Source organism: Musca vetustissima, unplaced genomic scaffold (assembly GCF_032173495.1).
Source record: "Musca vetustissima isolate MV318-11 ecotype Yass unplaced genomic scaffold, APGP_CSIRO_Mvet_v1 utg31133, whole genome shotgun sequence".
Classification (NCBI taxonomy): Eukaryota; Metazoa; Arthropoda; class Insecta; order Diptera; family Muscidae; genus Musca; species Musca vetustissima.
Window position 1 is genome coordinate 42,313 of NW_026872670.1, and position 72,089 is coordinate 114,401.

Sequence of the window (72,089 nt, forward strand, 5' to 3'; positions counted from 1 at the left end):
TGAGGTCTCAGATTTTTTTCTATATAGAAAAAAATGACCTCAACTGAGGTCTCAGATTTTTTTCTATATAGAAAAAAATGACCTCAACTGAGGTCTCAGATTTTTTTCTATATAGAAAAAAATGACCTCAACTGAGGTCTCAGATTTTTTTCTATATAGAAAAAAATGACCTCAACTGAGGTCTCAGATTTTTTTCTATATAGAAAAAAATGACCTCAACTGAGGTCTCAGATTTTTTTCTATATAGAAAAAAATGACCTCAACTGAAGTCCAAGATTTTGTTTCTGAAAAAATGCCTGATCTGAGGCCTTGTGATTTTTGTTCTTAGAAAAAATAGAAAAAATAATTCAAATTGTATACCCCACAGTTCATTGGAAAATTGTCAACCTTTGTATTTACCTTGTAAAACCTGGGAGCGCCATCCATTTCTTTTGACATATCTTGGCCTCCTCACTCAATGGAAAACTAATTGGAGAAATTTAGAAAATAATTTATTACCAAACAGAAAAACGGCATGACACAGTCAGTTATGTTGGCATTTTTTAGTTCACCAGCAACAGCAGCAGTACTACGTGTGGCATAGGTACCACAAAAAATTCACTTCACATATTCAGACAATTATCAATGGCTGACACTGTAATGCCAATTGACAGTCATGCCGTCTAAGTGTTGTGCTGTTGTCTGCCCTGTTTAGGCGTATGATTTGTATGATTTTGTTGTTGGCGAAAAAAAGGCGGCCGTAGATAATCATCAACGGCGGTAGGCAAATTTTCAAGCAACATTTGTTCAATGGTCCAATGCAGGCACGCTTAAACATTTGCGTATGGTGGGTTTTTTTTTTTGGCAAAATAAAACTACTCTATTGAGATAAATGTCAAAACTATAAAGAGATAATATATTTCTATACAAAGTAGAGTTTATGTGACATTTTCATTGCATTGTCATTTCAGCAAAAAAAATACCAAAAAATTTTGATATGAAAAAAAGGACAGCTGCAGGAGAATAGACATTTTGTATGGACGGAATTTTTCAAGAGAAAATTTGATCTTATTGAAAAATCTCCTACAAAGAAAACCCCGCTCCATGATATTTATTAAATATTGCCTACAAATTTTCCTTAAATATATTTGCCCCTATTTTTTTGCTTTTCTTTTCCATGGCCTGAAATTTCCCCCCACCCTTCGACGTATTGAAAATCAATTCCACTTGCTCTGCTCTTACTTAGCAATGTCATCGATCAAAGCCAAAATCCTCACAACGAGCCTCAGTTGTTCGAACCAACTAACAAAAAAAAAAAAATATTTAATTTGTAATTGGATTTAAGAGCAATCAGCAGCAAATATTTGAAAGATAAATCTATACATGTATACACTTATACATACGTATGTATATATGTATGTGTACATATGCACCTCACCGAAATTGTGTGTGGCGCCATTCACCCATTTGTCATTATTTATCATTTCTAATTTCCGTTAATTGAAAATTATCCGCACCCTAGACACTGACAAACCAACAGCAACAACAACAACGAAGACAACATAAAAGACTGAATACAGGAACCAGTCACATTTGTTGACAACAAAAACAAAAAATCAACCATTTAAAAACTTTTTTCACAAATTGTCATCCCCGTCACACACGTACATCGCACAAATGAATGCTAGTTTTTCCGCTGCCCCTGCCGCTTCTTCTCATTCCTGTGCTGTGGTTGGCGAATCTTGTATGAAAAATTAGCAATGCCACAACCTACAATCAATCAATCTTCCTCAGTTGGCATCAGTGTATCATCGTCGTCATCAACATGGAGAGTCATCAGCATTGTGCTCATCATCAGCAGCATCATAGTCGCAGTCGTCGCCGTCGTCGTTTAGAAGGTAAACGTAACATGAACTGATGTACCGTTCCATGGCAATGTTCTGCTCACTCACATATGTCACAAGGTCTTCACGCCATATATGTGGCAGACAAACAATATTGTGTTTTTGTTTTCGTTTTTATGCACAGTGAGTTAGAATTGAAAGAAAAATTGCTAAAAAGGAAAAAAATCGAGGTATAACCGAACTTGTAGGAAGTGATAGGCGTGCATTTTCATATCCTTCAGCACACTGTGGTACAGGGTATTCTGTCTTTGTGCATATGTTTGTAACAGGCAAAAGGAAAAGAGATAGACACATGGTTCCTTTTGAGAATATGCATAGAATCACGTTTTAAGTCGATTTATTTTGCTCAGTGTACTGAATTAAGAGTAGAATGATGTGTGTTAATTTCGTGAAAATCGGTTCAGATTTCTATATAGCATCCATATATATTTTCGATTTGCACGAAATGTAGCATATCGTAATGAATTAAGTCTAGAACAATGTGTGTTAAATTTCGTGAAAATCGGTTCTGATTTAGATATAGCTCCCATATATATCTCCGATTTTATTTGCACGAAATTTGATGCACACAAAATTTTGCTCAGTGTACTGAATTAAGAGTAGAATGATGTGTGTTAATTTCGTGAAAATCGGTTCAGATTTCTATATAGCATCCATATATATTTTCGTTCGATTTTATGTAAATGGTGCCCCAAAGTCCCTATATATCTTTCGATTTGCACGAAATTTGGCATAGCGTACTGAATTGAGCATAGATTGATGTGTGTTAAGTTTCGTGAAAATCGGTTCAGTTTCAAATATAGCTCCCATATATATTTTTGTCCGATTCAATAGAAATGGGGCACCAAAATCCCTATATATCGATTTGCACAAAATGTTGCACAGCGTACTGAATTGAGCATAGAATGATGTGTGGTGAGTTTCGGGAAAATCGGTTCAGAATTCGATATAGCTCCCATAAATATTTTCGTCCGATTTTATGTAAATGGTGCCCCAAAGTCCCTATATATCCTTCTATTAGCACAAAATGTGCATAGCATACTGAATTGAGCATAGAATGATGTTGGGTGAGTTTCGTGAAAATCTGTTCAGATTTCGATATAGCTTCCACATATATTTTCGTCCGATTTTATGTAAACGGTGCCCCAAAATCCCTATATATCTTTCAATTTCCCCGAAAATTGGCACAGTGTACTCAATTAAGTCTGGAATGACGTGTGCCGAATTTTGTGAAAATCGGTTCAGATTTCGATATAGCTTCCATGTATAGTTTCGTCCGATTTTATGTAAATGGTGCACCAATGTCCCCATATATCTTTCGATTGGCATGAAATTTCGTGAAAATAAGTTCAGTTTCAAATATAGCTGCCATATATATTTTCGTCCGATTTAATAGAAATGGTGCACCAAAATCCCAATATATCTTTCGATTAGCACAAAATTTGGCGTATCGTACTAAATTGAGTCTAGAAGGACGTGTGTCACGTTTCGTGAAAATCGATTCAGGTTTAGATATAGCTCCCATATATAGTTTCGTCCGATTTTATGTAAATGGTGTATCAAACGAATTAAAACTTGCCCGAATGAGATGAAATTTCATGTCAATGTTCTTTCGAAAAGGCGGAGTCTGTTAGGAGACATATGTAGAATATACCCAAAGTGGTTAAGGGTATTATATAGTCGACTTTACTACATTCCTGTCTTGCAGCAAATGAGCGATATGACAAACACTTCGCTGCATTGTGTACGGTATTAAAATTTGTCATCCTATTGGACTACTCCCACTTTTTTTAATATTCAATTTTTTCTACAATTGTATCAATATTTCATTCGAGCAATACAAATTATATATTTCAACACCCGCTTAGGCATATCAATTGGTGGTAAATTACACTGTGCTCTGTTGATGTTGTTTCCCCGTCAACATTTATGGATATATGCTGTCATTTTATTTACTTCACAACAACAACAACAACAACAAATGAGCAACAAAACCATCATCCTCAGTTTCTTTTGCCACATGCCATCAACGCGCAATGCAATACAATCGAAAGAGCGAAAAAACAAACATGTTTAGCATGAAAAGTGCAAATTTGTAAACAAATTGCTTTAAATCTTTTTTAGAATCATGCATTCAATTAAACAGAGCAGACAGCTACAAAACCGACATCACTACTTTTTTTCTTTGCGAATATATGCAAGTTGTTGGCTGTTGCAGCTCCTACAAATAACCATGAGTGAACAGAAATGTTGTTATTTGCCACAAAATTGTAAAGTTTGTATTTTTTTTGCGCCCGGAAAACTCATCATCCAAGGAGTTAACAATAAATAAATAAAAAATAAACAGAAAATAAAAACGAAGAAGATGCCACAGAGATAATATGAAAGTAAATTAAAAAAGTCTACAAACTTGATATAACACCAGCCAACCCAACCATTCAGATATTTATCTATGAAAGCCAGCATGCAGCCAGCTCCGGGCCTAGAAGATTGCACTGCAGTTTATGTTTCGTCCCCTTCTTGCTGCTCTTCTTCTACTTCTGGCATCTCTTCTAGTTTTGGGTGCCCAGTGTTCGCATACAAGGGTGGTGATTGCAATTTTTACTGCTGCATCAGTTGGCACTTGGCTGGCTGGCTGTGTTTCTTTCATTGCAGCCACATTTTTGTTGTTGTCGCTGTAAATAAGAAAATAATAACAGCAAACTCAAAAGACATGCAACAGCAACTCTAACAACAATAACATCAACTGCATCAAAGCATATTTCCAGTCTTCCTGTGGGTGAAGATGTTTGTTGTCGCTGTCACTGGCGTTGTGTTTGCCACAATTGTTTGGCTGTTGCATTGCTTTCTTCTTTATTTTTCATTGCTGGTGTTTGGTATTTTGCTGTTGCTCCTTTTTATTTGTTGCTGTTGATTAAAACCGCACTTCGTCTTCTATTTTTTATTTGGTGTGCGGTATAAAGTTGGTTTATTTAATTTTCGGTTATTTTTCATTGCTATACACCATTATCAGGACAAACATCGTAATATGAATTTTTTTGAAATATTTATTTTACAAATCGGATATGGGCGTGGATTTTTAAAAATAATTCTTAAGGGTCGGACATCAGATTTTTAAAGATAGTCAGATTTAAAAAAAAAAAATATTTATAAAGGATCTGACATAAACCTGGAATATTTTTTCAAGGACCGAATTTAGGGGTGGACATTTAAATATATGTTTGCAAAGATCGGATGTAGGCGTGGATTTTAATATATTTTTTTCAATAGCCAGTCGAAGGCAGGGATTTTTTGTTAAATATATTTTCAATACCCAGACTGAGGCGTGGATTTTAAAAAATATTTTTTAATAGCCAGAGGTGGATTTTTTAAAATATTTTTCCAAGGATCGTAAAAAGAGGTGGGCATTTAAAATAAGTTTGCAAAGATCGGATATAGGCGTGGATTTTTAAATTTGTTTTCAACAGCCAGTCTGAGGCATGGATTTTTTAAAATTGTTTTCAATAGCCAGGCTGAGCGTGGAATTTTAAGAAATAATTTTTTTTCAAAGATCTGTCTTAGGTGTGGATTTTTAGAAACAGTTTTTTCAAAGATCTGACTTAGGTGTGGATTTTTAGAAACATTTTTTTCAACGATCGGACACAAGCATGTTTTGTTAAATATTATTTTCAAGGATCGGATTTAAAAAAATGGATTGTTATACCCTTCACCACACTGTGGTCTACACTGATGTGTGTTAAATTTCAAACACAAATTGTTTTTCAGATTTATCTTTAAGGATTGCTCCCATATATAGCGCCATTTAATATAAATGGTCCCTATATATCTTTCAATTTGCACGAAATTTGGCACAGGCAAATGATTTAGATCTACATTGATGTGGGTTAAAATTTGGTTCAGATATAGATATACTTTCCCATATATAGTTTTGTCCGATTGTTTTGTTAACAAAGTACAGGTCGCATTTATTATCCGATTTGGATGAAATTTGACACAGTTCACTTATTTGACCCAAGGACGAAATTGGAGTAAATCGGTTTAGATTTAGATATAGTTCCCATATATAGTTTCGTTCAATTTTATATGAATGATGCACCAAACTCCCAATATTTGTCCGATTGACAAAACGTACTGAAATTTATATAAATTAATCTGGTGCCTGCGAAGTTTTGTTAAAATCGGCTCGTATTTAGATATAGCTACGTCCGATTGTTTGTAAATGATGCACCAAACTTCCAATATTTGTCCGATTGAGCAAAATTTTGCATAGAGAATGCAATTGATGAAAAATTGATGTGTGATAAGGTTTGTTGAAATCGGTTCAGATTTTAATATAGGTCTTATTTATATTTTCATTCGATTTTATGTAATTGATGCACCGAAGGGCCAATACAATACACAAATGGTGTATGCAACGGTTGCTTGATTAGATTAGATAGATTGCACATTTCATTTCGCCCCATTCCATCTCATTGGTCCTACAAAGATTCTATGTCTGTTCTATCTATAGGATATTGTAGATATTAACATTTCTTGTATGTACCCAAAATGGTGAAGGGTGTCATATAGTCGGCGCCGTCCGACTTTTGAACTTGGATTTTTAAATCATTTATAAAGGACAAAAAGGGATGGATTTTTTTAAATATATTTTTTAAGGAACAAAAGGCAGATTTTTAAAAACATTTTATTCAAGGAACAATGAAAGGCCGCCGAAAGTTTTAAAATATTTTTTGATAATAATTTTTTATCAATAAAGGCTGCAGAGGTTTTTAAAATATTATTTCAAGACCAATACAAGGCGTGGATTTTTAAAATATTTTATTCAAGGACTAACAAAATATTTAAAATAGTCGTTATTTTTTTAAATATTTTTTCATTGACCAGTCAGAGGGGATTTTTAAAATTTTTTTTTTCTAAGACCCTCTAGTTTTTTACTTTGCTTTTTATTTATTTTAAAAACGTTCAAATTATTTTAAAACTTCACTTAAATGTTGTGCCCTGCGTTATTTATCTCAAGAAATGGTGTTCGCGATTACACTTCTATATCAGTTTATTCCTCATCTGTTGTAGTTTATTTTTTTGTTTTTGTTGTTGCTCATCCGCCGTTGTACGTAGCATTTTTTTGTGGTTTACAATTTAACGCCAAAATATAAATACAAACAAGTCCGGAAACTTTAAAGGAAAACTTTTGCAACCGCATCACACCAAGTTTTGATGATGGTGGTGATGATGCCGACGCCCCCTCGCTTTACCAAAATACACAACACCACTTTTCCCCTCACTTCTACGGGTTCAGTAACTCCTACTCCTTTTTCTTCCCGACATTACCACAAAACGACAATTGCCCCCTGCCCACCAAAAACACCAAGCACCATGGTAGCAACATTTGTTGCATGCTGTCATTAAGGTTGGTTGTTCTGCTACCACTGTTTGTTGATTTTGTTAGGTATGGCTTCTCCATACCGGCTGACTGTTCAGTTTTTTTTCGGGTAATGCAGTGTGGCCAGTCCTGTTGCATCTGTAACATTAGCATATGCCACCATTCCAGCCATGCAGCCAGCCAGCCATCCAACCACATAGACTTTTGCAATGTTGTCTGTTATTCTTTGTAAATTTTTGTTGTGTTTTTGTTGCATACTTAAATAAAGATTCTCGCTTAAGCGTCTAGTCTGTCTGTCTCCCTGTGATGTTTGCTTTTCGACTTTTTCACAGTAGCATAATTATTTTGGAGAATTTGTCTTCCTTTTTTGTTTATCTTTAAATTTAAATAACATATTAGCTATATTTAAGGTTTTGAAGAAGGGGAGGTCGAAAGGAAATATATAAGAAAGGAAAATTATATCTGGACATTAAAAAATAAAAAAAATGGTTGGTCCTTGCAGAAGACATTTGTTTAATTCATGCATATGACTGGTCCTTGAAAAGAAAACTATAAAAAATACACACCAATGGTTGATCCTTGAAAAAATATTATAAAAAATTCACGCGAAATGGTACTGGAAAAAAATATTTTTGAAAATCCACGCCTTTTACTGGAACAAATATTTAAAACAATCAACTTCTTTTATGGGTCCTTGAAAAAATATTCTTAAAAATCCATGACTATGAAAAAATGTTTACTATATTAGTAGTTTCCATAGAAAATCTACATCTTAAAAATCATTTAGCCTTTCAGTGAAATACCATTGCTAATCTTTTATTCATATTATCTTGAAAAAAAAACACATGTTCACCATTATTCACAAGCATGCTAAAAACAAATTTTAATATTTCTTGGGTAATTGTGGAAAAAATTTGCAGTCTGCATAAGGTGGCCACAAATTACCAGATGTGCATAATTACCATGGACAAGAAGTTTAACCAAAGAAACACAACAACGAGATCTTAAATTAAAGAGTTTCAGAAAAACAACGGTATCTGTCTGTGGTCATCTTCTAACTCAACATCATCAAACACAACAACATTCGACCTGTTGTTGAGTTGGACACGCAACAAAAAATATGTTGCTGATGATGGTGGCGGTTTTCATCTCCTTTGCAAAGTCATAAAAAAGGGGGTCATGTGGTCGGACATTTGTAAACACAGAGGAGGCTTGGAAAATTATTTGCAATTTTGCAAGTCCAAACCTCCCCCTCCCCTCCTGCAGACATCCATTACCTTACTGCAATTGTTGCACCGCAATTGTTAGAATTTGAAATTCATGTCTTGTTGCACACCAACCAAGGGGGTCCTCTTTTGTTTCTCCTTCGTCTTCTTCTTCTTCTGCCTTACATCTTCGTTTTTTATTACCTCAATTTATGTTGTGAAAATTGAATTATGACTAGTGAGGTGTAATATTTTCTCAGACCGATCATAACCAATTTTTTATGAGGTTTTCCACGAACGCAACAGCCTGGCCAGGTCTGGTGCGCGTAAATGGCAGCCAACAATCAACAATCGGAAATTTATTGATGTTTATTGGCCGAACATTTGCCATGTGTGTGCCTAGCCTGGTCTGGTTGCACTGGCCATCGATGTTAAGGTTACCATGAAATTATCACTTCTTGAGTAAATAAACAGGAGAGCAAAAAAGAAAAAAATATTAGAAACGAAAAAGGAGGAGTTGAGTCCAAAACAATGGCCTTTGTATGCAAAATGCCATGGGTGATGTGTTTACAATAGATTTTGAAGATTATTACAGCAATCAATATTATTTATGATCAAAAAACCAACTGCAACAACAACAGAGATCAATGAATATCTTGTTGAGAGGATGATGAGGTATTAAAAAAAATTAGAATGTGGGAAAAATTTTTATGGGGAGCAAATATCAAATTTTGAAAATTGTTATTAAGAAACACGGAAAAAATGTAACTATGTACTTTGGGATAGAAGTTCTAATTGTCTTCAGTCCTTTAAATGGCCATTGAATAAATATTAAAAAAATAAAATAAAAAATCCACGCCTACGGCCATCCTTAAAAAATATATATAAAAACGCGCCTATGGCCAGACCTTAAAAATATTTAGAAAATCCGCAACAATGGCCAGTTAAAAAAAATATTTATAAAAAACCGCGCTTATGGCCAGTCCTTAAAAACACATAAAAATCCTTTTATCATTCTGGGACTTGAAAAAAAGTTTTAAAAATGGCTTAAAAAATTATATTTAAAAAACCCAAGTCTTAAAAAAATTATATTTAAAAAATCCAAGTCTTGAAAAAATTATTTTTACAAAAATCGAAGCCAAATATATAAAACCACGCTTTGAAAAAATATATATTTACAACCAGTGAGCGGAGCAGTATAGTCGGACGGAGCCGACCATACGATACCCTACACAACTACCTCGGAACTCACACTTTCTGCAGAATTTTATTCTTATCCTAGGGAATATTTCGTAACAGTAGCACCCTCTTGCTCGATTAGAGGTCAACAGCACCACTTCCTTACACTGATATATTTTCCGAATATTACTAATATTCAGTTCTTCTAATTACTTGTCCAGTTTCCCTTCACCAAGGGTTGTGTTGTGATGTTCGGCTTTCCATTGTGGCATATAGATCGACTCGAAAAAAACACAAAATTTAATTATCCGTCCATCTCATTTTAATATTATTATCTGATCATCACCGAAAATTATAGGCGTTGTCCGTGACCATACATGGATCCTCATGGAAAATTTTAAAGCGATCAGCGGTATATTTTCGAAAAAAACACAAAATTTAGTTTTCCGCCCATCTCATTTTAATATTATTATCTGATCATCACTGAAAATTATAGGCGCTGCCCTTGGTCATACATCGATACTCATGGAAAATTTCAAAGCGATCAGCGGTATATTTCCGCCCTCTAGTGTATTAAGGGTTCCTAACTTACATATGAACCTGCTAATATTTAAATGCAACCCCCACATCCGAGTACATACGACAATATAATTTGTATCAATTTAAAAGTCAAACACTCCTCTTGGATCAACTTATCGGGTCTATGTCCTCCAGGGGCAAATATATACGCCATAGAATACAAATGTTGTCATTTTTCACACAAAAGTCGAGATCCATTTGGCACACTAAATATTGACCAATCTCCATGTAAATTCCATGTAAATCCCTTCTCCATGTAAAAATTTGTGATGTTTGGACCATAATTGCGGACTATGGAGCCACCAAAAATCATACAAAAATAAAGTTTTTGATCTATTTCATCCCCTAACAACCGAACTTTACTAAAAACAATAGGGGTCTTCATTGACCACAACCCATTCTATTGCAAAATTTCGTAAAGATTGGTCCATAACTGTGGCCTGTTTCGTGTTTACAAATTATAATGGACAGGCGGACGGACACACATGTCTAGATCGACTTAGCTAGTCGAGATATGACGATCGGTATACTTAAAGGTGGGTCTAGGACCAATATTTCTCGGCGTTACAAACTCTCGTGGCTGCACAAAGCTATAATACCCTGACAATATAGTTGTGTAGGGTAAAATCCATGCCTCACTCTGCCACTTAAAAAAAAAAAAAAATATATCCACGCCTGTATTACCCTTTCCTCTCCACCGAACCTCTGTGCCCTCTTCAGAGTGATCTGCTCACCATAATCCCCAGCAACTAATCCACTTCCTTTCCTAAATTATCAAATTATAAAAAAACGAAAATAATTATGTTGCCACATGCATGCTAAATACCGCAACATTACCATTAGCACTTGCAACCAACAACAACAACACCGACAAATAACATGTGAGAAAAAATCCGCCTCCATCAAAAAACATCCTACAACAACATAAAAGATGCTCTAAATGGATGACGACAACGAAGACGACATGTTAGCAATCAAACAAGAATATGTGGTCTTTTTTTTCGAGATGAGTCGCATAATTATGGAAAAAGATCACGTATAATGGCGAAACATGACGAACAACAAAAAATAGACTAAGTCCCTTTGTTCAGCTGTTCGTCACTTTATTTTCATTAAATTGAAAGTTGTTGTTCTTGTTTTCCATTTTTTTTTTCAATTTTGTTAGTCATTTAAATGGTGAGCTTAAATCAGTCAGTTGTGTGTGTGGTATAATGAATTTGCGGCTAGTAGTTGTTGTTGTTGCAGCCATCGGTACTCCAACGTGTGTGTGGGTTATGTTGCAATTTGTGGTTTCTTCGTTTGTTTGTTTTTTTCGCGCTGTTTGCAACTCCTGAGGGAAAGGATGATATTGCAGAGATTATGTCTGTGTGTTGGAGTTTTAATAATTTTTTTCACACTTCCAGTGTAATTTATTAATGAAATATTAACGTAGCAGAAAAAATTGTTATGCAGATAAACACACATACTCAAATGCTCGCCTACAAGCACGCATTTAAACAAATAGAAAATAATAATGAAAAAAATATATTTTTATTATTTGTAAAAGGGTCTTAAGAATTGGAATTTGAGATTTTAATACGCCAAGGCTCTTCCACTGGCAGAAGGTAGGGTTATTTTATAGATAGAAGGGAACTTTATATATATAGAAGATATAACTCTTCTATAGAAAATGCACCTTTTAATGAGATTTTTATACCCTTCACCACACTGTTGTACATGGTATTATGTCTTTGTGCATATGTTTGTAACAGGCAAAAATAATCGAGGTAGACCCATGGTTCCGTCCATCTGCCCGTCTGTCAGTTCATGTTAAATTGTAAACAAAGTACAGGTCGCATTTATGATCCGAATTGGATGAAATTTGGCACAGCTCATTTGTTTGGCCCAAGGACGAACAATATTGAAATTGGGAAAAATCGGTTCAGATTTAAATGGCTGAACTACTAATTTTTTTAATTTCTATTCAACCAATTTCCAACACCCTTTTTTCTCTATTTGAATTTTCAAATATAAACACCACAATAGCTCCCATATATATTTTCGTCCGATTTAAGGTACCTTTCGATTTGCACGAAATTTGGCACAGCGTAATGAATAAGGTCACGAATGATGTGTGTAAAGTTTCGTGAAAATCGGTTCAGATTTATGTATATCTTCGTCCGATTTAAGGTAAATAGTCCACTAAAGTCCCTGGAAATCTTTTGAAGGGCACGAAATTTGGCACAAAGTTGTAAATAAGATCGAGAATGATGTCTGCCAAGTTTCGTGAAAATCGGTTCAGGTTTAGATATAGCTCCCATATTTACTTTCATCCGATTTAAGGTAATTGGTGCACCAAAGACCCTATATATATATTTCGATTTGCACGAATTTTGGTATAGGGTGCTGAATTAAGTCTAGAATTGTGTTGCTAAGATGCTAAGATAGCTAAGATAGCTAGCCCATAAAGATCCATAGCTAGGCCGATTGACGCAACGTACTGATGTTATATAAATTAGTCTCTGGCAAGTTTCACTGAAATCGGTTCAGATATAGATTTATAACAAAACGCGTCGACTGTTAGGATACATATGTAAAATATACCCAAAGTGGTAAAGGGTATCAGTCCGACTTTACTACTTTCCTTACTGGTTTTAAATATTTTTCAACATCCTGCCAAATCATGGACATTATTGTTTTCAATTTTTTTTTTCAAAAATTGACTCTTGACTGGTCTAAAAAAATGTTTTTTCAAATCCATATCTGAGATTACTATTAAGGTCATCATCATAGCCCCTTATTGAAGAAAAACAACGGTTGGACCTTATAGTTTTTCTATGTTCTATTCAACCAATTTCCAATACCCTTTTTTCTCTATTTGAATTTTCAAATATAAACACCACACAATTTTAATCATAGTATTTGTTATTTTTATTAATTTTTTTTCTGTGGATTTAGTTGTTGTTGGTGGTTTGTGTTGTACAATCGAAAGTCGGGGTTTTTTGCCTATGTTGCATATGAGTTAATATGCAGCATATGTCACGTATCTGAATGTTGCATCGGGCAACATAAACACACATGCTCACACACACATTCTTATTAATGGCAATATATATAGTTATGTTAAAGTTAATGCGCATGGATTGATGCGGTAAAGCGGTAAGCGTTTTGTTATGACACTTTTATGGTTTGTCATCAACATAAGTGGCAAAAACATACACACAAATAACAGCAACAACAAATTTGTTCACACCAAGTGAGACAACAAAAATATAAACACTACATGGAGATATATTAAATGCTGTGACCGATCGACCGTGTGTTGTCTCATTTGTCGTTGTCGTTTAATTTTTGTTATTTTATTTTTATTTTTTAATTTATATTTATTTTTGGAGTTTTTTCTGTCGGTGTTGTTTGCACATCACAGCGCTCCACTTGGCTTGCAGTGCAGATGTGTCTGCTTAAAAGGAAGTGTTAATTGTTAAAGGCGTTAAGCTATGAAATTGTGCGGAAACTTGGCGTAAATTATTTAACACTTTGAATTGTAGCCGTGGATGTTGAACGGAAAAAAATACACTATGAGGTTCGGTGGAGGAGATCAATGTCCAAAAGATATCAAGAGAAAGTTGTGCCAACTAATAATTTTAAAAGTGATTATCTTGAAGATATATCATAGGAGATAATTATTTAATTGTAGTGGGGAATTCATTTTTGGCCATAGAATTGACAAAAAAAGTAATAAAAATAAATGCACACTAATATTGGTTCTTGGAAAAAATGTCCTTGGAAAATACATATATTTACAAAGTCGACCTCTTTAAATAGCCCGTGGAAAATATTTTTAAACAATCCATCCCTATAAATAGTTCTTGAAAAACTATATTTAAAAAATCCAGACATAGGTTCTTGAAAAATATATTTAAACCAGTAAGGAAAGTAGTAAAGTCGGACGGGGCCGACTATATGATAGCCTTCACAACTTTGGGTATATTCAACAGAATAAAATGATATTGGATCCACCACTAACATGTCATTCTGCAAACTATACTAAATTTTTCATTTGGTCAGATATAGAGATGATTCTTGCAATGGGACAATTATGTACATTAATTTAAAGCAAATAAATATCTGATAAATATGAGGAGTTTGGTGCCGCTATATTTAAATCTGAACCGATTTCAAAGAGACTTGCCAGAGATTATTTTTTATTAACTACAGTTCATTGTAAAAAATTATGAGGCAATCGGACAAATTTCGGGTCTTTAGTGCACAATTTACATAAAATCGGAAGAAAAACTATATAGGAGATATATCCAAATCTGAATCGATTCCACGAAACTTAGTACACAACATTCTAGACACATCATTCAATTTTGTGCAAATCGAAATATATATAGGGACTTTGGTACACTATTTACATTAAATCGGACGAAAATATATTTGGGAGCTATATCTAAATCTGAACCGATTTTCACGAAACTTAACACACATCATCCTAGACTTTATTCAGTAATCTATGCCAAATTTCGTGGAAATCAAAAGATGTGTAGGGAATTCGGTACACCATTTACCTTAAATCGGACGAAAATATATATGGAAGCTATATATAAGTCTGAACTGATTTTCAGGACCTAATTCATTACGCTGTGCCAAATTTCTTCAAATCGAAAGATATATAGGGACTTTGGTGCACCATTTACCTTAAATCGGACGAAAATATATATGGGAGTTATACCTAAATCTGAACCAATTTCCACGAAACTTGGCACACATCATTCTACACTTAATGCAGTACGCCATGAGCAATTTCGTGCAAGTCGAAAGATATGTAGTGACGTCGGTACATCATTTTCATTATATCAGACGAAAATATATATAGAAGCTATATCTAAATCTGAATCGATTTTCACGAAACTTAGCACACATAATTCTAAATTTTATTCAGTACGCTACGCCAAATTTCGTGCAAATATATATGGGAGCTATATCTAAATCTGAACCAATTTTCAGGAAACCGAGCACACATCATTCTAAATCTAATTCATTACGTTGTGCCAAATTCCGGGCAAATCGAAAGATATGTATAGGCTTTGGTACACCATTTACCTTAAATCGGCTATATCTAAATCTGAACCGATTTTTTTTCTCAATTTCAATAGTGTTCGTCCTTAGGCCAAATAAATTAGCTGTGCCAAATTTCATCCAATTCGAATCACAAATGCGACCTGTACTTTGTTTACAATTTAACATGGACAGGCAGACGGACGGACATGCATAAGTCGACTTAGAAGGTTATTGTATGCACATTCTCAAAAGGAACCATATCTCGTTTCCCTTTGCCTGTTAGAAACATATGCACAAAGACATAATACCCTGTACCACAGTGTGGTGAAGGGTATAAAAAATACACGCCTATGAAGGGTCCTTGGAAAATATATTTAAAAACTCCACGCTTATAAAAGTTATTTAACAAAATTTATTTAAAAACTCCACTCTTATAAAAGTTTTTTAACAAGGACCTTATAAAAGGTCCTTAACAAAATTTATTAAAAAAAATCCACGCCTATGTATGGCCTCGAAGAAATATATTTAAATAAAAATCCACGCCTATAATGGTGCTTAAACAAATATATTTAAAAAATCCCCACCTATAAAGGTTCTTAAAAATTAAATTAAAAAATTACACGCCTATAAAGGTGCTTAAAAATATATTTAAAATTTTCCTGTTTTTTTAATATTCTTTAAAAATGGGGCTCTTTGCTCTCCTACTGAGATATTTCTCCTCAAGAGATATTTCATTCTGGATATATGGAAATTCTCATTAAGTCTTCTTTAGATAAACAATAATTCTAGGTATTCCCCAAAAATTTCAAGAAATTTTAATCGCAAATCTATTCCCTATAAACTTTATTGGAAAAAAATAAAATTTCGTAATTCTTCCCCAAATTTTCATTATGTGCTAAACAATTGTTTTATTCCACCTAGAAAAAAAACAATAATAAAATTGCTTTTATTGAAATTATCTGCAAAGCAACAAGTCAATGAATAAAATTTGTTTTTGGGGAACAAAATAAGGGATATACGAATGTAGAAAAATTATTCTTACAAATCAGCTAGACCTAAAAATCCACTACCAAAACTAATTAAATGCCCAAATGTAAATAATAATAAAAAAAACTGCCCACAGAGTCCAGGGATTTTTTTTTAGGCCAAAATTTAAATTTACAAATTCAATCCCCCATTCTCATAAAATAGCCACAACAAAATAAATACCATTTTGTTTTTCTGGCTAATCGAAATAAAAGAACCCCCCCAAATATCAAATCGTATTGAATTCGAATTAGCATCATATGGCACAATGTCTGATGAATGAGTTGTTATGCAAATAAATAAAGAATGAAATGGACGAACAACAACAAAACAAAATAATTTGAGTAGTTGTGGAGTCCATAAGAAAATATAAACAATTGAATGAAATTCAACAACTGGGATATATTCCAAAACAAAAAAGGAGAAATGGAGGGGGAATAAAAACATAAATAGATTTTTCTTTTTGATACGATTTTCCATTATTTGCTTAGCCTAGTAAAGAATAATATTTTTGTTGTTATAACAATAGCCAGCATGGGAAGATCGATCAATAGGGGGACTTTTATATAAAGGGTCGTTTTATAAAGTTGAGCAAGCAAAAAACAAAAAAATAAATAAATAAGAAATAATAAGAAGAAGAAAATAAGTTGGATTGATAGTCCTACTGATAAATAGTGAAGAAGAACCCACTTGACCATTTTAAAAAAAATTCTAAGAGTTTTTTAGGAACAGTTTACAATGATGTTATGTGAAATAACATCTTTAAAAAATCCACGTTCCAGTTCTTAAAAATCCGCAGATGCTCTTTAAAATATTTCATGTTTATAGCTTCAGCTGTTCTTCCATAAAAATAAAATCTGAAGCTTATAGCTCAAATAGTCCATGATTGTAAAAAATCCACTCCTATCCTTTGAAGAGTGTTTTTAAAAAAATCATTAAACATTTGTATTAAAAATCCATCCAGAAATTATGGGATTGATGACATTCTATGAAGCAAAAGTGATCTGATTTTTTAATTTTATTTATTTTTCTATTGAATTTCTCTTAGTAGAAACAACCTCACTAATTGGTTGTATATCTTCCAGCAAAAAATATATTACATAAATTTCATAATGACACGAGAAAAAACAACATCTAATGAACACAGGAACACTTCTCTTGTAAGGCCATCACGTACGTTAGTTAACCCACGCCAATCACATTTGCCCATGTAAGGAAGTCCCAACCATGTAGTTTTCGATTTTTTCTCCTCATAAAAAAAATGAAACAAGCTTGGTGGGCGTGTGTGTGTTCCTTATATTCCTGCAAATCATAAATGCTTATAATCCTATTAAAACATTATTTATTACCTTATTTATGATTATGTCAAAAAGGAAGCAAGTAACAGAAAACGAAATGAACGCAGCAAATGCCAGACACAATCCCAAAGAGAAATCGAAAGCAAAGGCCCTGAAACGTGTTAAAGAATTGCTGAAAAAAATAGCAATGTCTTGGCATCTTTAAAAATAATATTTTCGATAACTGAAGAGAGAAGTAGCAGAAAAATAACTCCCACACATTATTTCAGATTTTCACTCAAGCAAAAGTAGTAAGCCACTGAAAGAAAACTACCAACTTCTTCGATGATAAACAGCAAAATATTGCCATATTGGCTGGTAATTCCCTGGGGAAGGGCAAAACATAATAGTAACTTTTGAAAAAATAAAAATTCACTTATTCTTAAAAATGTAAGTTTTTGCTTGAATAATCCTTGAAAATCTTTAGAAAATCCACATTTATAGCCCATTTAGACGTATTTATTAACCCATTGACATTGATCGGGGAATAATTCTTGTAAAAAATTCAGTTCAGTTCAATGATACTATAAAAAAATGATAATATATAATAATACGACTGACAAGGCAATCAAAAAAATCCATTAAAAACTACACGCTTATAGCCATATAAAAATATATTTTTAAAAGCTCAACGATTATACTCCAAATTCTAGTTGTGATTTTTTCCTAAAAAATCAGGTCCTTGAAAAATAATTATTAAAACCCGAAGATAATATCCCAGGAAGTTCTTCAAAAGTATTGCTCTAAACACACAAATATATAGCACGGAGCAGTATATTCGGATGCCACGGAACTATAACTTTCTGCGGATTTTTATTCAGTCAAACAGTCAAAACACAAAAAATTAAATTTTCGGTCAATTTCATTCAAAAATTATTATCTGATCATTACCGAAGTTTATAGGCATTGTCCTGGAACTTCATTGAAAATTTCAAAGCGATCTGCGCTATATTTTCGCTCTCTAGTGTGGTAATGGGATAAAAATTTAAGTGTAACTCCCACATCCGAGCACAATACAATTGATATTAATTAAAGGTCGACCACTCCACTTGTATATACTACCAACTGTTCGTGTCTATGTCCTTCCGGAGTAACGTTCACGTTCAATATTTTGCAATTGATTTAAATTGCATCCTCAGGATAATAAATAAACTAGTTAAGAAAACTTGACTACTTAAAACTTTGATAGACTTCACTATCGTCGTTGGATATAAATATTGCACTGATAGAGCACGCAATAGAGTAAAAATTTTATAATTTTTAACACAAAAGTCAGGGTCCATTTGATCCGCTATCGAAACAGGCATGCTTTTTTTGCCCAATCTCAATCACCATGTAAAATTTCGACCAGAAAATCTGGCAGAGATAACGTTTTTGGTCCATTTCATCCCCTAAAAAGCTAGTTGAAATATGACGACCGGTATACGTAAAGGTGTATCTAGGACCAATAATTCGCGGCGTTACAAACTCTTGGAGCTGCACAAAGCTATAATACCCTGACAACATACTTGTGTAGGGTATAAATACACGCTTCAAATTGTGATAATCTTTAAACAAACAATTTAAAAATCACACTACTTCAATTTTCTTAAATAAGCTTCAAACTCGTATAGTTCAACATACTATTTAAAGAAACCCGCACGTCTAGCTCTTATAGTTCCTCAAAAATATTATATAATATTTATAAAATTGATTATAAAAAAATCCGATTTCTAAGAACTGATAATCCTTAAAACATAGTATTTTTAAAGATCGCAATTACGGACCTGCTAATCCTTCGAAAATATTTCGAAAAAGAACCCTGGTCCTATATCTCCTTAGACAAAGTAAAATCGTTTGTTTTCCAAATCATGACTCACAATCCCAAACTAAGATTTAATGACCACCTCTCGAAATAATGTCTGATTCATTACTTCCCTTTCCCCTCATATTTTCTCTATACAACAAATTTCCAATTGTATCGTTCTCCTCATTTTAGTTTTTTTTTTCTTTAGGTGTCATCACCATGACATTCAACTATAACAACTATTGTTGTCATTATTATTATCATCATCATTGTCATTACTATTGTAGTTGTTATCTCAATACTAAATTGTCAAAGAAGAAACAACATTTATTTGGACAACAATAAGTCAAAAGATAACAACGGGTATTGTGATGACCCACCAACTATCCAACTGAACCGAACGCTGACTGAACACAAGTAGCAACAACAGAACACAAATGACAACAAAAGTCATCTTCAGCGAACACTGTCTCGGACTGACTGACTGACTCTACCTCTGCATGACACCATGGCAATGAAATGCTGCAATTGACTGCATGACTGGACATCAAACAATAACCAACCCATCAGGCAATTGCTGACAATTTACTTTGGAATCACTCCAATCAGTGTCGCAAAGTTTGTTGCAACGTTTCTTTTCTTTATAACACTAATGCACAAAATAGTACGATAGCGGTGATGGCTAACCATGTACTCTCTTTCTTTCTCTTTACGTCAGTCGTTTTTTGTTGATGTTCTCTCAGTTCCGCTCCCACACATTTACTCTTTATTTAATTCTGTTCAACTCTGCTTTATAAGTAAGTGGTGGTAAACTGTGATAGAAAAAAGAGAGAATAAAGAATGAAGAAAAAAGTCATTGCTGCTGTGAAAATTGGTGCGTGTTGCCGGTATTATTGCTAAATGAATTGTCGTCGTTATTCGTAGTTGTTGGTGTTATTGCTTCTGATCGTTGTCATTGATGATGAAGCTTACTTACTGCCAGCCTCCATGCCTTGCCATGCCTGTTTGGTTGATTCCTGTTGCTACTGATTCCTACGGAGTGATGTTGATGCAGCATCAGCAGCAATTGTTGCCTGGCTGGCTGACTGTTTATTGTCATTATTGATAATGAAAGACTCATTGAATTCCAATGAATCGCCCAATGATACAGCAAATAATTGCATTTATACTCTGGCGCGCGCAGTGATTGTAAGTTTATTGATTTTTTTCGCGTCCACCCACTGTCGTGAGATGACAAAAATAAATGCTTGGCTAAAAGGGAGGAGGATTTTTTTTATTTTCAGTAAAAATATTGAAAATATATTAATGAAATTAGGCGTAGGCAGTTGCAATATCATATCGGGAAAATTATTATGTAGGAAGCACTGGAGAATTTGAGTTTTTTTAAGATTATTTTTAAGTAGACTGTTGATAAATTCATTACAGTGGATTGTAGGAAATTAAGGAAAATGTTAGTAGAGGAATATTAAAGCTACAATGGGAGGTTTCTTAAATAATATAATTTTTAAGAATATCTTAAGGGTTTTAGAGCCACAGGTGTAGGATTAAAAAAAATATATTTTTAAAAATTAATCAGATAACTTTTAAAGCCTTAAACGTGGATTAAAAAATATTATTTAAAGAATTTAAAATAAAAGTGTGGATTACAAAAAATCAATGAATTATTTATACAAAAATATTTGTTTGTAAAAATTAAATTATTCCCTAAATGGGCTCTGAGAGGTTAGATTTTTAAGCAATTCCTTTGAAGGTCTATATGAACCATAATACCATACTTTATGTAATAATAATATATGTTAAAGACCTGCCTGCAGATTTGCATTTATAAAAATTTGTCAGTGGCATTGGATTTTTCAATGAATAATTTTTTGAAGGACTCTGAGACATAAATATGAATAGAAACTTTTCTGGAAGAATTATCAGAGCCAAGGGTGTGAAGATTTGAAAGATTTCAGGGAATATTTTAAAAAATTATCTGACCTTAAAATATGGACTTTAACACCATATTTTACAAGGATTGTTCCATGATTTTAAATGGATATTTTAAGGAGAAATATTTGACACTTAGACGTGGATTTTTGAAATACTTTCCGAGCCATAAACAATGTCTATCAGTGTCATAAGCATGTTTCCTTTAATTTTGGATTTTTAGGAAAAACTTCTTAAAGATTTGTCTGATGATTTTTAGAATATTTTTAGAAGGAATATATAAAACATATTCGTGCATTTTTGTATATATTTATTTATATTTTTTAAGATTTTTCCGAGCCATAAACAAGGACTACCCAAGTCATTAGCATGAATTTTTAAAGAATACTTTTCGAAGTGTCTTGAGCCGTAAACCTGAATTTTTAAATAATATTTTCGAACTTTTATCTAAGACATAAATATGAATTTTTAGAGAATATTTTTTGAAGGACCGCCTGAGGATTTTACATAGAGGGCCATATGGGCCATAAGATATTTTATAAAGGACTTTTAGAAACACAAGCATGGATTTTTAAAAAATAATTTCAAAATGCTAGTCCAAAATGCGAAATAGAATATTAATAAGAGTAGATTTAAAATAATATTTGTTTAATGGACTACATGAGTCCAAAAAGCTGCGTATTAATGGATATTTTTTAAGGTTTTTATAAGTCCAAAGTGCGGATTTTTAACGAATATTTTTAAAAGCCCTAAGCGTAGATTTCTAAATAATATTTTTCCAGGACTAAGCGTAGATTTCTAAATAATATTTTTCCAGGACTAAGCGTAGATTTATAAATAATATTTTACCAGGACTAAGCGTAGATTTCTAAATAATATTTTTCCAGGACTAAGCGTAGATTTATAAATAATATTTTCAAGCTTTATTATTTATTGAGAAATAACTGAATCCAAACTAATAATTTTTAACAAAAAAATTGGAGTCAAAAGTTTGCAGTATATTTTTAAAGGCCTATCTGAGACTTAACCGAGGATTTTTAAGAGTTTTGTTTTACCGATGGACTATATGAACCACAATCCTTATACATATGTATGGTTTTAACTGGTATAATAGAATTTTTATGTAAAGGACACAACTTTGGACCTTATATCATCTACAGACCTTCCTATAGCTTGTTTATTAGGACTTCTATTTTTACAAGATTTTTTTAAAGGCAATTAATAGAACTTCTATAGATAGAACACTTTCTACACCTTTTGCAAAGATATTTTCCATAACAAATTGTAGCTCCACCGTGTACTGGGCCATAACAATGTTTCTCAGTCGCAAACAATATTTTGCAGTTTTCTACCTCCTTGAAATATTGACCATTTCTTCCCCCTGAGACCTGCTACCACCAATCGATTGCCTTTTTATTTCAATCATAATTTGTTGTTATTATTATTCTTTCCTTCTGTTGTTTTTCCCCGTTTTATGTCTCCAACGATATTTATGGAAGACAATAGTGGAAGGCGTTAATTTTTGTTGTTGTCTTATGGATTCGTTTGGGCCACAACCATCATTATTATGGATGGGTTTCATCATTATTATTTTTCATTACTATCATCGTTATGATGATGAGTTCCTCTACGATACACAATGACTGTGTTCAGTGTATCCCAACCCCGCCTTAAAACGTGTATGCTGCTGGTGTATGTGTGTGCGTGCGTGGGTATACTCTACAATAACTTGTCAATATTATTAGTATTCTTTTTCAATTCAATTTGATGTTCAATTTTTTTCTTTTCCTCCATTCTTGTATATTCCTCTGTGACATCGTCGTCCTTTTTTGGAAGAAGTGACAAAGTAGACAATTTCAATTAATGATATCTAATAACAATATTCATTAATTTTGTTCTGCTATTTTTGTTTTTGTTGTTATTATTATCATTTTTAATAAAGATGATATTGGGTTGTTATTTTTTCGCTTGGGCCTATATTGTTATTATTACCATAATTGATATTGTCATTTATTGTTTATATTTTCTTCAAGTGGTTTTATGTTGCAATTTGCCACACTTTGTTGAGAAACAATTTTATATTTTTGTTAATTGTTATTTTTTGGTTGAGTGTCCTTCTTAAGGATATTTTTACTTGAAGTGAAATATAAGCCACAATTAGCCTTTTCTCCTTTAACCATATAATTAGCCAGGTCAAATTATATTTTGTTAGCCATTAAGTGGTAAATACTTGATATAGGTCATTTGGGGGTAATGAATATCGAAATTTGTTTATGAGACCCCATAGTTTTGCGAGTGTGTGTGAGTGACAGTTACAAATACATTAACCCCTTGGACAGGGAGGGGGTTGGTGGCATATTAATGTGATAAATTGGGACTGTCGTTAACAATTAATCATTAAATATAAATTGGTCATAAAAGTATTGTGAGTGGAAATAACTATGGATAATTATGATGTGAATATCCTGCCAACATATGAAACAGAAGCGATAAATACTTTTGGTATAAGTCACATAATTTATATTTATTGTTTATAATTATCTTTTGTATTTTATCTGAATCTTCTCTACTGTCTGTTATCTCCTTCATCTATCAAAAACACAATTCGAAAATTCACTTATTTTCTCCCTACAAATGCTCCTTTTAATTCCTTGCCATTTTTTGCTACTAATTCCTCATCAGTTTCCCTATTTAATCCTCTTCAATGGCATTAACCAAACTCATCCCCCTCCTCTTGGCCGCGAATAAACTGCACAAAATATTACCCACATTTATTATACGCTTATAAGAAACTAATCAGTTTAATTGAATCGAAAGATAAGAGTACCATTAAAATCAACTTAATCCGCTCAAAAAGCAGCATATTGAATGTAATGACACAACTAAAGTCGAAATAAGCAAGAATAATTTACAAGTTCGATGGAGATGTCTGAATTGCCTTCTCTTTATGTCTGTGCAGCCACCTCTTCTTCCGCCCCTTGCTTTAGTAAATCCTTTGAAATGGAAATTAATTATGCAAAAATTATTGGAGAAAGTCATCAATATTTTGATTGAGGTTGGTGTTTTTTGTCCAACGACAACGATATTGAAACTGATAATTATGAGAAAAAAGGATAATGAAGAAAATAACTGAAAGAGATGGCGGTTAAAAAGGCAATAAACTGAAAAAAGGATTCATATTTAGGAGGAAGTTTTTTCATAATTTATTTTCTTATTGGTGTTGACAGCTTCGTCATTCATAATCTTCATAATTCGAAAGATTTTTTTTAATTTTTGTTGGTCCTTTTTGTAACATATTAGAGCGGTAGATATACTTTTTCATTGATTTTTTTTAAAGAATATTTTTAAGGGCTAGAGTTGGTATAATTAGAATTATAGAGGACCAGCAGATGCTGATTTTTAAAGAATATTTTTTTTCCAAATCTATATAAATCATATGCACAGATTATAAACACTGATTTTTGAAGGACTATAAGACCCAGAAACGTGGATTTTTAAAGAATATTTTATCAAGGACTATCAGAGCTAAAGGGGTGGATTTTTAAAGAATATTTTATCAAGGACTATCAGAGCTAAAGGGGTGGATTTTTAAAGAACATTTTTTAAGGACTACCAGAGCCATAGTCATGGGTTTTAAAAAAATATTTCTTGAAGGACTAGAAAAACACGAACGTCAATTTTTAATGAATATTTTTGGACGTACTAGAAGACCAGGAAGCTTGAATTTTTAATGAATATTTCTTGAAGGACTAGAGCAGCTTGAAGCGTGTATTTTTAAAATATATTTTTTGAAGGACTATCACACTGTAATAAACATGGATTTTGTTTGGAGGACCATCGATGCCCTATGTGTGGATTTTTAAAAGTATATTTTTGGAGGACCATCGATGCCCTATGTGTGAATTTTTAAAGAATGTTTTTGAATGATTATCAGTCCCATAAGCGTGAATTTTTAAAAAATATTTCTTTAAGCATTATCGGACCCACAAGCTTGGATTTTTAAAGAATATTTATTGAAGGACTATTGAAGCCTTAAGCGCGGATTATTCAAAAAAACATTTCTTGAAGGACTACTGAAGCCTTAATTGTGGATTTATTAAAGAACATTTATTGAAGGACTATTGATGCCTTAAGTGTGGATTGCTTAAAGAAAATTTCTTGAATGACTACTGAAGCCTTAAGCGTGGATTTCCAAAGAACATTTCTTGAAGGACTACTGAAGCCTTAATTGTGGATTTTTTAAAGAATATTTATTGAAGGACTATTGATGCCTTAAGTGTGGATTGCTTAAAGAAAATTTCTTGAATGACTACTGAAGCCTTAAGTGTGGATTTTCAAAGAACATTTCTTGAAGGACTACTGAAGCCTTAAGCGTGGATTTCCAAAGAACATTTCTTGAAGAACTATTGAAGCCTTAAGCGTGGATTTTTTAAAGAACATATCTTGAAGGACTATTGAAGCCTTAAGCGTGGAGTTTTTTAAAGAACATTTCTTGAAGGACTATTGAAGCCTTAAGCGTTGATTTTTTAAAAAACATTTCTTGAAGGACTATTGAAACCTTAAGCGTGGATTTTTTAAAGAGCATTTCTTGAAGGACTATTGAAGCCTTAAGCGTGGATTTTTTAAAGAACATTTCTTGAAGGACTATTGAAGCCTTAAGAGTGGATTGCTTAAAGAACATTTCTTGAAAGACTGTTGAAGCCTTAAGCGTGGATTTTCGAAGAACATTTCTTGAAGGACTATTGTAGTCTTAAGCGTGGATTTTTTAAAGAACATTTCTTATAGGACTATTGAAGCCTTAAGCGTGTTTTTTAAAGAACATTTCTTGTAGGACTATTGAAGCCTTAAGCGTGTTTTTTTAAAGAATATTTTTAAGTGTAGATTTTTTAAATATTTTATTTTACAAGGACCAGCACTAAGCGTGAATGTTTAAAATAATTTTTTTATAAGGACCAGTTTCAAGCGTGAATTTTTTATATAATTTTTATAAGGACCAGCGTGGATTTTTAAATATATTTTTTATTATAAGAACCTGCATTAAGCGTGGATGTTTTAAATATTTGTTTAAACACCAAGTTCAAGTGTGGATTTTTTAAATAATTTAAATCAATTTTTTATAAGGACCAGCTTTAAGCGAGGATTTTTTAAATCATTTTTTTAAAAGGACCCGTTTTAAGCGTAGATTTTTTGAAATAATTTTTTATAAGGACCAGCTTTAAGCGTAGATTTTTTAAATCATTTTTTTTATGATGACCACCTTTAAGTGTAGATTTTTATATCATTTTTTTATGATGACCAGCTTTAAGCGTAGATTGTTTAAAGAATATTTTTATGAGGACAAGCTTTAAGCGTGGATTTTTTAAACAATTTTTTTTATAGGGACCAGCGTGGATTTTTTAAATAATTTTTTTTTTATAAGAACCAGCGTGGATTTTTTAAATAATTTTTTTTTTATAAGAACCAGCGTGGATTTTTTAAATAATTTTTTTATAAGAACCAGCGTGGATTTTTTAAATAATTTTTTTATAAATAATTTTTTTATAAGGACCAGCTTTAAGCGTATATTTTTTAATGAATTTTTTAAGATTTTTTTAGTTGGACCAGAAGATCGTATTTTTTAATAAAGAATATTATTTAAGGACCAGCGGGGCCAGGTTGAATCCCAGTTGTTGTTTTTATAAAAAACAATATTTTTAGTGGGGAATGTATGACATTGACCAGGGGTAAGGCATTTTTTAATAATATTTCTTAAGGACTGCCTGGACCAGCTCAGCTTAAGGTGTAGATTTTTTAAATAATATTTCATTAGGAACAACTGTAACTGTAATCTCGATTATTTAAATAATTTTTTTTAAGAAACAAAATATTCAGGCAGGGCTCATGAATGTTTATCATAGACTTTTAAAAGGCTTTTTAAAAGATTATTTTTAAGAATTTTTTGTCCTTGTCTTGGGAAAATATTGTTTAAAATGCCCACGCTTTTATAAAATAATATGTAAAGAACTTTTTAGGACAGCAGCCCGGATATTTTCTTAAAGCATATGGAATTATTAACAAAATATTTGTTAAGGATTATCTGAATATATATCGAAATCGGAGTTCCATTATTTCTTTTTTTCCGCAAACATAATTTGTATACTTTTTCCCAAATTTTCCATATAAACCAAATCAATTCACTTTTTCATATTTTGCTCATCCTACCAGACTCTACTTCGATTTTTTTTTTTTGGCAAACAATGATTGATTGATGTTGCAAAAGCAAAAACAGAAATGACAAATTGACTATGGATTCATGGCAACTGAATTAAAGAAAATTGTTCAGACAAGGAATAGCAACAAAAAACAGAAACCGAAAATATTATGCTCAACTCTACTATTCATGCAAATCCTATCAAAGAAAGGCTAAAAGGGCAAAACAAAGAACTTAGATTGGCAAAGAAAGAACATTGTATCAACAGAATACAAAAACCAAAATTATACAGGACAATGAAAAATTATCCATTTTTCGAAGGACATTTGAAGATGACACTTTCTGCTGCATTGTGAATAATTAATCAAATTTAAAGAAATAAAGAGGATAGATGGTTTCAGAAATTTTAATGAACATTTATACACAATTTATAGCATTTAATTTAATTCTTAAGAAATAGTTTTAAAAATTCCCTTTATTGCATACTAATTCAAATTTAAAATTCCCAATAAAAAACCTAAACTAAAATGACCACTTTCCTATTATCCTTAACAAATAGTTTATTGTTGTGGTAATCTATACTAATTGAACTGATAGTTAGTCAGGCAAATTTATTTGCCAATTTTAAGTTAAAATAATAGCCTTATTTTTAAAGATAAAAAAATTGTTCAATTTAAATAAATTAAGTTTATTTCTTTTTTGCAATTGGTTTGTGGCTCATCCTTGTCGAGAATTGTTTCTTGCCAAAAAACTTCCCAATAAAACTTAAATTGTCTTTGCCACTTTTGGTTTGAATTGATTTAAGATGAATATCTATAGAATTTTAGATTTTCGAATTTAAAGTTTTCAACACTTGAGAGAGTAACGTTTGTATAATTGTATCGACACGATTGTATCATTATCAGTAACAACAACATGAACATCACCAACATCATGATTATTGAAAGCATCATCAACACCTTTATTATCGGCAACACCTTTTTCCACTTGATATTGTGTGGTGGTGTGAATGAGTGTGTGTATTTGTAGTTATATGTGTGAAGTAATTGCACTTAACTAAACACTTTCTCACCAATATAAAGAGCTTGATTGTTGTAGTTGTTGCTGGTGTTGTTATTCAACTGATGTTCATTTGATTTAAACCACATGGAAATACTGGGAAATGGCTTTGCTATTGGGGAAAATGTGGATATGCAACGAATGATGGGAACTATGCAATTGCAGGATATTTTCCTAGTGGCAAAAATAAAGAAAATCATTTAAAGAAAATTTATACCAAATATATATTTGGTAACTTAAAATAGTTTTTAACAATCCATAGAAATAATATTTTTTTAAGGAGGAGACTATATCTATCCTCCGTACAACGGCACCCACCAATATTTGGAAAATTTTATATACTTCAGCTGTAGTTGGTATTTTGTATAGAAAAATAACAATATTGGCAACAGTTTCAGGGTAAACCCCATACCCTCCAATATTTGTAATTTTATGGTCCTGGTCCTTGAAAACCACGCTTCTATAAAATATCCTTCTGGTCCTTGAGAAATTAATATAAAAATCCACGCTTCTACAAAATACCCTCCTGGTCCTTGAAAAAATAATCTTAAAAAAAATCCACGCTTCTTTAAAATGTCTTCCTGGTCTTAAAAAATATACGGTTTTTAAAAAAAATCCACATGGCCCTTGATACATTTTTCTCAAAAAATCCACGCTTCTTGAAAATATCGTTCACGTCCTTGAAAAATTAATCTGAAAAACCCCAAGCAGCTATAAAATATCTTTCTGGTCCTTGATAAATTGTATAAAATATACAAATATACAGTATTCCTATAAAAAGTAAAATCCTATTAAAAGTATTCCACGCCTTTAATGGTCCATTAGAAATTATTGCATGCCATAAATGGTCCTTTAAAAATTATTCCACGCCTTGAATAGTCGTGCTAAAAAATCAAGCTTATAATAGGTCTACAAAAGTATTCTATAAAAACACTTTCAATGGTCCTTTAATTTTGTTCTTTTATAAAATCGACGCTTTCAATTATCTATTATTTTTTTTATATACACGTTTTCAATGGTCTTTCATTTTTTTTCTTTTTTGAAATGCACGGTTTCGATGGTCCTTTAATTTTTTTTTTTTTTTAAATCCACGCTTTCAATGGTATTTTAAAAATATTCTTCAAAAATCCATGCTTTCAATGGTATTTTAAAAATATTCTTCAAAAATCCACGCCTTGAATGGTCTTAAAAAATCTATGCCTTAAATTGTCCTTTAAAAAATCTATGACTTGAATGGTCCTTAAAAAAATCTACGCCTTGAATGGTCCTTTAAAAAATCTACGCCTTGAATGGCTCTTAAAAAATCTACGCCTTAAATGGTCCTTTAAAAAATCTATGCCTTGAATGGCTCTTAAAAAATCTACGCCTTGAATGGTCCTTTAAAAAATCTACGCCTTGAATGGCCCTTTAAAAATCTACGCCTTGAATGGTCCTTTAAAAAATCTACGCCTTGAATGGCCCTTTAAAAAATCTACTCTTTGAATGGTCCTTTAAAAAATCTACGCCTTGAATGGCCCTTTAAAAAATCTACGCTTTGAATGGTCCTTTAACAAATCTACGCCTTGAATGATCTTTTAAAAAATCTACGCCTTGAATTGCCCTTTAAAAAACTACGCCTTGAATGGTCCTTTAAAAAATCTACGCCTTGTACGGTCCTTTAAAAATATGCTTTAGGAAAACCACGCTTTGAATGGTCTTTTATAAAAAATCATAAAAAATCCACGCTTTGAATGGACCTTAAAAAATACTCTCAATAAAGCAACGCCCAAAATGATTCCCAAAAATATTCTTTAAAAAACCCGGTCCTATATAAGGTCTAGAAAAAGCATTTTTTAAAAAATCCAATCCGCTCCAATAAAAGGTAAAGAAAAATATTTTAAAAAAGTACGCTCTTATAAAAGGTCTAGAAAAATATTCTTTAAAAAAATCCGCTCTAGGTCTGGGATAAATATTCTTTAAAAATTCATGTCTATAATAAGTCTAGAAAAAATATTTTAAAAATAGAAACCTCCCCTATAATAAGCCTAGAAAATATATTTTTAAATAAATCCAAGCCTATAATAGTCTACAAAAATATGTTTTTAAAAAAGCCACTCCTGTAATAGGTCTAGAAAATTATTCTTTAAAAAGTCCACGCTTATAGGGGACCTTGAAAAACAGAATTAAAAAACAATGGGCTTTAAAAATATTCTTCAAAAAATCCACGTTTAAAATGGACCTAAAAATATTCTTTAAATAAAAAACCGTCCCTATAATGCGCCTTGAAAATTGCATTCAAAAATCCACTTATATAATGGGCCTTGAAAAAAATTTAAACATACATTTTATCTTTAATTGTTCTACAAAGTATTCCTTAAAAAATCCACACCTTTAATGGCTCGAAAATCCAACCCATCTTTAGTCTTTCAAAAATTGCTCTATAAAAATCCTCCTGCCGATTGTACAGCTCCCATTTAACCTGGATCATTATAGTTTAACCTGAAACTATATATCTCCCCGCACAAACAATGCTGGATAGCAGAGTAAATTCCAGATAATCATCATTATCATCATCATGGATGAATGTCTTGTTATTGTTTTTTTTTTATCTGCTGTTCGTTCGACTATAATACTGTTGATGTGCTGCTCAAATGAAATGAAATTGAAAACCATAACACATTTTTGTTTTAAACGGTATTACAGACATGCATATCCAAACTACTACAACAACTATCCGAGTGCCAAAAGACTGTCACACCAGATTCATTCATTCATTTGTTCATATGAATTCGACGTGTGTATGAAAGGTGTTGATGCTTTTTGGTTTTCACAAAAATTGACTTTAACACTTTTTCACAGGCATACACACACACGCATCTACATACAAATTTATAGAGTAGAATAAATCTATACGTAGAGTTCGGGGTTCATATATATGGGATATGTATATTTTGGTACATATAGGTGTGTGTGTGCGTGTTTATAAAACCTGGAAACCATGCATATGCAATTGTACCGACATCGACGACGACTACTGGGCGGGGTTTTTCGCATAAATATACAAATGTTAATTTGTACTCTGATCCGGAGATGTTGTGATGTTGAATGTGATGTATCCATGGATGAGTGAATGTGTTTTATTGTGGAATTTTAACAAACATAAAGGGGTAATAAAATTGGGTGTGATATTTTTGATTATGACAAAATTAAGAGAAATGCTTCAAGTGACTAGACACAGCTTTGATCTTCTAAAAGGATCGAATAGACATTACCTTCCCAAAAAATAGGGCTCGCTACAAAAAAAAAAAAAAAAATGTAAAGGAAGGATACCCTATAACACATTGGATATGTACATAAAATGCTGTAAAGGAAGGATACCTATAACACATAGGATATGTACATAAGATGCTCCTATGGTTCGTATTATAACCTTTGGGTTCTATCCGAACTTAGCAAATACTGCCCTCTAACCATTTTGATTTTAGGTGAACAACAGCCTATCGATCGGACAGGCTAAGCACCCTTGGTGGACCCTATATATTAAACAGGACGAAATTAAATATGTTATCTATATATCTATATCAAATCTTTTACTTATTTGAAATAATCATGTCCACCACTGTTGGAAAAATGCTGTTCCTTTTCAATACCCCTCCCATTTACACCTCACCACACTACACCATTGACTATACCACAGCATTGGGATATGCAAAATTATTCGCTTTGGTATTGTATTGCATTGAGGCGAGTACACTGCTATGTTAAGTAGTGATCCACTACACACACACACACCCACAAACATACATACAAATGAATGTTGGTCTGAGCGACTGGTTGTGGATCAACAGCATATTGTTTGGTTGCATTGAACCTTATAATTAAATTTAAAACCACAATTTTATTGTCAACCCAAATCGAGTGTATTACGTTACCGTTTGCAACGTTACGCTTCAACATAACTAAATAGTATACAAAACACAGACACACTCACTCATACATACATACACAGACAGACGGACATACAACATAATATATAACACAAAAGCCAAGTCAAGCATTCCCACCAAACAGACACACACACACACACACAAAATGTTTGGTGAACATTATTTGAATGTTCAACAAGCGGGAGAGGGGTTTGAATTGTCGGTAAGGTCTGCCGGTATGGTCCATTCATTGATCTGGTCGTTGTTTTGGCATTTTCATTTTATTTTTTGAAAAAAAAAAAACTGAAAGCCATTATAGTGTATCGTAAAAAATTTTCACACATTGTGTGTGTGTCAATTCATTATGTGTGTAGTGTATAGTGAATTGTAGTTCGACTGTGGTGTATAGTGAATTGTAGTTCCAACAACAAAAGTGCAATGGGTGGGTGTGAAATGAAAATTTGATTGAATGAGTGACTGACTGAATGCAAGCATGATTTATTGACACACACAGACATACGTACGTACAATACTTCAAATTCTTAACGACGACAATCACCACACACATCTCCATCACATTTGTTGCATTGCATTAAGGTTGTGCTGTTGTCGATGTTGTTGTTGTTTGTGTCTTTGGCAAATTTTATGCAATTGAGCTAACATTTGAAATTGATTGCCGAATGACTTGCCTTAGATCGATGGATGGTTGGCTGGCTGGTGCCTTATTATGCAATTTTCTGTAAAATTGATTGCATAAACAATGTTTTGTTGTTGTTTTTGTTTGCACTTTTGAGTAGAAAAAAAACAAAATTATTTCATTAGCAAAGAAAATTTGACAAATTATTTGACAAAAAAAGTAAATAGAAATTGAGGGGAGAGAAATATTTCCTTTATGCATCACTTAGGCATTGCTTCCCTTCAATGTCTAAGCTCTGAATTTTTAGAAATACGAATAAGGGAAATGTATTTTTTAAATCTACATCAAAATTTGTTGTGTTCGTAAGGAGTGACATTTTATACCCTCCACCATAACTTGGACACTCAAATTCTCTATAATCGATCCGGACTGATAATTTTATACTGACTGATAATTTAATACTGATAATTTTGCTGGGGAGGTTTGATATTCAATGAGTACCCAAAATACCTATTTCTATTATCTACTTAATTGGCTGTACTTTTTTTCTCTTCTATAGAATATCCTGCTGGTTTTCGAAATTTTTTCTTTAAAATATTCACGTTTCTATAAATTATATGCTGGTCCTTTAGAAATTGTTCCACGCCATGAATGATCCTTTCGAAATTGTTCCAATGCTTGAATAGTTCTTTAAATTATTCCACGTTTTTAATGGGCTTTTAAAAATTATTCAACGCCTTATTCCACGCCTCAGTTTGGACTTTTAGAAATTATTCCAAGCCTTAAATGGTCCTTTGCAAATTATTCCATGCCTTGAATCCTTTAAAAAAAATCCACGTCTTAATAGTTCTAGAAAAATATTCTTTATAAATCCACTCTTATAGTGGGCCTTTAAAAAATAATAAAAAAAACACACCTATATAGGAGTAGAAAAATATTCTTAAAAAATTTAACACAAAAATAGGTTTAGAAAAGTATTCTTTAAAAAACCAAGCATTTATAGAAAAAATATGATTTAAAAGATTCAAGCTTATAATAGGCCAAAAATAATAATCTTAAAAAAAATCACGTCTATAAAACCCACAATGGCGCTGGGTACAGAAAAAATATTTTAAAATTGTATACCTTCAACCACACTGTAGTGATGCAGAGTATTATATAAGTGGGCAGTTCGGAAAGTTCTTAGCTTAGCACAAAAAGCGCGGTATAAACAGAAAAAAAGTTAAATGTATTGCAAACTTCTATCTCTATTATGAACACATATTAAATTTTGTTTCGATCTGGCAACTCCTTCATATACAAACAGGTGTTTAAAAAAAGACGCATCCGCAATTTTTTTACAATGGAAAAATTAGAAACGAAATTTTGCATATCGTACCGAACTGAGTCTAGAATAAAATGTGCTAATTTTTATTTAAATAGATTCCGATGCAGATATACCTTCCTCCAAATTTAGATGTATCTCCAATACATATTTTCGACCGATTTCATGAAAATTCTACACCAAATAACCAACGTTTCTCTGATTGAGACGAAATATCGTACAACGTACTGAATCCCATATATATTTTCGTCCGATTTAAGGTAAATTGTGCACCGATTTTAACGAAATTCGGCACAGGGTACTGAATTGTGTATAGAATGATGAATGGTGAGTTTCGGAAAAATTGGTTCAGATTTAGATATAGCCCCCATATATATTTTCGTCTGATTTTAGGTAAATAGTGCACCAAAGCCCCTATATATCCTTCGAAATTTGGCACAGCGTACTGACTTAAGTCTAGAAAGATTTGTGTTAAATTTCGTGAAAATCGGATCAGATTTAGATATAGCTCCAAATTTAGATATAGTTTCGTTGGATTTCATGTACTAAAGAACCCAAGGTCTGTTCGATTCTAAGAAAATTTTGCAAGCGTTCCAAAATGAGGTGTATTGGGTTTCATTAAAATCGGTTCCGATATTGTTATAGTTCCAATATACTTTTTAACCGATTTCTTAATGGTGCCCCTAAGACCCTAATTCTCAATGGACATGATATTTAGTATAGATTGCCGAATGACATGTCCATGGATTGATTGAAGCCGGTTCGTATATTGATATCCGCACATATTTAATTTCTTTAAATCAAGGGTCCACCATAGATTCTCCAACTATCCTATCTCTACAACTCTTGGAGATGTAGCCGATTTATTGTGTCAGCATCTAGCGACTGTTTTTTCCTCATTCGGTTAGTTCTCGAAAATAGGGATTTTTTAAAAAAATAAATTTCTTATATGCGTCATTTTTTTAACTTTTTTGCGATGTTAAAAATCCTAGTTTCTATCAGAGCCAGACTTGTACTCTTTCGATTGCTCTTTGATGTTTTGGAATCGGATATTCCAGTGATTGAAAGTCATGCCCATCGTCGAAAAGAAGGACTTTTTCTTAATTACAAAAACAACAAAATTATCTAAATTCATGTTCTTATTCTCTAAGTCGTCAAGTCCTTATATACAAAGTTACAAGTCTTCAATGTACGTCCGTTTTTAAGAAAATTATAAAAATTTGAAATCGTGAATGGGTTTCCCCTTAAAGTTCGAAAGAGGCATCTGATATATCCCCATAGTGGCGTAGAGTATCATATAGTGGGCTCTGACGACTTTATTCTATTCCTTACCTGTTTTTAGTTTTTATAATACTATAATTTTTTTAAATGTTCGTAAATTTTATTATTGTATTTAATATCAAAATTTAGGGGATTATTTTTATACCCTTCACCACACTGTGGTACAGGGTATTATGTCTTTGTGCATATGTTTGTAACAGGCAAAAATAATCGATATAGACCCATGGTTCCTTTTGAGAATATGCATAGAATCACTTTCTGAGTCGATTTATGCATGTCCGTCTGTCCGTCCGTCCGTCCGTCCGTCCGTCTGTCCGTCCGTCCATGTATTTTTGTTAACAAAGTACAGGTCGCATTTATGATCCGATTTGGATGAAATTTGGCACAGGTCACTTAATTGGCCCAAGGACGAACCCTATTGAAATTGGAGAAAATCGGTCCACGTTTAGGCATAGCTCCCATATAAGGGTACCCCAAAATTTTCGGATTTTGAGGTTCTTGAGCGCGTTTTTTAACTGAATTCGCTGAAATTTGGTACTTTGAGTTCTTATTGGGTAGCAAATCTCTCTACCAGAAATTATAAATAAAGGTCCATTTTTTCGGATAGCCCCCATATAAGATTACCCCCAATTTTCGGTATTTTGGGGGTTTTGATCGCATTTTCCGACCGAATTCGCTGAAATTTGGTACTTTGTGTTCTTATTGGGTAGCAAATCTCCCTACCAAAAATTATAAATAACGGTCCATTTTTTCGCATAGCCCCCATATAAGGGTACCCCCAAATTTTCGGTATTTTGAGGTTCTTGAGCGCGTTTTTTAAGTGAATTCGCTGAAATTTTGTACTTTGAGTTCTTATTGGGTAGCAAATCTCCCTACCAAAAATTATAAATAAAGGTCAATTTTTTCGGATAGCCCCCATATAAGATTACCCCCAATTTTCGGTATTTTGGGGGTTTTGATCGCATTTTTCGACCGAATTCGCTGAAATTTGGTACTTTGTGTTCTTATTGGGTTGCAAATCTCCCTACCAAACATTATAAATAAAGGTCAATTTTTTCGGAAAGCCCCCATATAAGGGCACTCCCAATTTTCGGTATTTTCGGGTTTTTGGGCTCGTTTTATAACTGAATTCGCTGAAATTTTGTACATTGGGTTCTTATTGGGTACCAAATTACTCCACTAAAAATTATAAATATAGGTCCAGTTTTTCTGGTAGTTCCCATATAACGGTACCCCAAAATTTTTGGTATTTTGGGGGTTCTGATCGGATTTTTCGACCAAATTGACTGTAATTTAGTACGTCGAGTTCTTATTAGGTACCACATCTCTCCACTATAAATTATAAATATTGGTCAATTTCTGGTAGCCCCCAGGTTTTGAGGTTCTTGAACCAAATTCTTTTTTCTGGTACAGGGTATTATGTTTTTGTGCATATGTTTGTAACATGCAAAAATAATCGAGATAGACCCATGGTTCCTTTTGAGAATATGCATAGAATCACTTTTTGAGTCGATTTAAGCACGAAATTTGGCACAGCGTAGCAAATTAGGTCTAGAATGATGTGTGTAAAGTTTCCTGAAAATCGGTTCAGATTTATATATAGCTCCCACATATACTTTCGTCAGATTTAATGTAAATGGTGCACCAAAGTCCCTATATATCTTTCGATTTGCACAAAATTTGGCACAGCGTAACAAATTAGGTCTAGAATGATGTGTGTTAAGTTTCCTGAAATCGGTTCAGATTTAGATATAGCTTCTATATCTGACCAAATGAACAATTTAGTATCGGTTGCAGAATGACGTGTTTATGGTTCCAATTTCATTTTACTGGTCCTTTAAAAATGCGACTTCTGTTAGGATTCATCTGTTGAATATACTCAAAGTGGTGAAGGGTATCATATAGTCGGCCCCGTCCGACTTTACTACTTTCCTTACTGGTTTAATCAAAGAAATGTCTACTTAATCAATTTCTTAGCTTCCATCAATCAATATCTATCTAAAACAAATGAAATATATTTTATCATATATCAAAAATCAAAATTAATTAAAAAACTAATATCCATCTCCCTTGTTTTCTTTTCCTTGCAGTGTGTCAATGTAATGGACATGCCCGTCGCTGCCGTTTCAATTTGGAATTATATAAGCTGTCCGGTCGTGTGTCGGGCGGTGTTTGCTACAATTGTCAGCACGATACGACAGGACGCTACTGTCATTATTGTCGCGAGGGCTATTACCGGGACAATACCAAACCGCTCAATCATCGTAAAGTTTGTAAACGTAAGTAAAAATCAAACACATGAAAAGAAAATAACATTTGTCGATTTTATCAAATGTTTCAAAAAGTACTACCTCACAAAATAAAGTACCAAAAAAAAAAAAAATATATTTTCTAAAAATAGCCTAACGCTTTAATGGTGGGGGTTTACAAAAACAATGACCAGTCGAAAAAACAAACCCCACAATTATCCATCAAAACAAAAGATAAGAAGAGAGATGGGTGGTAGAGGTCAACATTTTTTCATATATAAAAGTCAAAATTAAATAAATATTATATTCCCCATTGTTGAACACACCCATCCATGTAGATGGGTCAAAGTTGCAAAAATAAAATACCACAACATCATCATTAGTTGTAGAAAATCACTATCAAAGCGTCTATATATGTGTGTGTTTGTGCACATTTTCTCCACCTTAATAATCTTTGCACACCCCCTGGTAAACATGGTAACATTTTGCAGAATGAGCGTATCATTTGGTTTTGTTTGGTATGAATTGAACGTTTTTTCTATTTCATATCCCCCTAAATAATCTGTTAGACCTGACTTTCGTCATGGCCGAAATCGAATTTGAAGTAAAAACATAAAAATCCAAACAAAATACACAGGGTATGATGGGATTAGCCCACCATTTGGAAAATTTGGCGAATGGAAATCTCATTGAAAAGGGAGCATACTGTACAGAGGGGAAAGTTGAAAGAAAAAACTTTAAGTCATTAAACGGGGGATTTAAGTGGCATTTCAATCAATAATCTTTCGATATGGGTAGGGGAGGTGAGTGAAATACGAAAATAAATACATAAAACGTTTAGATAGCTCCTGATAGAAAAGTTCTAATACAGAGATTATAAAAAATTATTTAATACAACATTTTCTGAATTTTGTGGCGATTCGATTTTTTTATACAAAAGTAGTTTTTCTGTTCAAAATCTCTGGGAAAAGCTTCTTAAAAAAATTGTGTTCTCAATAGATCGTGGACCTGAAAACGGGGGTTGGAACAAAATAGGTTTCCTAAGGATTCGTTTAATTAGACCGTACAATTGTCGGACATAGCTGGAAAATCTTTGGCATGTCTTGTGTATACAATGGACCCTGTTCAATATGTAGAATAACATTTTTAATTTTTAACACATAAAAGTCTTATAGGGTCCATCTTTGCAGATTGCTTTAAATTGGTTCAAATTTAACTAAAAGTCCCATGTATACTTTAGTTCGATTTCAGAAATATCTTTTATAGCCGCTGTGTATACAGTGGACCCTCTGATATTGGTCTTTTAGAGGTCATCTTTGTATAAAATACTTTTGCGAGATGTTATATAGATAGACGAATGTATAGTCAATAAATCTTCAATAGACCTTTTAAATACTTTAAGTGTTTTTCAGGACTTCTCAGGGCCCACTGATATGTCATTAACATAATCTTTTTTTAGTCTTCAAAAGGAGAAGTTGGTGTTCAATACTTCTTCTGCCTTTCCAACCCCCCAAAATAGTATAGATATGTAATATCTATCAAATTTTCTGTTGGCCAAAGGGAATTCAGATCTTTTAAATACAGAAAATGTCGTCCAGGCCTCCCATATTCAGCACCTTCTATCGAAGTACTTACGGATGTCTTCAATATGCAATATTAGATAGATCAGAGGACTATTTCAGAGGAGGACTATTTGCTATAGACATAATACCTTATTCAGGCCCATGTGAGATCTTTTTCAATTCTTAAATTAGAAGAAGACTTCTGCCGAAAAAAGGAAAACCGAATATCTTTGTCAGGAAATTTGTAGCCATCTTTAGGTATTCTGTGTATGTAGGAATTCTATGTCATCTTCAGATGTGTTCCATAGACAGATGGCATATGACATATAGACAGAAAATCATCTTCAGGTCTTCTACGAAATGAAGAAAGACTTCATGTGAAATTTCTCCAGGATTTTTATAGAAAGAAGACTTCATTTGATATACTTAAGATGATAGCATAGGAGAGAAGATATCTATCATGTCAAACTGACTTAAGTAGGTCAGGTATTATATTTGTATAACATTTCCTTCCGATTTTCTTTGGACTTAATACTTTAATCAGGTCTTCTACAAGCCGAGCATTTTTAATGGCCTCTGTATACCCTTTCATGAGACTTTATTCACATCTTCTATACCGAATGTTTCCTGTATAGACTAAAAACCTCCATCTTAAGATAGAAGATATATTTTTTTAGAATGTTCACTCCCGTTTCGGTCTTCTTCATGGCCGACGATTTAATTCAATTCTTCTTACGAGTAGTACATGTAATATCGCCGTTAGGTCTTCTACAAACCCAAAACCTTATTCGGAGTTTATTTAGACTTTCTGTAGGGCCTCTGTAGACAAAATATAATTTTCAGGTCCAAAACCCTTCTGCAAGATTTCTATTATATCTTTTTCCGGTTTTTTTTCATACTACAATTTTTCTATAAATAGTTGAAGATAAAAACTCCACGCCTTTGATAGTCCTTAGAAAAACATTTTAAAAAATCCAAGCCTTTGATAGTTCTTAAAATTGTTATCATAAGAAACCATGCTTTTGATATCCCTTAAAAATATTTTTATAGTAAACAAAACAGTGGATAGTCCTTAGCAAAATATTTAAGGAATCTGCGCCTTTGATAGTCTCTTGAAAACTTTTAAAAAATCCACGCTTATGAAAGTCTGTTGTCCTTAAAAAATATTTTTATAATAAATCATACCTTTGATAGTTCTTACAAAAATATTAAAAAAAACGCCTATGATTGTTTTTAATTATTTCTTTAACAACCACAACTTTGATTGTTCTTAGAACAATATTTTAACAAATCCTCCCCTTTGATAGCCTCTACAAAAATATCTTTTAAAAATCCACGCCTTTTATTGTTCTTAGAAAAATATTTTCAAAAAATCCATGCCTTAGGAAAATATACTAAAAATTCCACGCCTTTATCCTCAATTATATTTTCCCCTACAGTTTACTTTGAGCCACTGTTTCATTGTCAAATTTCGTTGTATCATTTTGTCACAATTGTTGTTTGTTTGAAAACTGAAACCGTCCACTCCCAATATCAGAAAACTTGTTCGGCATATCGACCATAACAAATATTTGAAAGTTTTAGCTAAATTCCAATTTAATTGATTTTTTTCTGTATTTTGTTATATTTACTTTGGAGGCAACACCCCCACCGCAAAAAAATGGTCAATATGTTATACGTATGTGAAATCGTCACTATATAAATATTGAAGTAAATTTTTGGTAACATATATTTTGAAATTAAAAACTTATTGTTGTTACAATAGAAAATATAATTTTCCAAAGTGTCTTCACTGAAAATAATTTTAACAATTTAACACCTTTTTAATAATTACATTTCCTCTATATTCTGTAGTATTAAATTTACTTGCCTTTATAAAAAAATCAAAACATTTCATAAACTCTTTAAAATATTTTGAGAAATTTCAATCTAAACATCCTGTGACGAACAATGAGTTACATTTCCCACAGCATGCCGAATTTTTAAATAAACCATTAAATTATAAAATTTCATTGGCGTCTGTCCATTCATCGAACACTGGCTGTATATTGTGTGGTTAGTATCAAATTTGTTTTTGGCGGCATGGCATTGCTTTAATTTTTGGCCAATATTCATATTATGATGGTTGGGCGCTTAACAACAATTACATCCTCCTCCATTCTGTGTTTTCGTCAACGTCATCATCATCATCGCCGCTATGTTCATCATGACAGAGTTCAATTAAAAGTACCGATTGCTGTTGTTTTGAGTTGTAGTAGTCCGTCCGTCGTTGTACAACACAATAGATTGTTGGGTGGCATTTTGTTTGGTTGTGAATGGTGGGAGCGAAGGAGGTATTATTTAAATTAAACATAAAATTACTTTTTAATTGAATTTAAATTACACTTTGAGGTAAAGTTTTCAATGTTGTGTTCCGCAGGCACTACTCCACATCGCACAAAGCTGTTTCCAAAATACAAGCCATTCATTCGTTCATTCGGTTAATGTTTTGATGTAGGTGTCGTCTTTGTTGTGTGTGTGTATTTTATGTGGCATTCACAACAATTCCACTATTCCAAGTTTTGTGTTTAGATTTGTATCTCGTCGACATTCTCTTTAATGTTATTTTATGTTTTTACATTCAATTAAAATTCTATATCTCTGATAAATGTGCTAACATTGGCAAAAGAACACACAAGGAGAGAGGGAGAAAGGATGGAAGGAAGGAAGATTTGTAATTTTGGTATAGTAATCTTGTTGCTTGGAGACCGTAGCCTTAACACAGAATTTTATAGGATGAGAAAATGAAACAAGGTGTGTGTTGTGGAGAATTGTGCTGGAAAACTTAAATTATGAATTTATCTAAAAATTTATTAGTAAAGAAAATGTGTAAATTGAAAATCTTGAAAACAAATCTGAAGATTTATATCACCCTAAAATGACCTGATTTCTTTTCTACTGGAAGGCCAACAATGGCCACTGTGTATAGTTGAAATCGTTGTTATCTCTCATCACTGTAAGATTCAAGCTATTGTTCTTGGAATTGTGTGTCAAGTGCTAAATTGATGAAGGCATCCATCTATCTATCCATGCATAATGGGCAACGTCTCAGTGGAAAAAATATGTAGTAGACGGTGTTTTTACAAGAAGATGTGAAAAAATAAAAATTTCGTATAGTTAGCATAACAAAAAAAGGATATGTGGATCTCCCATGTTTGTAGGATCTTCTGACAAATTTCCATAGTTAGAAGAAAATATGCATCCCTTCAACAGTCCTTCTCTATAAAAATACGACCCTTTCTTCTACTTCTTCTTATATACGCCTTTGATTGAGCTATATTTAAATCTGAACCGATTTTTCCCATTTTCAATAGGGTTCGTCCTTGGGCCAATTAAGTGACCTGTGCCAAATTTCCAAATCGGATCATAAATGCGACCTGTACTTTGTTAACAAAAATACATGGACGGACAGACAGACGGACATGCATAAATCGACTCAAAAAGTGATTATATGCATATTCTCAAAAGGAACCATGGGTCTATCTCTATACTTTTGCCTGTTACATGCGCAAAGACATACTACCCTGTACCACAGTGTGGTGAAGGGTATAAAAAGTCCACGCCATTGATTGTCTTCTACAACATTGATTGCCCTTGGAAAAATATTTTTTTAAGAAATCCACGCATTCGATTGTCTTCTACAGCATTGATTGTCCTTGGAAAAATATTTTTAAAAAATCCACGCCTTTGATTATCCTTAGAAAATATTTTTAAAAAGTCCACGTCTTTGATTGTTATTGGAAAAATATTTTTAAAAAATCCACGCTTTTGATTATCCTTAAAAATCTTTTTAAAAAATTTAAGGTTTTGATTATCCCTTGGAAAATATTTTTAAGAAAATTAAGGTTTTGATTATCCCAAAAAAATGTTTAAAAAAATCCAGGCCTTTGATAATCCTTGGAAAAATAATTTTAAAAAGTCCACGTCTTTGATTGTTCTTGGAAAAATATTTTTAAAAAATCCACGCCTTTGATTATCCTTAAAAAATTTACGAATTTGATTATCCTTAAAAAATCTTTTTAAAAAATTTACGGCTTTGATTATCCCAAAAAATGTTTTAAAAAATGTATGGCTTGTTTTTTAAAAATCCACGCCTTTGATTATCCCAAAAAATGTTTTAAAAAATGTATGGCTTGTTTTTTTAAAAATCCACGCCTTTATTATCATTAAAAAAAAACTTTTTAAAAAATCCACGCCTTTATTATCCTTAACAAAAAACTTTTTAAAAAATCCACGCCTTTATTATCCTTAACAAAAAACTTTTTTAAAAAATCCACGCCTTTATTATCCAAAAAAAAAAAATGTTTTAAAAAATGTACGGCTTTGATTATCCCAAAAAATATTTTGTTTTAAATCCACGCCTTATTATCCTTACAAAAACTTAAAAAATCCACGCCTTTGATTATCCTTATAAATACATGCTTTTGATTATCATTAAAAAAATTTAAAAAATCCGCGCCTTTGATTATCCTTAAAAATATTTTTAAAAAAATCCACGACTTATATATATATATATATATATATATTATTAATAAGTAATAATTTTCTTAACGATAGTGCTTTCAAAAACAATGATTAATTATTTTAATTTTTCATTTATCAATATATCACCATCTGTCAATTTATTTTTATTAACTTTTATTAATCGTATTTAAATTATTATTCTTATTTGCAGGATGTGATTGTCACCCCGTGGGCTCGACGGGTAAAACATGCAATCACTTAAGTGGTCAATGTCCCTGTAAGGAAGGTGTTACCGGTTTAACATGTAATCGTTGTGCTCGCGGCTATCAACAAACTCGTTCACATGTGGCACCCTGTATAAGTAAGTAATATACCACTACACCCACACCACTACACCCACACCAATAACAAAAAATCCTCCTCTTTCGAAGTAAAATATAAAATTAATTGATTTATAAACAAGAGGAGAAGTCAAAGACAAGACAGACCTACAACGACGTGGAGTCGTCGTCATCGTCCAACCAGACACAAACATACAGGTGGACACAACAAACAGTTGCTGTTCTTGTTCTTTAACTTACTGACTGGCTGAGTGACTGACAGAAAGCAATTTAATTACAACAATTTTATTATTGTAGCGCTGTTCTTTTCATTTGATATTAATGCCAGTCGTGTTTTGTTCTTTTTTTTCTCTTTTCCCACTTTGTTTTGAAATTTATTATTGTTTGTTGCTGTTGGGCTGATTGCTGACTGGCTGCCGTTGCAATACTTTTAATTTCATTCGACTACCGGCACCTCAAACTACAATAAACACCTCCATCAACACTGCCCACTCGCTGGTTGGCCGGCTCGCTTCTCCGCCATAAACCTTGTTTGAATGACCACGGCCACATTGTGGATGCTGATGGGTTTATGAATGTGCTCTGTTTTTTTTTTCATTTTGACTACCTTCGCTTTCCGTTCCTGTTGCATTTATTTGCTGTTGTTATTGCTGCTGCTGGTGTTTTTTTTTCGTTTTCCTGTACGACCGACCCAATTAACAGAAGTGCCAACAAATGCAAATATGATACAGGCTGAAAGTGCAGCGGTCAGTGAATACAGAGAACCCACCCAGGCTGAGGAAATGAAAAAATGTAAGTACCCCCCAAAACGTGAATGCGAAAAATTAATAAAATAGGAGATAGTATTGTTTTAAGGGTTATAAAATAGAGTAATTCTTTAAAAAGAAATAATCGATTTTATTTAAAAATTCAAGCCTTTAATAGTTATCGGAAAAAAACTCCAAGCCATTGATAGTCCTTGGAAGAACTTAAAATATTTAAGCCTTTGGTAGTTCATAAAAAAAAACATTTAAAAAATTCCCCTCTTTTAACAGCCCTTAAATAATATTTTTAAAAAATCCAAGCCTTTAATCGGACGAAACTACATATAGGAGCTATATCTAAATCTGAACAGATTTTAACAAAACTTCGCAGACATCACTCAGGACCTAATTCAGTACTCTGTGCAAAATATTGCCTCGATTGGACAAATATTGGGAGTTTGGTGCATCATTCATTTATGATTTTAACAAAACTTCGCAGACATCAATTTGGCCCTAATTCAATACCCTGTGCAAACTTTTGTCCCAATCGGACAAATATTGGGAGTTTGGTGCATCATTCACAAAAAATCGGACGAAACTATATATGTATATATATAAATCAGCTGAGCTGATTTGAACAAAACTTTGCAGACACCAGTCTGGACCTAATTCAGTACTCTTTTCAAAATTTTGACCCAATCGGACAAACATTGGGAGTTTGGTGCATCATTCACAAAAAACGGACGAATCTATATATGGGAGCTATATCTAAATCTGTCGAGGAAAATATTTTCTAAAATCCACACCTATATTAGGTAATTAATTTTTTTTTTTAAATCCATGCCAATATTTGGCCTTCAAAAATGTTTTTAAGAAATCCATGCCTATATTAGGCCTTCAAAAATGTTTTTAAGAAATCCATGCCTATATTAGGCCTTCAAAAATATGTTTAAAAATCCACGCCTATATTAGGCCTATAACAGACCTCGAAAAAATATGTTTAAAAATCCACGCCTATATTAGGCCTATAACAGACCTCGGAAAAATATTTTTAAAAATCCACGCCTTTTGGATAGGCCTTCGAAAAAATATTTTTAAAAATCCACGCCTATATTAGGCATATAACAGACCTCGAAAAAATATTTTTAAAAATCCACGCCTATATTAGGCCTATAACAGACCTCGAAAAAATATTTTTAAAAATCCACGCCTATATTAGGCCTATAACAGACCTCGAAAAAATATTTTTAAAAATCCACGCCTATATTAGGCCTATAACAGACCTCGAAAAAATATTTTTAAAAATCCACGCCTATATTAGGCCTATAACAGACCTCGAAAAAATATTTTTAAAAATCCACGCCTATATTAGGCCTATAACAGACCTCGAAAAAATATTTTTAAAAACCACGCCTATAACAGACCTCAAAAAATTATTTTAAAAAATCCATGCCTATTGCAGGTCTTGAAAAAAAAATAATTACAAAATCTGCGCCTAAAGTAGACCATAGAAAAACATTTGTTAAATATTCCCGCTTATATAAAATATTAAAAACATGCACGCCAATTTAATTATTAGAAAAAATATTTTAAAAATCCACCTGATAAAAATATTTAAAAAAAATCCAATCCTATAGTGCATTAAAAAAAATCGTCATTATTACAGGGGTCATTTATTTTTTTGTTCTTTTTGATAACCCTTTAATCCATTTTTGTATAAATAAAATATTACAATTACTAAAATTTTTTTCCATTTTTATCATTTTTTTCTTTTTGCTTCTTTTTCACATCCTTCTGTAATACCACCCATCTTCAAAATATGAACGGCATCAGATTGTGGCAAATGTAAAGCAACACCGAAGAAATTAAATTTAAATAAATTCTGCATGGAAGATTATGGTAAGTCCTTAATTAATAATAAAACCACGCATAGACTTGATGGAGATGGTCATGGAAAATGGGATTTAATTGATGAAATTATTTTTTTCCTTTTTTTATTACATTTTAGCCCTCATTGCCAAAGTCATTGGCCACGACAGGGCATCCCAGGATATTAGCACAGAGAAATTCTCCATCGAACGCCAAAACGAAATTTTCAAATATGAAATAAATATACAAACAATATTTAAACGCAATCCAATGATGGGTACAACGAGTTCAATGCTGGCCCGGGGTCATATGATGTGGTTGGTGCCGCGTAAAAATTTGGAATGCCAGTGTCCAAAAATTAAAATGAATAAGTAAGTGGAAGGACATTTTTAATGATTTCATTTTTTTACTTTACAGGAAAAACATGTTAAAAACATTTTTTTTAATTATTTTTGTTCTTATTTTTCTTCTCTCCTTTTAGAACATATTTAATATTGGGTCGTGATGCGGAAGCGGCACCCGGCTATATGGCCATCGGTCCTAGCTCCGTTGTCTTGGAATGGAAAGAAGAATGGTCACTGCGCATGAAACGTTTTCAACGACGAGCGCGTAAATGTAGTTGAATCGAACCGGAAGCGGAATATGTCAGAACGGATTTTAATTTCGTACATTTGGAACGTTATAGAATTTTGTATAAATTGTACAGTTTGCTCAAATTTTTAACTTTCTTTGGCATAATGCTATAAATATTACAAAGAAAACAAAATAACAAATTACTCAATAACACGAAATATACACCTATATACTAACACACACACAACATATACATATATACACACACTCATTATACATCTTTTTTTAAATTAAATCCCAGAAAAAAAATTATAGCATTTACAAAAAATTACTTTAAAATATTTTTATTTTTTATATATAAATTTATATATGTAAAATACACAGTATATATATATTTATTTGTCGAATTTCGTGATTTAATATTTTTTTAACAAAATTACTATAACAACAACCACCAGAAAAAATATTGCAGCAAGCAAAAGCCAAGTTACTTAATTATGCTTACATGAGAAAAAACATGAGTCGTGCTTTCACACATACACACACAGAATGCCACGCTGGAAGATGTTTATATTTATTCCAACCCACTGTGCCAAATCAACAAACAATTATTATTCCAAAAAATAAAAATTTTTCATCATAGAGAGTATTCATGTTCGCCACCCTAATACACGGTTGAATGATGTCCTGTCCCGCCGTTATTAACCACATAATTATGGTGTCCCATCAAAGGGGAAAAAACGAACCACAGTGCATCAACATTATTCATTATTTAATAAAAAAAGGAGTACAATAAAAAACCGTTATGCATGTGGCACAACAAGTTAATTGTTGTTGCAAGCAACAACATTGTAATTTTTTTATTTAATTATGCATGACAGTTGATTGCGCTGATGTGTAGTGTTTTTTTATTAATTCTGTCAACCTACAGGGTAAACTGTGTTCATTGTATTATAAATAATTACTTAAAACCCGTTAAATCATAATTGTTTTATAATAATTAATTTTTCACTCTACTGGACTTTTTTCGCATATTTTATTTATTTTTTTGTTTTGGTAATTAATTCATGGGATATATTTTTTTGGAGGGTGGTATAAATGGGGAAATGGGTTGAGGGTATAAAAATTCATGCCTAGAAAGAAAAATTCATGATGCAGTAGAACAGTAGTACTTGAAAAAATGGGCTATACAAAATAAATCCTACAATAGTCCTCTATTAGTAGGGGAAACTGGGGCACCTTCGGCTATCGCGTTTTCGATATGAAGCTCTCACCGTACATCTCTAGTTTCGATACATAGGTATCGAATATCGAAATAAATAACTGTTACAAAGTTTGAAATTTCCAGCTGATAAACGTATTTAGATGCACGGATTTTTGTATTTTTACAGATGTTTTTGTAATATTTCCATTCTATTTCGTAAATTTTCGTAGGTAAAACTTTGTAAATTTTAAGACAATATTATTGAAAAATATTCGGCATTTTAATGTGGGGCACATTCGGCCATATACAGATAGTGCCATATCATTTCCTTAAAATGTTTTGGAGTTTGCCTTTAAAAATAATCCTTTAATATGTTTCGAAATTACATATATAAGACTAAATGTGCTGGTATTGACGAAAATGCGATAGAAAGAACCTAAATCTGATGGTGTGTGCGACCTTGAGATTTCAACGTCCGCCGCTAGAAAATATAGTCCTAAAATTCAAACATTGTGTCGCGTATTAAAACCAAATAGAGCCTTTAGAGGATCTGAATTTCAACCAGACTGATAGCGATAATTACCAGGCTATGACTATAGTGCCGAATGTGCCCCATCAAATGCCGGGTTGGGACACATTCGGCAAATTCGACATTTTTACAAAACTGTAACATTTTTTAACTAATACTAATTTTTTATATCGTTTTGGTTAGTTAAAAAAATGGAACTTCGGATATTTTTCTTTTTATTTTATTGACACACATAAAAACTACAATATTTCGTTAATCCAATAGTGAAAGTTTCATTCAAATATCTCCATTAATCACCTAGTTATGGCCATTTCAATTTGACCATGTGTAAAAATATACCTGCTGTGCGATTCTGTTTGCCTGGTACGGCAAATGGGAAAAACGAAGAAATTGCAATACCACAGAAACATAAGAATTGTTTTCTGCATTGTGTAACGCCTAAAAATATGCTCACAATTTCACAAACTAACATGGAAGCACTAAGCAAACGATGTGGCAACACATCCTCCATTTTTCTGTTTTTGTCGTATTGCAATTTCGTCGATTTTCCAACTTGTCGCACCAGGCAAACAGAATCGTTTAACAGCTATATTTTGACACATGTTCAATTTAAAAGGGTCATTACTCGGTGATGAATGGAGATATTTGAATAAAACTTTCACTATTGAAAAGGGGGAGACATGTAGTTTTTACTTAAAATACTACGGATCTATTTCTTAAAGAACATTTTTGTAAATATTTCTTTATGAATATTTATTCAAATTTTAATAGAATATTTTTTTTCAACTGCTAATCTGGCGCCATCTAGAGAATGGGTAGATACAAAAATCGATTAAGTCAAATTTTAAACTCTTTTATTGTTCCTATAAATTTGGATGACATGCCATAATCTGTTCAAAAGTTATACGCTTCGAAAGTTGGATTCGACAAACTGATGTGGCTGGTTTGAATCATTTCAGCTCCAATTAACAGCTCTGGCAAAACTTCTCCTCAGTGTCATCTATTGAATGGGTAGATCTAAAAACCGATAAGCCAAAATTTCTACATAAACTTTTTAGTCATAACTTTTTTCGTTTAAATTTTAAAATTTTTAATATAATTGAATTCTGCCCATTAATAGATGACGCTTTCGACAGGTTTATACAAATTTCACAGCTCATTTGTTTCTGCCATAACTTTTTTTGTAGTAATGATATTAAAATAAAATTTGTGTCATATGAAAGGTACAGGCATATACTTTCCAGTGAATTTCTATAAAATTGGCAGCTCTGTTAAAAACTTGTAGTCAGCGCCATCTATTGAATGGGTAGATCCAAAAAACCGATCCCCGAAAATGTGTACATAATTTCTTTTTGTCATAACTTTTTTTCGTACAGAAGATATTTAAATGAAAGTGGTGTCATATGAATGGTGTAATCCTACACATTATTGTAAAGAAATAAAAAAATCTTTTTATAATTTTTAATATAATTGAATCATGTCCATTAATAGCTCTGACAAAAACTTGTCGTCAGCTCCATCTATTGAATGGGTAGATACAAAACCCTGTCAACTAAAATTTGAACGTAATTTCGTTGAAATGCGATCATCTGGTTAAGAGTTATTCGCTTCGAAAGTAGGGCTTTAAATACTGATTTGAATCATGCCCCTCAATAGATGGCGCTGACGATGCGTTCTTAGAAGTTTCATACTTCATTTACTTTTTCCCATAATTTTTTTCGTACTACTGATATTAAAATATATTCAATATGATGGGTATAATCCTATACTTTCTGGCGAAAGAAAATCACTTAAATATTTCTTTGGAATATGAAATCTGGTATTGAAGTTTTCTTTAATTTCTTTGATTTTACTGTTCATAGTAAAGTATACTATTTTCGCCTGTCATATGACAGCAGTTTCCTTGAATTTGGATAATATATTTAAAAGTTATACGCTTTGTAAGCGGGGTTTCAAAAATTGATGTGTTTGATTTGAATCATGCCCAGCAATAGATGGCGCTGATGACGCTTTCTTAAATGTCGCGTACTTTATTTTTGCCATAACTTTTTTTTTAATCTACCCCCTATATAATTACTTGAAGTATTCCTAAATAAATCCTAGATACATTTTTTATAAATTGTTCACTTTTAACGCAATCTAGATCGCCAGCAGTCATCCATGGAATATCATTTAATATCTGTTTTTTTTTTTTGGTCTTATATTACAAAATTTTACATTTTTATATCGAAGCATTCAATTTTTCACATTGTCTAACTAATGAATATTACTTTATTTAATTATACAAAATTGTAATCGTTGCAATCATAATTAAATTATATTAAATTAATTATATGCAAATAGTCTGCATATTAACCTTCAATGTTGCATATTTGAAAACGCTGAACGCTGTCCATACACAGGGCCATGAATCCAAAATATGGAAATTTAATTATCACACAATTTTAATAATTCAATAACCTTTGCAGTTTTTCATATTCATTGTCTGGCATTACAACGTGCATAATGGAAATATAAATGTTTTAAAATGAATTTTTAAATATTAAAATTTATGAACGAATAAAATTTTATATTCACATTTTTGACAATTAAAAAAAAATCTTATAATATTTGTAATAATGTTTGTGATTTTTTGAATCTTGATATTTTCCATATTTTTGTATTATTTTTTTTACAATTGTTATATATTTCCAATAAAATTAAATTTTTATTTGTTCAGGTTTTCTTATCAAGTCTATTGTCTTTAACAATAAATATTTTTTTTTCTTTTTTCTCGTCCTTATCGATTCTCCATCATCTCCGAAATTAATTACAATTCCTAATCAGCAAACAAAAACAGAATAGATACATATTCAATAAGCCATGACAAATGTCCATTACAATTTCAATAATCATTTGTTAGCATTTGGCTCAAAAAGCTCATTAATCCCAGAGATTTATTGCTTTCCTATGCGTCGTAGCCTTTAGGAATTTTCTGCAAACTGAAGTACTCACAAACATTTATACATACAACCAAACAAGAAAATATAAAAATAAAATTTTTTTCTCCTTGAATATGTTACTATAACATTTCCACAAATAACCTCTTCTTGTTATTAACAAAATGTCACAAAGGATATTCATGCACATATATATGTTTCAAATGTCACTTGAAGAAAATCCTTGTCCATTATTATATTCCTGCTACAACACATAAAACACCTAGAATTTCTTAAAGAGACAACCTTGTCACTTAACCGAACTGAAACAACAACAGACAGCTTTGAACTGTAACGGCATCACCATCACTAGCTATCATTAGATACAAATCTTCGTAAAGCAAAAAAAAAAAAAAAAAATCCCGATTCCTTTTTAAGGCATTTACTATTTGGTTGGAAAAACTAAACACGCAACTAAGACTTCGAACACACATTTTGAATGACAAAATGAGGTTATGTTTGATTCATGATTGTATTGTAATGGGGATAACAAATAGCAGCTCAGGAAGTTGCCAGATGGATAGAAATTTCACAAAGTTTTGAAAGAAAAATATCAAATTTTAATAAATATTGGAAAATATATTTTACTATACCTCGAAAAAAAAATAAAAAAAAAAACAATCAGAAAAAACTCGTTGGGAAAATATATATTTTTTTTAAATATATACGCTATTAATATTCCTTGAAAAAATATTAAATAAAAAATATGAGTCATTTTCGTTCTATAATCATGGTATATTTTTACAAATATCAGCATCATAAGTTTTTAAAAATATCTGATTTTTCTTGTGAAAAATATTTTTAAAACTCGACCATGTGGTGGTCCTTTAAAAATATATTTCTGAAAGTATTTCTTACAAATTAAAAAACCAAGAACACTGGTGATTGCCCTAGAAGTTTTACTTTACTCAGGTTAGGTCCTTTGGAAAAAATATAATCTTACCTGGGATATTCCCTTGGAAAAAATATTTAAAAGAATATTTTGGAAAATTTGCGAATTTATGGTCCTTTGAAAAAAATATGTCTACACCCTTGGAGATACTTGGAAAAATATTTTTTTACAATTTACGCTTGAGGAGGCCGTGGAAGTACTTTCAAAAGCAATGCTTTTGGTGGTTTTTTGAAAATAAAAAAATATTTTAAGAAATCTACAATTGTAGCGGTCCTTGGAAAACATAGTTTTAAAAATCTGCAATCGTGGATTTGCTTCAAAGAAATATTTTTTGAAAATCTACGCTCTGGAGCTTTTTGAGGTCCTTAAAAATATGTTATTACTCTATGCTCGTGAAGTTTATAGGGGGAAAAATTAAAAATCTACGGTAGTGAAGGTTCGCAAAAAATGTATGTACGACTTTTTTAACCTTCACCACACTGTGGTACAGGGTATAATGTCTTTGTGCATATGTTTGTAACAGACAAAAGGAATCGATATAGACACATGGTTCCTTTTGAGAATATGCATAGAATCACTTTCTGAATCGATTTAGGCATGTCCGTCCGTCCGTCCATGTATTTTTGTGAACAAAGTACAGGTCTCATTTATGATCAGGTTTGAATGAATTTTGGCATATGTCACTCATTTGGCCCAATGATGAACCCTATTGAAATTGGATAAAATCGGTTCAGATTTAGATATAGCTCCCATATATAGTTTCGTCCGATTTCAAGTAAATGGTGCACCAAACTCTCAATATTTGTCCGATTGAGGCGAAATTTTGCACAGAGTACTTAATTAGACCCAGATTAATGTATGCCGAATTTTGTTGGAATCGGTTCGGATTTAGATATACAGTAGATATCGGATATAAGCACATCTCATATAAGAAAAAATCGCATATAAGAAAGATTATCAAAAACGCCGAGCTTATTTTTTTATATCCGATAATTCCATATAAGAAAAAAACGCATATAAGAAAGAAATCTCCGGTTTTCTTGAGATTCTTATATCCGATATCCACTGTAGCTCCCATAAGTAGTTTCGTCCGATTTTATATAAATGGAGCACCAAATAGTCAAATTTAGGCCGATTGGCACAAAATTTTGCACATCGTACTGAAGTAGGTCCAAATATATGTATGCGAAATTTTGTTGAAATCTGTTCAGATTTAGATATAGCTCCCATATATAGTTTCTTCGATTTTATGTATGTATAGATGTTTGTCCGATAGAGATAAAATTTTGCACGGGGTACTGAATTAAGTCTTGGATTTTGTGTCGAGATAAATGTTGGACAGCGCACTGTGTTGGACAGCGCATAGATTGATCTTTTGCATATTTTGACATGCAATTTTTCATAAATTTCAGATTGGTAACCAAAGTGGTGAAGGATATCATTTAGTCGGCCCTGTCCGACTTTTGAACTTTCCTTACTGGTTTTAAATATAAACTAATGGAGGGATCCTGGGAAAATTTTTTTTTTAAATATGCGCAATTGAATGTCCTTGGAGTTTTAAAAATCTACGCTGGTGTAGATTATTGAAAATAATAATTTTAACAATCTGTAATTGTGTAAGTCATTGGAAAAAATATTAAAAAAAAATCCGTTCTCGGGATGATCCGTGGAAAAATATTTTTTAAAAAAATTACAATCTTGGCTGTCCGTATTAAAAAAAAAAAACTAAGCACATCGAGTTGTCCTTTTTTAATGATTTACGCTATTCGATGTCCGTGGGAAAATATATTTTTTTAAAATCTACGCTCATAGAAGTGTCCTAGGAAAAATATGTTTAATAAATGTCCATGGCGAAAATATTTTCAAAAATCGAAGCTAGTTAAGGTTCTTGGAAAAAATATTTTTAAAATATCTCAATTGTGATAGTCCTTAAAAAAGAAGAGGTCCCTGAAGAAAATATTTTTTTTTTTAAATAAAGACGGAGGTTTAAAAATATTTTTTAAAAAGCTAGGCAACTGCTTACGTCGGAAAAAAGATGCCTAGCTTTTTAAAAAATATGGGCATTTTTAGATCCACTTTTTAAAATTCCACAAAAAAGATATGGCATACCATTTTGTCTTTTCAATTTCTCCCAACAAAGCTTAAGGTATTAACATAAAAATTACAATTGTCCAAAAATGTGTCGGACAATGTAAAAGACAAGAGAGCTACAACACAATAGATTAGATACCAAAAATAACAAAAACAAATTGTTACAGAACAAACCAAGAACATACACATATATACATGTAGCCCCAACGAAATCCATCTAAAGGCCCGCAGAATTTTGTGGAGAATTTAACAAATGTAACATTCTCTCCCAAAAATGGTGACCATGACCGTGAGGTTGTAAATCACATTTTTGTTGTTCTTCGAGAATGACTGTTGACAGTTAACATGTGACATTTTTCTCTGGCCATGCCGTGTGTCTTTTCTGTTACAATGGCAGACAACTAGAGCGGCAACGACGACAACGTGTGTCATGGATTTGTATGGGAAAGACCGATGACCATACACAGATCTATGTTCTAGTTGTAATTGTGTGACACCCACAATGGTTTGTTTGTATTTTTGGGATTTTGTTAGTAAGGGGTCATTTATTCAATTCCGCTCTGTCTTTGATATTAATCTCCCTGTCTCAAACTATTGATGGCAGCGAGGAAAGAGAGATAACAGATTAGATTTTCAAAAAATGGTATTAATGGATTTATTGGTTTGATTGGTTTGGCGTGCAAGGACAAAGAGGAAAATTTAATTTTTGGGAGGATTAAATTGTCTATCCAATGGAAATGGGTATGTTCAGGAATAGTCAAAGGATTTATGAAGAAATTGTGTAAAATATTAAATTTGCAAATATAAAATAATTCAGAGAGTTTGAGCTGGTTTAAACACCCCTTGAAATAAGAAATTCCAAAAAATTTTAGCTACAAAAATTTCAAATTATACTCCAACCAATTCAATTTTGACTTATTACAATTTTGTCTCATTGGGCGGTAACCATTGTCGGGTACAACATGTTTTTTGATACATTGGTTTCTCATGTTGTTGACACAATGTTGTGACAGCAACAACATTCTGACACCCGACCGTTGAACAACTTTTAAGTTTTGGGTTACAATTTTTCCAGCACCTGAAAAGAGTTAACGCCAAATGAGACAGAACATGCGTTAAATGTGTAAAAATTGTAATGAATTTCTTGGACATTGGGGTGGGGATATGATGGTGTTATTTTTAATTTTTAAAAATAACTATAGCTCAATTGATGGGTAGATAAATTATTTGAAATCTGCTCCATGAAAATTAAATAGATAAATTGTTCCAAGATGTGAATATCTCTTAGATAATTTATCTATGCCTTACAAATGACTTAGGGAATACAGCGTCGCCATACTAAATGTTTAGATAAATTATCTTTGCCATCAAAATAATTCGAAAATGTATCATTGTTTTAAAAATGTGTTAGATAATTTGTATGTGGTATTTAAATGGCTTAGATAAATTATGCGAGTCAAAACCTGGATACTTTATCTATATTAGGCTTCAATAATATAGCCTCATAATGAAAATGCTATAAAAAGGACTTAGATAATTTATCTCGCTTTATCAACATTGCAAAATAGTCTTAATGAATTTATCTATAGAATAAAATGGCATTTAAATTATCCAAGGTACTTAGATAAATTATATAGATTTGATCTTTTTCCTATTGTACTGTATAATTTATCTTTACAAGAAATTTGAATTGTTTAGATTATCCAAGGTATAGATATAGCCTAAGATAATTTATCTATGTATATTAACATACTTTTTTCGATTCACCAAGATAAACATATTATATTCTATATGTTATAAAAATTTAGATAATTTATTTATGATAATGCAATTGCAGAGATAGCTACACCAAGATAAACGGTAAATCGTATAAGTTACAAAACTTTAGATAATTTATCTATGATATTAAAATCGAGGAAATAATGCATCCATGTTATCTAAATGACTTGTATAAAATAAATTGGATAATTTTTTCGTTATTAAAATAACATAAAATATTTATCTAAGCTATAAATAGGACTTGGATAATTTATCTAAGCCCGAAATTTGACTGGGATAATTGATCTAAGCTACAAATTTGTTTTGGATAATTGATGTGAGCAATAAATATGACTTGGATAATTTTTGTAAGCTATAAATTTAATTTGGATAATTTATCTAAGCAATAAATATGACTTGGATAATTTATCTAAGCATTATATTTGACTTGTATAATTTATTTATGCTATACATTTGATTTGGATAATTTATTTGAGCTATAACTATGACTTGGATAATTTATCTAAGGTATAAATCCGACTTGGATAATTTATCTAAGCTATAAATTTGACTTAGATAAATTATCAAAGCTCGAAATTTGACTTGGATAATTTATCTTAGCTATAAATTTGACTTGGATAAATAATCTAGGTAAGGTATTTGAATTGGATAATTTATCTATGCAATAAATTCGATTGAATAATTAATCAACGCTATAAATACGACTTGGATAACTTATCTAGCTCCTTAATATGTTTTTGATAACTTATCTAAGCTATAAATTTGATTTGGATAATTTATCTAAGCTATCAATTTAACTTGGATAATTTATCTAAACTTTAAATTTGATTTTTTAAAGTTTATTCAAATTTATCTGACCTATTTGGATGTGGCTGATCAATGTGTATAATTTATCTGATATATACAAATTGCTCAGATAATATATTTAAACTATATTTTTACATAGTAAATTTATCTTTCCAAAAATATGGTTTAAATAAATTATCTGAGCCCAGCTTTTTAAATATCGTAAATAAATTACTTAGTGACTTTTTTCATTGTTAAAAATTAACTTAGATAATTACATACACTAAAAGTCGGGTTAGATAATTTATCTACGCGATATAAACTATTTACGTAAATATTATAAGCTAAAAATGTGGTTAAATAATTTATCTACCCTTTAAAAATTATGTACATAACATATCTATGCTAAAAATTGGCTTAGATAATTTATCTAGGTTATAAAAAATACTCGATAATGTACCATAGATCTGAATTATTTATCTAAGTAGTAGATACATTGTCCCAACATAGCATTTATTTTGTTTTCCTCACACCACTCCATTGCAACTTTGTGACACTTTGAAACGCGCACATGCACATAGATACCTATCTAACACACATGCTGCTACTACTCCTGCTGCTGCATGATGATGTTTTTGTGGCTGCATCAGAACATCAGAAAAATCATATCGCCACCGTTGTTAAACGCAATTTGTGACAGTTGTGATGGCGGTCGGTGGTGGTAATGGTGACATTGTAAAAAAAACATCAGCGACGAGGACAATGCCACCGTGTTGAGGTTTTTGTGTATTTTTATTAAATTCATTACATGATGACTGCGGTTGTTCAATTTTTGTCGGCTTGTTGATGATCTTTTTTGTCGTCGTCGTAATGCTATTAACACTACATTTTTTTATTGTCATCTATGTGAAAAAATAACGGAAAATGGATATGGAAATAATTTTCAAAAAATATTAACATATAAATTGAATATTTTTTATATATAGCAGACAGGCAGCAGGATAAGAACATGGAAATTGGGAAAATGGGAAAAGGGGGTACAAAATATGATAAATTATCAGGATGAGTGAAAGGATGTATTTGAATAAACACATATACAAATAAAAATCAGAAAAAACCAACAATATTGGATTCGAAAGGAATTATGGTAACTGATATTTGCTGGACTTTGGACACATATTTGATGACAATCCATAAAATAATTTGTAATCAAATATTATACTCTTTTCATTTTTATACCACCCTTCAAAAGTCATTTAATACACCTTCCTTCAGTTCGTTACAGCTGTTTATCAAATGTGTTATATCCGGTAGAAAAAAAAACAGCAACAGCAATAACAACAATTATTAATGACTTTCATATTAAATTAGCATACGTCAATGACACTAAACACCATTGTGTAAAATTTTTATTACATGATTATTATTACTTTTTTTAGTCACAAAATGTCATTTTAGTTTCCACCAAAGTTATTTTCAATAACGGTATTATTTTTTTTCTTGTTCGTGCTAAATAATGCAACATTATTAAAACCACATAATTTATTAATAATAAAAAATTCAGTGATTTTTTTTTTTTTTTGTAGAAAAAGTTATTTATGATACAGTGAATGAATAATGGACATCAGTACTACTACTTTGATTTGATATGCAGGCTAATTTTTTTTAAACAAATATGGAAATTTAGCAAAAAAATCACATTAAAAAGCACAGCAACACAACGCTTCTGTAGTATAATATACAAATACACAGGGTGTACCAAAAGCATACGTGTGGAATGTCAAATGTCTTCCATACCTTTACCATTTCAAAATTACCTAATATACATATTTAAAATTTTTGGGAATTTTTGATATTAGTAAACTTTTGAAAAATTCATTAAAAAATTTCAAAAAATTTGCATGATTTTTTTAATTTTTGTAAAATATTAAAAAATTTGAATATTTTGATCAATTTATTTTTGGGTCTGAAACAGCAAGATTTTTTTAAAATTCTGAATAATTCAAAATTGTTTGGACTTATATTATAAAAGAATAAATTCTGAATAATTCAAATTTTTATATTTTTATACAATATGAAAATCTGGTAAACTTCTAAAACACTATTTCTTGAATTTTGAAACTTTTGCGTGTCCAGGTTATTAAACAATCAATATTTATTTTTCAATAATATAATATCATATCACATTATGAAAAAAATTAAATTATAAAATATATTCATTTTTTTATTCTGCAAATTCAAATTTTTGAAAATAAGAAAATTTGTAAAAGAAGAAAATTCTAGAATTTTATTGGAGGTTTATTTAGATTCTAAACAAAATAATTGTTTGGAGTTATTTCGATAATTTGTAAAATTACAAAAAAAAAAACCTTTTTTCCATATTTGAAATTTCTTCTGAAACATTAAAAAATTTTGGAACTATATATTGAAAAAAAAAATAATTTTGAAAATTCTAGAGATTACAATGGATTTTACTTGCATTAATTTAAAAATTTTAAAATCTCCTCCTTTTTTAATTTCGAAATTTAATTGATATTTTAAAATGTATATATTAGTTTGGGGGACAAGAAATCCATTACTTTTATATGAACTATAGACTTTATCTAACCTGAGCGTGACCATATTATGGTCACACTTATACGACGATCAATAAATAATCTAAAAAACCTATACCCGAGCAGTGCTCGTTTGAACTATTGGTTACAGCCCGAAAATTGATCCAGTCGATTATTCTGATAAGAAAAAGGATACAAATCAAGTTTTTCGATTCAGTGACCCACAGTCTAGACGCAGAATGTTTCGTCCCAAAATTCGAAAAATAAAATAATTACAGCACTATTCGGGTTAACATGCTTCGGAATGTCCGTTGCTTCTCTCATAGCAGTCCTGCTCTTTATTTGCAAAAAAAAAATCTAGGAGTTGATTTTCACAATCCTAGATACCAATTTTTTATCATTGAAGAAATTTGGCCACGCAAGAAAAAGATGATAATCGCTTGGTACCAAGTCCGGACTGTATGGCGGATGCATTAAAACTTCCCAACCAAGCTCCCGAAGTTTCTGGCGAGTCATTGTAGATGTGTGTGCGTTGTCCTGGTGGAAAACGATACGAATACTGCCCAATAGCTATCTTCAAATGGTCCAGTTGTTGACAGTAGAGATCAGAATTTATGGAAGCAACTCATAATAAATTATCCCCTTCCAGTCCCACCAAATGTATAGCAGAACCTTCCTGGCCGTTAGTCCTGGTTTGACCACATTTGAGGTGCGATTGTTTTCGCACAGGGTTATATTATGTGATCCATTTCTCATCTCCAGTCACCATCCGCTTATGAAATGGGTCCATCTCATTCCGTTTGGCCAAGGCAGATGGAAATTCAATCCATCGTATTTTTTCTGTTAATTGATGTGGCACCCAAACATCGAGCTTCTTTTTCTGCACCTGGGCGATGTTACAACTTCGATCATTTCTCCGATTTTATCGACATTTTCGACGACCTAGTGGCCTAATTAATTTCTTTTTCCACAACCTAATATTATCTAAATATAACACAAAATATTGAAAATCCAAATTTTGGATATTTAAAAATTTTTTAAATGCGATTTGTTTTTTTTTTTTTTTAATTGAAAATATTTTAAAAAATTTTAACATAAATTTTAAAAATATAATTGTTTACTTTGAAATATTCCATTTTCCTTTATTGAAATGAATTATAATTTTTTTTTAATAAAAGATTTGAAATCTGAAATTTTCAAATTTTTACAAATCCTCACAAATCTATTTTTCAAATTTGAATATTTTAATATAAAGAAAAAAAAATTAAAAATTTCAATTTATAATTTTCGAATAATGACAAATATTTTTTTTTAATTTTTAAGCTTTAATAATTAAGACATGCTCTAGAATTCTTTTTTTTTAAATATTTAAAATTTTTACAAAAACAAAATGTAAAAAAAACAAAATTATTTGAAAATTCGAAATATTATTTTTTAATTTAGATTTTATAAAATTAAAAATCAGAACTTTTGTGCAGTTTTTATAAAGACTAATAATTTAAATTTTTAACAGTCTTAATTGTATTTCTAAAGATTTTAGATATTTTTGAACTATTTTGAAATTTTTTAAAATGCTGACTAAATTTTGAAATTTATATTCAAATAATTATTTTAGTCAGTTTTGCTATTTTTCTAAACTAGTCCTTTAAAGTCTTCCATTTTTGGAAATTTATTTTTCATTTTAAATTTTATTGGTATTTTTTTAATATATATCTAAATGTTCATTGTAGACTATTCTACAGACTTTATTTTGGGACACCCTGTGCAGCACACTTATATCAAATAACAAAATCGTTGTTATAACAAAAAAACCAAATGTAAGCGAAATTAAAATCCACACACACAACCAACAAAATGAATAAACGAAATATACTCTGACTTCCGTTTCCGTTAAGTAAGATAAAAAAACAAATTAACAAAAATCAGTTAAAATAATAGTATAAATTAAATTGTTATTTTTTTATATTTTATTCTTATTATTATTAAAAAACAGAAGAGTACATATTTGAAAATACACAAAAACAAAAAACTCTTAACCAAATTTACACAAAAGAAAGAAAATAAAACTGGCAAACAAGAAACCATGTATAAGTGATATTAAATAATTAGTTTTTGTAGACTATAAAATAAATTTATTAATATTATTATATTATTTTTTTATAATTTAAAAAATTACAATATAAATTTAAAAGCCAAACAAAAATTAAAAAAAAATATGTAGCAGTGCTAAGTTTTTTTGTGTGTCATTCCTTTGGGTTTGTTTAATTTCGATTTTAATTTGTCTAAATAGAATTATGGTTAACATTTTAAGCCACACACAAACACTCACATACACACAAAAGCCAACATATCTTTAAACAATAATAAATATTTACATAGCCATAATTACATTTAATATTGGAATTAAAACAAAACAAAAAATATTGCATTTATTTAACACAAAATTTGTTTCAATTTTTTTTTGGGAATGAGTTGTTTGTTTAATTATTAAAAGTTGTATCAGTATAAATAGATTTAAAACAAAAATTGAAATAAAATTAATTAATAATAACAAAAATATTTTGTAAATACTATTTTCTAATTTAAGAACTTAAACAAAAGGCAACTAGTATTATAACCAAAACACAAAAAAACAAAATTAAAATAATTTACAATTAAGTTTTTCCCCCATTTATAAATTTTGTTTGCAATTTGGAAATTTTTACTTATTTAAATTTAAAAAAATAATTAAAAATAATTATTGCTATTAATTAATTAATATCAGAAAATTATAATTAGTTCATAATTAAAAATTATTATTATTATTAAAAATTAATATTTAATTCTAATTAATTGTATACAACCACAACAACAGCCACATGAACAAAATCATAACATATATCGCATACGTACACATTCATACACACACAAACAAACAACAGATGATAACACAACATTATATATCAAAAAAAAAAAAATTATAACAAAAACACAAATTATTATTAATAATATTATTATATAAACAAAATTTAAAACAAAAAAAACTGAACTTTAATGGATTGTGTAACAAAACATATAAAACCTAAATTTATTTCCAAAAAGAGAAAACTGAGAACAATTTTTTGTGTAGTAGACGACCTAGAATGAATGAATGAAGAAGTATTGCAAATGTATGGCTTATGTGAAAAGAAGAAGATGAAAAAAATGAAAACTATATACTAAAAGCTGAAAGATATACAACACAAATAAATCAATAAAGAACAAACAAAAAAATATTAGAAAAAATATCATTATAATTGAAAATGCTATTGTTTAATTAAATTCGGAATAAATTGGGTTTAATTTAAATGGTAAGTATTGGGGAAAAGATTCCTGGGATGTTAATAAAACTATAACAATTTTACAAGTAAACATGTTGTTAATTTCACCATGTGGTGTGCATTCAAAATTTCAAGTTCAGGTTCATTATATTGTATTTCTCTGCTAGTAGGTTGTTATGCTCGTAGAAAAGTAAATACCTAATTACAGACATAGGGCTGGGAATGTCAACACACCAAAAATTAAGCGGTATCATTGTATGGGGACTATTAAACACCAAAAACCAATATTGAAAATTTTCTACAGAAGTCTTAAATGCAAAACACAATAAGTGAAAAAGCGCTAAGTTCGGCCGGGCCGAACTTTGGATACCCTCCACCATAGATATGCTGACAGGTACTTGAAATGAAAATATAGGAAACATACCAAAAACCAAAAACCAATATTGAAATTTTTCTACAGAAGTCTTAAATGCAAAATAAACAAGTGAAAAAGCGTTAAGTTCGGCCGGGCCGAACTTTGGATACCCTCCACCATAGATATACTGACAGGTACTTGAAATAAAAATATAGGAAACATACCAAAAAGTGACCTTTCTACAAACTGATTATGTAAACCATAATGTACACCAAATATAAATTTCAGCAATTTTTTATGAATATTAATAACCTCAGCCTTATAGCTAATGAGGGTGTATACACTTTGATACAGTGAAAATGTGCCTCGTCGAAATATTGCTTCTAGACCTCACGTTTTTTGGACCAAATCCATTTCAGAAAATTTTGATTTCATCCAAACTTTGTTCCAATTCGAAGATGGGAAATATCGGTCCACTCCTTCTGGTACGTCCCACACAGGGGCTAGGCCTAGGCCTAAATCCGGGCTATAGTTCATACTTAGAACATATCGAACCTTACGTTCTATCCTCCGCAGGTGAAATGATTACAACAAAACTAAACCCAAACGCAGAACAAATCAGATAACTATTTTAATATAAAAAAGGGGGTTATATGGGGACTACGCCAAAAAGGGGGCGAATATTAATAATTTTTCGTAGGGAGATTTGTTACCATATACGACTACAAAATATCAAATTTCAGCTAATTAGGTTGAGAAACGCGCTCAAGAACCCCAAAATACCGAAAATTGGGGGTACCCTTATATGGGGGCTACCCGAAAAAATGGACCTATATTCATAATTTTTTGTGGAGAGATTTAGTACCTATTAAGAACTCTAAATACTAAATTACAGCCAATACGGGGGAAAAATACGACCAAAACCACCAAAATATTGAATACCAGAAAAAGTGGGCCTATACTTATAATTTTTTGTGGAGACATTTAGTACCCAATAAGAACCCAAGCTACCAAAGTACCAAAGTAGTTTTTCAGCGAATTCGGCTGAAAAACTCGCTCAAGAACCCCAAAGTACCGAAAATTGAGGGGTACCCTTATATGGGGGCTACCCGAAAAAAATTTACCTATATTCATAATATTTTGTGGAGAGATTTGGTACGTATTAAGAACTCAAAATACAAAATTACAGCCAATTCGGTGGAAAAATACGAATAAAAACCCTCAAAATACTGAAAATTAGGAGGTACCGTTATATGGGGGCTACCAGAAAAAGTGGACCTAAACTTATAATTTTTGTGAATTCGGTTGAAAAACGCGCTCAAGAACCCCAAAATACCGAAATTTGGCAGGTACCCTTTTATGGGAGCTACCGATATATCCCATCTTCGAACTTGACCTGCCTGCAGACAAAAGACAACCCTATGCAAAATTTCAGCACCCTATCTAAATACCTTCAGAAGATTACAAGCGTGATTACAACAGACGGACGGACAGACAGACGGAGGGGGTGGACACCAGTAGTCGTTTTCGACCTTCATAAATGGTGGGCTATGCCATGGAAAATTGTTGGTAGGAAGGATGAACAACTTGCCCAAGCTTATAGAACCAATTACAAAATATCCAATAATGGGGAGTACCGTTATATGGGAGCTATCATATAAAGTGGACCGATGTCGATAATATTTAGTAGGATGGATCAATTCCAATTCTTAGTGTCATATTACAGTGAATTTGTTGGAAAAAATATGTCAATATCTCCAAAATACCGAACATTTGGTGGTGCTGTTATATTAAGGCTATACCAAAACGTAGACTGATATAAGTCATTTTCAATATCAAATATCCAAACATGTAAAAATTTCAAAGCTCCATCTTTAGGAAAGTTTTTTTAGAAGCATTCTAAGTACAAAATACCTCGACAAGGTATATTTAGATCAATAAGGTTTTCTTAATGTCCAAATATAGACGTTCTCACAAGAAATACTTGAAGAAGTCCCCGATAAGGTATTCAAATTATGGAAGATCTCGATAAGGTCACCTAACTATGGAAGACTACGAATAATGTCACAATAAAGTGTTCTTACAATATCCCTTGAAAAAATCGCCTTCCAGACACCAAAAATAGGCAGATATGTTAAAAATTAATTTATATTTTTAATTTTCTGAAAGGATGTAGGGGAGACTGGGTCACCTTCGGCATCGGGGCACATTCGGAAATGGCGTCTTCGATATTAAACTCTCATTGTACATCACTAGCTTCGATTCATAGGTATCAAATATCAAAATAAATAACTCTAGATAATAAACTTAGTTAGAGGAACGGTTTTTTGTATTTTTGTATATGTTTAAGGCAGTATTGTTAAAAAGTCGTTAACTACAATGTATATTCTTATAAAAATATTTAAAAATATGTATAATTTAAAAAAAAAATTAAAAAACTATATAAATTACCTTCGGGTTAAATTTGGCATTTTAAAGTAGGGCATTCGGCCATATAGAGATAGTGCTATATTATTTCCTTAAAATGTTTTTTAGTTTGTCTTTAAAAAAACAATTTAATATGGTTCGAAATTACATATATAAGACTAAACGTGCTTGCATTGACGAAAATGTGATAAAAAAATTTATTATTGATGGTATATGTGGCCTTAAGACGTAAAAGTCCGCCGCTACAAAATATAGCCTTAAAAGTCAAACATTGAGTCGCATATTAAAACAAAATATAAACTGTAGGTGATCCAGACTGATAGCGGTGATAATTACCAGGCTGTAGCTATGGTGGCTCATCAAATGCCGAAGCTACCCCGAGTAGGGGAACATTCGGCGAATTTGTATTTTTTCAAAACTGTAAACATTTTTAACTAATACTGTTTAAGCGAGGGGTTTGCTCTACTCCTCGCCGTGGTTGTGATGTATGGGGGAGATGCGGGGTGATCAATGTATTAACTCAAGGGAGCGGGGTGCGAACGACAACAAGAGAACTCTAAAGCAAATAATGGTGTATGGAAAAGAAAGTTCAAATAAAAAAAACACAAGAAAGTATTAGTTAAATAATCTTAATAATCTCGATTTTATTGCTGGTATTCTTTTCGTTTTTCAACAACAAATAAATTGCCTCTTGTAATATATGGTGTCGGCGCTGAGACCTGACAATATTAATGCGTAGACGTTATTTAACTAGTTAACTCGAAGGAGGTTGGTCTACAAGTGACCGCTGTGGTTCATGCAATCACAGAGCATTGTGGTGATCGCTGAGAATCGCTTGTCGTTTACTACATTTACATATTCCAATGAGAGAAAAGGTCAAGTAAGGAGAGCAAAACAGCAGCAACCACCGCTCGGTGGCATCTGCACTCTACGGTCTCCGCTGAGGGAACTTGCCGAGGAGATGCCCGTGGTGTCAATCAGCAATCAGATGTCCGTGGTGTCAATGACTGAGCTCGGAAAGTTCCTATTCCGGTTTTCCAAAAAGAAGATCTGTAATTTTTTAAGAATAACCTTTAAGAACCTTCACCACTTTGGGTATATTCGACAGATGCATTCTAACAGACGTCGCATTTTCGAAGGACAATTGACATGAAATTGGATGAGCTAAAATATGTAAATCTATATCTAAATCGATTTAAAGCAAATCTCAATCGGACACTCGTTGATTGTTTGAAACATAAAGCCGGTCGAATATATGGGCTAAGTCAGCATTTTTACAAAAAGTAATTACGTCATTCTATACACAATTTAGTACGTTGTGCAAAATTTCGCGTCAATCTGAGAAAACTGAGGAATTTTGAAGCTATATCTAAACCGATTAAAACGAAAATTGTCACAGATTAGTTTATACTAATTTCAGCACGTTTTGTGCATATCCAAATATTTGGTCCTCATTTTTGGTCATCATTTACTTAAAATCGGAGGATAATATATATAGGACCTATATCTAAATCTGAACCGATTTTTACGTTGTGCACAATTTTGTGTCTATCGGCCTCATTTTGCATCTTTGGTGCATCATTTACTTAAAATCGAAGGAAAATATATAGAGGATCTATATCTAAATCTGAATCGATTCCGACAAAACTTAGCACACGTTGGACTACACTAATTTTAGTACGTTGTACTAACTTTTGTGCCAATCGGCCTAACATTGGGTCGGCCTAACATTTTGTGTTAATCGGTTTAACTTTGGGTCTTTGGTGCACCATTTACAGAAAATCGGAAGAAGCTATATATGGGAGCTATATCTAACTCTGATCCGATTTCAAACTCTGGACCTAAATCAGTGCGCTGTGCAAAATTGTGTGGTAATCGGCCCAACATTGGATCGATTTACTTAAATCTAAACCGATAACAACGAAACTTGTCACATTTTAAGTTATACTAATTTCGGTACGTTTTGTGCCTATTGGCCATATGTTGGGTCCTTGGTGCATCACTTACTTAAAATCGGAGAAAAATATATAATACATTGCACCTATATACAAATCTGAAGCAATTTTCACGAAACTTAACACACATCATTCTACATATACTTAATTCAGTACGCTGCGTCAAATTCGTGCAAATCGAAAGGTATATAAGGGCTTTGATACACTATTTTCATAAAATCGGACGAAAATATATATGGGAGCTATATTTAAATCAGAACCGATTTTCACAAAACTTAACACACATCATTCTAGACTTAATTCAGTACGCTATGCCAAATTTCCTGCGAATCGAAAGATATATAGGTGCACCATTTGGACATTTAAAATATCTTTAATCGTTCGGTATCTTTTATATCTTTTGGACTGTGCCATGATAAATAGCTGGTAGGAAGATTTAACACACAACGAAATTTCAGCCTATTCGGATAGAAACCCTAAAATACCGAATGGCGTTATCATTATATGTGGGCTATCGTAAAAAGCTCTAAGTTAAATATTGCGAGCCCTATCGTCATTTCAACGGACAGACAGGCGGACATGTATAAATAAACAATTTTTTATTTGGATCAAGGATATATATATATATATTGTGTGTCTCCGGTGAATATTTCGAGGTGTTGCAAACGGAATGACAAATTTTAAATACACTCCACTGTCGAATATCTCAGTCATATTTTCTAATTGCTAAGTGCAATTCGCCATAACACTACTTTTTCGAAATTCGAAAATTACAATCCTAAAGAACTAAATATATTGTTACCTTACGATGTTCGAAATGACAATTTTATATTATTAAGGACATTGGACATATTTCCATTTAATGCCAATAGTATACCAAAATTATTAATTTACGTTCCATGGTCTTAAATAGAGGTACATGTCTCTGACCGATGAAATTGAATTTTTGTCCCTCTAATAATTCATTGCTAACATGTAATGATTCAAAATTTACTTCTAATTCAGATATCTTGTTTGCAGGTTTTGTGCTAATTTTACGACCCATACTGATAGACAGAGATGGTCGTCAGAAACAGTAAATGTAATGACATACAATTCCGAGGTATAATACCTACGTGAGAAACGTCGGAAACCCACTCAGACCCATTAGGTTTTTGAAAAATAGCTATTTCCATTAATAACTTTGGAAATGTTGTATGCTTTACTAAAATTCATATCAAATTTCATTTTTTTCTCCAAAAAGTTTGGAATTTTTATCAGTTCCAGTAAGCAATAGTCAGATTTACGTAAGATAATATATACATAGTTCCAAAAATTGATCATTGGTGTTATCTTAGACATGAACCAAAGAAGAAAATGTTTACCTATTGTGAATTATTGTTTACCTATGTATTTTTCGGTTTTTGTATACACTAAGACTGGTCAGTCTATACAATACGAATAATGGGAACAATTACTAGTATATTTAAAAATTTATTGGCAATACAATTAAAAACTCGATCTAAAACATTTTTTTTTTTTTTTTTTTTTGGAATTTTAATATATAGATTTAAACGAAATAAATTCAATGTCATAAAGGGATTAAAAATATACATGTTCAATTCAATATATAAATTCAAATATTAAAGTTCTCTTTCATTTTCCTGAACAAAATCTTAAATGCTTCACTAATCTTTAATGTCCTCTGCAGTTGCTATTCCACACGTTGACCGGCAAACAACGTCGCAGTGGCCCAGAAACGACAGGAAATATTTCATTAAAATTAATGTTTCGCACAACGTTTCTTCTAATACACACGGTCGACACGGGCCAAGAAGTAATAAAGTTATGTTAATAATTTGTTTTGTTGCTTGTTGTTTTTTTTTTCTTTCAGACATTTGTTGTTGGATTTTTTAATAAAGAATTCATATTTTTTAATAGTGTTACCTTGCTGGGGAATACACTATGCAGAACACACACACATATAAAGTATGAAAGTTAAGCACATGCATACTGTTCACAAGCGAACACAACTCTATTTGTTATGTTGCATACTTTAAGGCGCGTGTTCTAAAACAATGAATGCCAGGGAGAGGAAATATTATAATTTATGCTCTTTGGTGGTGGTGCAAGTGGCCACCACAACACATATCCTTTACGAGGTTACGCGATGGACTTAACAACGTTAGCTGAAACAACGTTAAATGTAACAAAGTAACACCCTTTGCAGCAGCACCCGGCAGTCCATTGGATTAGTGCGTTTGTGTGTAATTTGTTAATAAATATTTGCATGAAGGTGTTGTGCGTTTATTTTTTATGATACTTAGTTACCTTTTGCTTGTTGTTTTTTATGCTTTGTTCTGTCCCAAAAAGATTTATTGTTTTAATTTAAATTTGCCTTAGAAATTCACACCTTGAGTAACGCATAACGCTCAGTGTGAATTTATTTAGCCTGAAACGCGTTAATGTGAACACAGGACATAATTTCTAATTAAGGAAGGAAAGAAATAAAATTTAAATAAACGTTAATAAGAAATTATGAGAAATGTATGTAGTGATTGCTTTTAATTGGTAAAGCAATGGTTTGTGTTGGGTTAGGTTGGGAAACAAGGGTGAGAATAAATAAAAAAACAATAATGTCACAGATTTTTCTTTATTTAGACTTTAAGAAATAACCAGTTCTTGATCTGTTCTTATGTAGAACAAATTAGGAATTCTAAGGTATTTGGATTATGTTGAAAAACACATCAGCAGGTTGAGGAATCCTCCTGAATCCTCGTTTTGGTATACACCCCACATAATATAGTAATGTCGTTTATAGTGAATTAGAAGGAACCAAGCAACTTAGTTCGTTATAGAAGAAATTATTAAAATTTAAGATAAGGAGGAAACTGTATATTCAGTTTGGAAATTGACAGTTTTTGTGTCTTTTTTGACAAAACATAAGCTGCTTCTATTTCCTTTCTTGAACCTGACATTTTTTGTAAAGGTTACCAGCCTTAAGGTCTGTTACAAACGTATGAACAAAGACATAATAATCTGTACCACAGTGTGGTGAAGGGTATAAAGATATTAGGTTGGGGAAAAATAAATCCATTATTATTATACCCTAAACAACTATGTTATCAGGATATTATAGCTTTATGCAGCCCCAAGAGTTTGTAACGACGCAAATATTTATGTATACCGATCGTTATATCTCGACTAGATGAGTCGATCTAGACATGTGTGTCCGTCCGTCTGTCCATTATAATTTGTATATATGATACAGGCCACAGTTATGGACCAATCTTCACGAAATGTATGCAGGATGGGTTCTGGCCAATGAAGACACCTATTGTTTTTGGTAAAAATCGGATAATATTTAGGGGATGCAATGGGCCAAATACTTAATTTTTGTCGTTTTTTTCTGGTCGCTCCAGAGACCGCTATTATCGGTCAAATGGACCCTGACTTTTGTGTGAAAAATTACAAAATTTATAATCTATGGCGTATATATTACTCCTGAAGCACATATACCCAAGAAGTTTACATAATATCCAAGAGGAGTAGTTTACCTTTAAATTGTCGTACGTACTCGAATGCGGTAGTTAAACTTAAATATTTACAGGTGCTTACGAATGCATATATTATTTAGTAACCCATTACCACACTAGAGAAATATAGCGCTGATTGCT

At 31.7% G+C, this 72,089-nt stretch overlaps 1 protein-coding gene across 1 annotated transcript; it reads left to right on the forward strand.

Annotated features, from left to right (window-relative positions):
• The first annotated feature begins 1,804 nt into the window (after positions 1-1,804).
• On the forward strand, positions 1,805-47,753 carry LOC133337585 (netrin-B-like). The gene is made up of 7 exons (XM_061545803.1): positions 1,805-1,877; positions 37,834-38,022; positions 44,269-44,418; positions 45,101-45,190; positions 46,975-47,040; positions 47,150-47,381; positions 47,492-47,753. The coding sequence occupies exons 1-7, from the start codon at positions 1,805-1,807 to the stop codon at positions 47,631-47,633; spliced, it is 942 nt and encodes a 313-aa protein (XP_061401787.1). The 3' UTR covers positions 47,634-47,753.
• The last annotated feature ends 24,336 nt before the right edge of the window (positions 47,754-72,089 follow it).

Excerpts from the sequence above, each read along its gene's own strand:
- LOC133337585 (XM_061545803.1), top strand. The coding sequence starts at position 1,805 with ATGGAGAGTCATCAGCATTGTGCTCATCATCAGCAGCATCATAGTCGC. Across the intron at positions 1,878-37,833 it reads TCGCCGTCGTCGTTTAGAAG|TGTGTCAATGTAATGGACAT; the intron begins GTAAACGTAACA and ends TTTTCCTTGCAG. Across the intron at positions 47,382-47,491 it reads CCAAAAATTAAAATGAATAA|AACATATTTAATATTGGGTC; the intron begins GTAAGTGGAAGG and ends CTCTCCTTTTAG.